Genomic DNA, 50,485 nt, shown 5'->3' with positions numbered 1-50,485 from the left:
TCTTTATACTCATTTGAATGTGTTTTTATTTTTTTCTTTTATACTACCTTTTTCTAGTGCATGAGATTGAGCCATCAACTGTGATAAACTGGATCATGGAATCTCACAGTATCAAGTTTGGATAGAAAGGAGCTTGGCAGTCTTGTGGTCCACACCTCCTCAATTGACCAAGGAAGCTGTGCAAGCACAGGTCTCCAGGTTCATCCCAGAGATCCCACCCTGGGGTTGCCCACAGCAGTCCTGTCCTTAGACCCCCAAAACAGGCTGCTGGGCCCTATGTTTTAGGGACCTCTGCACTGGCCCTCCTTCGCTGGGTGTATTTCTCTGCACAGAGTGAAAAGCTGTGATGCACACAGCCCCTTCTAGTGTGTTCTCTGGGCTCCCAGGAACCCAGGCCTCTTTCTCAAACAGCCAAATGCCCATTACCAGGCCTGCTTGGGCCTCCTTCCAGACGCAGGCCAGTTTGCACAACCCTAGGTCCAAGGGGCAACGGTTTGCAAGGGGTGTGCACTGAGTAGATTGATGTTTGCACTGGTGTTTCCACCCACGTTTAAAGGAGGATGTTCATGCTGGGGCACAGAACCCAGTGGAAAGGGAAGAACAGTGGGTCAGATTTTAATTGGTGTTTCCCACCCAGGAATACATATTTTAGGGGCAGGTCTGTGCATGGCACAGCTGTCTGCTATCTCTGCCTCACTTACTCTGCAGAAGTAAATGAAACCCCTGGGTTGACTGCAGTCTAGACTGTGTCCAACAGCTGTTTTTTGTGAGGTAGCCCTGAGTAGTGTTGCTTGCCTTTTGACCTGGCAGCTCAATTGGCTAATATCGCAGGGTGCAGAGGACCTCCGCTGAGGGTGCTAAGTGGGATGGACCTGTCCTGCACGAGTGGGTGTGCTTGCCCTCTAATGCATTTTTGCTTTTTGTAAGAAAAGAGGACAAATGTCTAATGTGCTTTTCAGTTCTTTTCCAAATTCAGACAATAGAGGAAATTAGAGGAAATTGAATAAACCCAGAAGATTGTTGTGTAGCAAAATGAGCATTTCCAACAAAGAAACTGTGTGTGTTTAAAGAAAGCAACTCTATTTTAAAGCAGTATGATTGAGACCCACAAAACAAAGTGTCGGCTATAAGACAACAATCTTTTGGTAAGGTATTGGGGCTTAGAATATCTGTTTTGTGCTCTCTTCCTTCTGGTTCAGGGTTGATCTGCTATGATAAATATTTTATTTGGGGGATTTTTTGGTATTGGACAATAAACAGGGCCACAGCTGATTGCCACAGACAATTTTCTAATTTAGAGGACAGTGACAGCTGACAGGATGGGTCACTTGGTTTGTGATTGGCAAACTAAGCCCATTTGTTGAGGTTTCTAGGTTGGTGAATGCTCAGAAATGAAGGGTATTCTAGAAAAAACTGCTTTTTATAGGCCCAGCATGCTTCCGCTGCACAACTCTGCTATCAAAAAGACTTTTCTTTTTTTTTTTTTAAGACAGAGTCTTCCTCTGTTGCCCAGACTAGAATACATTAGCAAGATCTCTCCTCACTGCAACCTCCACCTTCCAGGTTCTAAGCGATTCTCCTGCCTCAGCCTCTGGAGTAGCTGGGATTACAGGTGTGTACCACCACGCCTGGCTAATTTTGTATTTTTAGCAGAGATGGTGTTTCACCATGTTGGCTAGGCTGGTCTCAAATTTCTGACCTCAGGTGATCCACTGGCCTCAGCCTCCCAAGTGCTAGGATTTCAGGTGTGAGCCACCATGCTTTTAAAATTACTATTTGAATAATGCTTCTGATGATTTTTTTTTTTTTTTTTCTTGAGAGTGAGTTTTGCTCTTGTTGCCCAGGCTGGAGTGCAATGGCGCAGTCTCGGCTCACTGCAACCTTTGCCTCCCAGGTTCAAATGATTCTTCTGCCTCAGCCTCCCAAGTAGCTGGGATTAGAGGCATGCATCACCACACTTGGCCAGCTTCTTGTGATTTTTATAAACCATTTTTTGTAGTTCATTAAACAGTAGGTTTTTGGCAAATAAACATGGTTATCTGATGCTCTACAATTAAACTGTGTAATAGCAAATGGTATTTTTCACCCAGAAGCCAGAGAGATCTGACACACAAAACATTTTCTCTATTCATAACTTTTTTTTGAGATAGAGTTTCATTCTTGTTGCCCAGGCTTCAGTGTAATGATGTGATCTCAGCTCACTGTAATCTCCACCTCCCAGGTTCAAGTGATTCTCCTGCCTCAGTCTCCTGTGTAGCTGGGATTAAAGGTGCCCACCACCATACCCAGCTAAGTTTTGTATTTTTAGTAGAGACGGGGTTTCACCATGTTGGCAAGGCTGTTCTCAAACTCCTGTCCTCAAGAGATCCACCCGCCTCAGCCTCCCACAGTGCTGGGATTACAGGTGTGAGACACTGTGCCTGGCCTATAACATCTTTAACCTTCAAAAAGATGCACTGTTTCTGCTGGGGGGTTCTTTTACTAATTTGATTAAAGAATTCTTTGTTTCATCCATGATATTTGGAGTTTTTCTCATGGGGGAGAATGCAGGTTTTCTCTTGATGGTAAAGGAAAAGATAGACTGTAGAATTAGAATTCTTCTTCGCTGTCAAAGAGTCTTTATCTTCTGTGAAGAATCTCATGATATGGTACGTGAAACCCAACCAGACAACACATTAGGAAGTTCCAGTGGAAGTTTCTGAAATCAAAGAAGCCATCTGCATCCTTCCTCTCTTGAAAGTATGCCACATTTATGGTATCTTAAAAAGGAACCCTGTGTTTCCTTTGTCTCTTCTCAAGCTTATATCTATAGTAAGTTAAAAACTCAGATTGTATCTGTCCTGATTAATGCCAGTCAAACCCTCAGCTATGGAAAATATGTGATGATGTTTTTCTGTAGGGGACTATGTGTTTTTTCCCCCAGTAACATATCTGTGAGATTTAAGTTTCCCCGTAATGGGTCCCCAAGGCAAATACTTAAAGGTAGAATATGACTAAATTCTTTTTAGCTCACTGCCTCCCCCAAAGTTGCCTACTGATAGAGAGTTGGAGAGATGAGGAAATCTTGATCCAAAATTAGATTAGGAAATGTGTTTATATTTTATGCATGCTTTTCTCAATGCTTTTGACTTTAGTAGTGGTAGAGGGAACGCCATGTTACTTGACCTCTGTACAAAAGTCAGGAGGCTTGGCAGGGTTTACGCCCCAGGCAGTTAACCTTTCGCAAATCCCTTTACCTGCATTAATCTCCCAATCAGCAAAGTCAGAATAATACCACTCACCCTAATTACCTGAGAGGATTCTGGAAAATATATAACAACCTGTGGAAAATCTAAAACAAGCATGCTCTTCTTTTTCCTGGAGTGATGAATTTTTAAACCTTCATGAATAGAAAGATTGCTGTGATTTAAACTCCAAATTCTTTTGGCTACATAGTTTTAACATTTTATAGGTTCTAAATTGGATGTTTCTCAGCAAGGTCCATTGATTACCTGCATTCAAATCATCTGGATTGCTTGTTAAAATGACAATCCCTCCACCTGCAGGCAATCTCTCTCTCTCTCTCTCTCTCTCTCTCTCTCTCTCTCTCTCTCTCTCTCTCTCTCACACACACACACACACACACACACACACACACACACACAGAGTGAATTTGGAACCTCTGGGTGTGGCACACCAGCACCTAAATTGTAATAAATCTTCAGGTCATTCTTTCCTTTAAACTTTGAGAATCACTGCCCCCAAACCCCTAAAGACTCCATTAGAATGTTTTAGCTGTCATCGGGTGTTACAGGAGAAGATGACACACTAAAGATACAGCTGAGAATGTCAGTGGAGGAGAGATTTGAAGTGGGAATCTGCCTAAGGTCAGGAGAGGACTTGTTTTCAGGTTAAGTTCTGTGGTGTGGGGCCATGTTCGCTTGCCTTAGCATCCATTCTTCTTCACCCTTTCCTAATTGTTCCCATATGTGCTGTGACTTTCTCCCTTATTCCTGGGGAAAACTTAATCCCATCCCTTCTGTAGTGATTGGTTCATGAAGCCAAGAGACATGGGGACACATTTGTCAGGGGCTTCTGGGATAGCAGCAAGTGTGCTCCTAAAAGAATCCATCAAAGAGACAGCTTTCTCATCTGAATGCTGTGGTTGCTACTGTGATGCTGGGAATGGTTCAGCCAAAGGAGGAAAACCACCCTCAAAATCCTACTGCTGGCATGAAAGATAGACTAGAAGACAAAAAGGCAAACAAAACCAAAAGTCTTTTTTATTGCTTTATTATTTGACAAGTAAACAAAACCTAAAAGTCTCTGTGTGATTGTTGACACCCTGTATAAAGCCAGCTTCAAAGCCCAACCCAAATGGGGCACTCAGAGAGTGTCTGCTGTGTGTGACTTGGCATTTTGGGCAGCTCTTGCCAAGGAAGTTTCTCTCCACCCAAGTGAGGCTGTCAAGGTGTTTCCTTAGCTTCACAAGCCCATGGTCAGTCAAGGAAGTAAATGCTTTTTAAAAACAAAATCTTTACTATAGCATATTTAACTGTTTTACTACACCTAAAGTTGCAGATTGGTTTACAAACCTTGTAAAGAATTATTTAGTGTTGCGATTATTAGTTTTTTAGGCAGTAACATCCTGGAAAATGTCTAATGGGCATGTCTTAAGCTTATTGGAATTAATCTCAAATACAATATTGAATAGACTCAGTCCAGTTTTCTTCAAGTATCATATTTCAGAAACCCGAGGCCTGTCTGGTGAGGAGCAGTCAGCCCCATCAAGGAGGAAGTCCCATCCGTAGAGGTTTGCCTTTCTGTTTGAAATGACATTGTGGCATATTTTTGTACAGTTTTCTTGAATATTGAAGTTGGCTGAATTATTTGTTGAAGTCTAATTTCCATTCTGACTTTTAAACTTGTATATTTTGTGGAACAGTAAGATTCACTTACAAGAAGTAACATGCTGTGTTTCTGGATGACATTCTTATCTGAATACAAAGCATGATGAGATGAGCAAAGTTAACATGGCAAGATTTCCTGGTTTCTCCCATACCTGTGACTATTGCCACCTGCACCCTGGGGTCCCCCATTCATGTATATTTCTCTTCTTGAAGCCTCCTGACATCAATCCCTGTCTGAGGCAATTTCTAGAACAAAAAAAATGAAAACTATAACAAAAAGCCCTCTTCACTGATAATAAAAAAAGAGTCAAAAACATTGATTTGACCAGTGCTAACGAGGTACGTTCTCATAGCCTATAAATATTTGGGATCTAAAATCAGAAAACTCAGGCGTCCATCAGACAACAATTTTGTCACAGAATTGCTTGTCATTGTTACCTGTAATACCAACTTGTTTTTGGTTTTCTTTTCCTAATTAACAAATGAAAAATAAAGTAGATTTACCAATTTGGAAAAACAAATGTACAGTAATCACATAATGCAACAATTTCACTCCTGGATATAAATCTAAGAGAAATAAAAATATATGTTCACACAAAAACTTGTGCATTAATCTTGATAGCAGCATTATTCGTGATGACCAATAAGTAGAAACAATTCAAATGTATCTGAACTGATGAATGGATAAACATGGACTATTATTCAGCTATAAAAGGAAACACATACTGATACAGGCTGACAAGAAGAAACTTTGAAAATATTGCCCTAGGAGAAAAAAAAAAAGCTAGTCACAAACCATCACATTTTTAAAAGATCCAGATTAGGCAAATCTATAGTGACAGAAAATAAATCAGTGATTGCCTATGAAGACACGGGGACGTGGGGGAAGTAGAAGGTAGTGGCTAAGAGCTGAGGATTTCTCTACGGCGTAAAGAAACGTTCTAAATGTGATTGTAGTGATGGATGCATAGCTCTGTGAGTATTCCAAAAACCACTGGATTTCTCTCTCTCTCTCTTTCTCTCTCTCTCTCTTTCTCTCTCTCTCTTTTGAGACAAGGTCTTCTTCTGTTACCTAGGTTGAAGTGCAGTGGCACCATCTCAGCTCACTGCAATCTATGCATCCTAGGGTCAGGCAATCCTCTGGCTTCAGGCCCCCAAATAGCTGGGACTACAGACATGAGCCCCCATACTTGGCTAATTTTTGTATGTTTCTAAAGATGGGGTTTTGCCATTTTGCCCAGACTGGTCTCCAACTCCTGAGCTCAAGCAATCAGCCTCCCAAAGTGCTAGCATTACAGGCGTTAGCCACTGTGTCCTGCCTGAATTGCCTATTTTGATAGATAAATTGTATGGTATGTGAATTATACTGCAATAAAATTGTTACTAGAAAATGAAAATGGGGACTGGGCACAGATTGCTCATGGTTGCCTATAATCCCAGCACACTGGGAAACTGAGGCAGAAAGATCACTTGAGGCCAGGAGTTTGACACCATCCTGGGAAATATGGCAACATAACATAAACATCTCCACAACAACAACAACAAAAAATAGCTGGGCATGGTGGCAAACGTCTGTGGTCTCAGCTACTTGAGAAGCTTAAGTGGGAGAGTTACTCGAGCCTGGGAGGTCAAGGCTGCAGTGGGTCATAATCGTGCCACGATACTCCAGCCCAAGTGACAGGGTGAGAACCTGTCTCAAAAAACAAAACAAAAACCATGAACAGACAAAAACTGGAGCTAATAAGCTAACATAAGGAAAGTTGCTGAAATGTGACAGATAAATAAAAATAAAGTAATGTGAGGTCTTTTATCTACTAAAAATAAACAAAAAATAGCTGGTTAAATCATAATACCCTGTGTTGGAAAAGGTGCAATGAAATGGGCACTTTATTATACTATTACTGGCATTTGAATTTTTTATAAGCCTTCCGGGGTAAAGCTTGGCAATTTTTTTTTTTTTTTTTTTTTTTTTTTAAATAACAGACAAGTGTCTCACCATATTGCCTTCTCCAACTCTCGGCCTCAAGCAGTCCTCCCATCTTGGCCTCCCAAAGTGCTGGGATTATAACTGTGAGATGCCCAAAAGCTTGGCAATTTACATCAAAGTAGTAAGAATGTCCATGCCCTGCTGACTCACAGTCATCTCATTTCTGGAGATATCTTTGGAGAAAATTCAACCTAAACAAAAGGTCATATGCACAAGCACAGTGAAATCTGGGAGCAATTTAAGATAGAGTGGTTACATGAAATAAGGAAGAGTTATGGGGAACTAAATAATCCTTAGTATTTACAGGCTCCTAGTAAGAAGTAAGCTAATTATTATTTTTTTTTTTTTTGAGACAAGGTCTCACTCTGTTGCCCAGGCTGGAGTGCAGTGGCCTGATTATGAGTCACTGCAGTCTTTGCCTTCCTGGGCTCAGGTGATCCTCTCCCCTCAACCTCCCAAGTAGCTGAAACTACAGGCAGACACAACTACTCCAGGCGAGTTCTTGTTTTTTTGTTTTTTTTGTTTTGTTTTTTTTTTGTAGAGACAGGGTCTCACTGTGTTGCCCAGGCTGCTCTCCAACACTTGTCCTCAAGCAATCCTCCTGCCTTGGCCTCTCAAAGTTCTGGGATTATGTTGTGAGCCACTGCACCCAGCCAGTTGCTACTTTATTATTATTACTGTTATTATAATCATTTCACTCAATTTAAAATTACTTGTCATTAATAATATCAGTCAAGTCTATAGAACAGTACGTGTCCTACCATATAACTATATTAATATAAACATATACGGTTGTCCCTCAGTATACAAAGAAGATTGTTTCCAGCCCCACTCCCTACCATCTCTGTGTATACACAAATCCTCTGGAATCCACATGTAGGAAAGTAAAAAAAAAATTAGTTGGGCATAGTGGCAAGCACCTGTACTTCCAGCTGCTTGGGGGACTGAGGTGAAGGGATTGCTTGAGCCTGGAAGTTCGTGGCTGCAGTGAGCTGTGACAGCACCACTGCACTCCAGCCTGGAAAACACAGTGAGACCTTGTCTCAGAAACAAAAAAGTTTTGGCCGGGCACATTGGCTCATGCCTGTAATCCCCGCACTTTGGGAGGCCAAGGCTGGCGGATAATCTGAGGTCAGGAGTTTGAGACCAGCCGCGCCAATATGGAGAAACCCCTGTCTCTACTAAAAATACAAAATTAGCCAAGCGTGGTGGCACATGCCTATAATCCCAGCTACTCAGGAAGCTGAGGCAGGAGAATCGCTTGAACCTGGGAGGCAGAGGTTGCAGTGAGCCGAGATTGCGCCATTGCACTCCAGCCTGGGCAACAAGAGTGAAACTCTGTCTCAAAAAAAAAAAAAGAAAAAAAAGATTAGAAACTGTAATTGTAATGAGGTGTGTTGGGCAAAATTCCATATAAGCAAAGTACAGATTAATGAAGCAAATGGTGATAAAATAGAACAATTACGTTTCTGCGGTTTATGACAATGATGGCAAAAAAATGCAAGACACAGAGAAAGAGAGTAAAGAAGAAATTAGGGAAGCATTCTACGTGTTTGAAAGGATGACACTGGCCATGTTCATGCAGTTCCTGTACGATATTGTTCAGTTGCCTTTGTTTGTAAGGAATGTATCCACTGAAAGTTCTTCTTGGATAAAAGAATGAGTAGGCATGCATAGTCATACTAGAACTCACTCCTGTTTTTCTACCTTTATCTTCCTGCTATCATCCCACAGTCTTATTTCAGAAAATTGAGCAAGTGTTAGGCATGGTGGTTCATACGTACCTGTAATCCTTGAGTTTTGGGAGGCAGAGGTGGAAGGATCGCTTGAAGTCTGAAGTTTGAGACCAGGCTAGGCACCAAAGTGAGACCTCATTCATGTCTACAAAAAAAAAAAAAAAAAAAAAAAAAAAAAAAGATTAACCAGGCACAGTGGTGTATAGCTGCAGGCCCAGCTACTCAGGAGGCTGATGGGGGAGGATCCTGAGCACAGGAGTTCAAGGCTGCAGTGAGCTGTGATAGCACTACTGCACTCCAGCCTGGGTGACAGAATGAGACCCCATCTCCTGAAACAACAACAACAAAAAAAAAAAGAAAGAAAAAAGAAAATTGAATGAGTAGCAAATTGTAGGTGGTTGACTATGAATATTTCTAAACTACTGGTTCTCAAACTTTTGTGGTGGACCCTCCCCTTTACATTTTTTAACTTTATTGAAGGTCTCTAAGACTTTTTGTTCATATAAAGTATTCTATTAAAATTAGAAATTAAAACAAAAATTTTAAAATACGTATTTTTAACTACATAATTATAATAAAACCATTATATATTGCTATAAATAATACATGTTTTAAATAACTGTATTTTCAAAATTCAAAAAAGTGAGAAAAGTGGACTTGTTTTACGTTGTTGCATTTCTCTTGAATGTCTGGCATAATAAAAAACAAGTGGGTTCTCATATCAGGATTTAATCTGTGGTTTCCACACCTCATGTAGGAAAATTCCACCAAACACTTGTAAAAGAACAAGGGTGAAAGAGGCAGATAATGTCTTAGTATTTTTATCAAAATCATTTTTACCTCGTGGGTCTCCTTTGATCACGTTTTGAAGACCGCTGACCTAAACCCTTAGACACATATGAACTGAGATGGAATTGGTCATGTGAAAGAACTTCTCTAGGTTATGCCTTTTTAAAAATAGTCTTCAGCTGGGTACAGTGGCTGACACCTGTAATCCCAGCACAATTTTTGTAGAGACATGATCCTGCCTAGATCAAGCAAAGAGTGCAAAATCAGACTAGGCAACATGGGAAAATCCCTCCTATACAAATAATTTTAAAAACTAGCCAGGCATTGTGAAGCACCATCTGCAGCCCCAGCTACTTAGGACACTGAAGTGGGAAGATTACTTGAGCCTAAGAGGTTGAGGCTGCAGTGAACTGTGATTGCAGCCACTGCACTCCAGTCTGGGAGACAGAGTAACACCTTGGCCCACTCCAACCCCACCAAAAAATGGTTTTCTTTAAGAACAGTCAGTTTGTTGTTGAACTGTGAAGTTTTAATTCTGCCTGGATTATGAAGAGTCAACAATATATACTTAAAGGTGTGCTACTGCCCAGTAAATGGGCTGATCATCCTGGTACTCACAGTATTCCTTGTGCTACAGGTCCTACCCCCAGGAACTTTGTCTTCTATTATCACTTGCTTTTTGAGCTTTATGTCACTCTTTTAAAAAATCTGCTTATGGCACTATATACCTCAAACAAGTTATATATTTATTTTCCAATTTAAAAATTAGAACTAAGGCCGGGCACCGTGGTCCATGCCTGTAATCTCAGCATTTTGTGAGGCCAAGCAGAAGGATCACTTGAGCCCAGGAGTGGAAGGCCAGCCTAGGCAACATGAGACAATCACACCTCCACAAAATTAAAAACAGTATTAGCCAGGCATGGTGGTGCATGCCTGTAGTCCCAGCTATTTGTGGGACTGAGGTGGGAGAATTTCTTGAGCCTGGGAGGTTGAGACGGCAGTGAGCTATGATCATGAAACTGCACTCCAGCCTGGGCAACAGAGCAAGATCACCCCTAAAAAAAATTGCAACTAGTTTTGTAAGAAAAGTGCCATATCATCTTCCAAAGTGACTCTACCTGTTTGCATTCCTATGAGCAAAGAATGAGAGTTCCTGTGGTTTCACAACATCGCTAGCATTTAGTGCTGTGTTTTGAAGTTGAGTCATTTGAATAGGAAGGTAGTGGTATCTCCCTGTTGTTTTAATTTGCAATTCCCTAGTGACATATGTTGTGGAGTATATTTTCGTATGCTATTCGCCATCTGTGTATCTTCCTTGGTGAGGTGTCTGTTCAGATTTTTTGCCCATTTTAAAATTCGTTTGTTTTCTTTTGCCTTTTTTTGTTTGTTTGTTTTTGTTTTTGCTTTTGTTTTTGTTTTAGACAGGGCTTGGTTCTGTTGCCCAGGGTGGAAAGCAGTGGTACAATCATAGCTCACAGCAGCCTCGAACTTGTGGGTTCAAGTGATCCTCCTCCCTCAGCCTCTGAATTAGCTGGGACTACAGGTGCCACCATACTGGGCTAATTTCGAAATGTTTTGTAGAGATGAAATCTTACTTTGTTGCCCAAGCTAGTAGTGTCAAACTCTTGGCTCAAGCCATCCTCTTGCCTTGGCCTTTCTAAATTCTGGGATTATAGGCACCTTGTCCCATTTTGTTAGTTTCCTCTTTTTTTTTTTTTTTTTTTTTTCTGAGACAGGCTCTCTTTCTGTCACTCAGGCTGAAGTACAGTGGTGCAATATCAGCTCACTGCAACCTCTGCCTCCCAGGCTCAGGTGATCCTCCCACCTCAGTCTCCTGAGTACCTGGAACTATAGGCATGAGTCACAACTCTAGGCTACTTATTATAATTTTTAAAAAATTTTTAGTAGACATGGCCTTATTATATTATCCAGAATGGTCTTGAACTTCTGGTTCAAGTGATCCCCCCACCTCAGCCTCTCTTAGTGCAGGATTTAAAGGTGTGAGCTACCTTGCCTAGCCTAGAAGTTTTAAATTTTAATGAAGTCCCATCTACTAATTTTTCTTTCGTGAGTCATGCTTTTGCTGATGTATGTAAAAAGTCAACACCAAACCCAAGATTCTTCTCCTATGTTATCTTCTAGGAGTTTTCTGGTTTTTCCAGAGGTTCAGGGAGAAGAAGGAAAAGGTGAATAGACAGAGCACAGGGATGTTTTAGGAAAATGAAACTATTCCCTGTGATACAGTAATGATGGACACATGTTATTTTACATTAGTCAAAACACATGGAATATACATCACAAAGAGTGATGCACTGTTAGTAATAATGTATCAATATAGGTTTATCAGCTGTAACAAATGAACCACACCAATACAAGGTATAAACATAGGAGAAACAGTTGGGGGAAGTGGTCTGTGGAAACTCTGTATGTTTTTATTAATATTTCTGTGAACCTGAAACTGCTCTACAAAATAAATCTATTACTTTTTTTAAATATTGAGCTTTATTTTAGATTCAGAGGGCATATATGTGCTTGTTTGTTGCACGGGTAAATTGCATAATGGTGGTGACTAAGCTTCTAGTATACCCATTACCCAAATAGTGAACACTGTAGCCAAGAGGTAGTTTTTCAACCCTTGCTCCTCTCACACCTTCCCCCTGTTGGAGTCCCCAGAATCTCGTTTTGATCTTCTGCAGCCTTTAGGAACTGCAAAAGGAAAGAAAACAGATTATCTCCTAGAGCCTCCAGAAGGAGACTCAGCTTCCAAACACCTTGATTTAAGCCCAGCGAGACCCATGTTGGATTTCTGATCTCCAGCATTATAACATAATAAATTGGGTGTGATCTGATATCCCTAAACTTCATGGTCATTTGTTACAGCCACCATCAAAAATTAAGGCAGTCACATATTCATTCAATAAATACATAATGAGTCCTACTCTGTGTCAGGTACTCTGTAGGCATTGTGGATACAGCAGTGAACAAAACTGGCTCCCATGTTACCAAACATTGTAGAGTTCACTGAACTGATTAAAGGCTGGGTGCAGTGATTCATACCTGTAATTCCAGCACTATAAGACACTGAGGTGGGAGGATCACATAACGTCAGAAGTTTGAGACCAGCCTGGGCAGCACAGCAAGACCCTAACTCTACAAAGAAAAAAAAAAAAAGAACTGAAGAAGAAACCAGGCAGGTTCTACCAGTACAGACAGAATGATCATTCTTGGGTAGAATAGAATAGTACCATCTTCTTTTCTTTTCTTCTCTTATCTTTTCCTTTCATTTCTTTGACCAGCAGCAAAAACTTAACTAGGACACTTCCTGCTCTATAAAATAAAACACAGGAGCACCCACAAAGATTAAATGAAGTAGGAACTGGAGAGTGACTCCTCATTTCCGAGTTGTTTAATTTCAATGACTTTTGTTCAATTTTGACTTAACTATTATCTTAAGTAAAACAAGTCAGCCACAGAAAACAAATACTGCCTGCTCTCATTTATAAGTGAGGCGGGCGGATCACAAGGTCAGGAGATCGAGACCATGGTGAAACCCCGTCTCTACTAAAAAATAGAAAAAAATTAGCCGGGCGCAGTGGCGGGCGCCTGTAGTCCCAGCTACTCGGGAGGCTGAGGTAGGAGAATGGCGTGAACCCGGGAGGCGGAGCTTGCAGTGAGCCGAGATTGCGCCACTGCACTCCAGCCTGGGCGACAGAGCGAGACTCCGTCTCAAAAAAAAAAAAAAATTAAAAAAAAAAAAAAAATAAGTGACTCAGTAGTATTTCATCCTATATATGTGATAAACATATATATGTGTGTGTGTATATATATATGTATGTAATTACAGTTTCTTTACTTGTTGATTGATAGGCATTTGGGCTGGTTCCATGTTTTTGCAATTGAGAATTGTGCTGTTATAAATATACGTGTGCAAGTATCTTTTTTTTTTTTTAATAATAACTTACTTTCCTCTGGGTAGGTACCCAGTAGTGAGACTGCTGGATCAAATGGTAGTTCTACTTTTAGTTCTTTAAGGAATCTCCACACTGTTTTCCATAGTGGTTTTAATAGTTTGCATCCTCACCAGCAGTGTGAAACTGTTCTTCTTTTCATCACATCAATGCCAAATCTTGATTTTTTGATTATGGTCATTCTTGCAGGAGTAGGTGGTATTGCATTGCGGTTTTGATTTTCATTTCCCTTGATCATTAGTGATGTTAAGCATTTTGTTCATATGTTTATTGGCCATTTGTATATCTTCTTTTGAGAATTGTCTATTCATCTCCTTAATCCACTTTTTGATGGAATTGTTTGTTTGTTTTCTTGATGATTTGTTTGACTTCCTCGTAGATTCTGGATATTAGTCCTGTGTCAGATACACAGATTGTGAAGGCTTTCTCCCAGTCTGGGTTGTCTGTTTACTCTGCTGACTGTTTATTTGCTGTGTAGAAGCTTTTTAGTGCAGTTATTTCAATTTTTTGTCTACATTATGATATAATCACGATTATTTTACTTACTCAGTTGGTGATAAATATTTGGGTGGTTTACATTTCTTGGCAATCATAAAGAAAGTTGCTATGAATATTTGGGTGTAAGTCTTTATCAGGACATATGTTTTCTTTTCTTCTGGGTAATACCTCAAATTGGTAGGGCTGGATCCTCTAGTAGTTTTAGGTTTAACTTTTTGAGAAATCAACAAACCAGTTTTCAAAGCAATCCTTCCATGTTACATTACTGCCAGCAGGGAGTGAAAGTTCTAGTTGTTCTACATCTTCATCAACATTTGGTAGAGAGGATGGTCAGTATTTCAGTGTTCTGTAGTTTCTTTCTTTCTCTCTTTCTTTCTTTCTTTCTTTCTTTCTTTCTTTCTTTCTTTCTTTCTTTCTTTCTTTCTTTCTTTCTTCCTTCCTTCCTTCCTTCCTTCCTTCCTTTCCTTCTTTCTTTCTTTCTTTCTCTTTCTTTCTTTCTTTCTTTCTTTCTTTCTTTCTTTCTTTCTTTCTTTCTTTCTTTATTTCTTCTTTCTTTCTTTCTTTTTCTTTCTTCTTTCTTTCTTTTTTTGCAGTTTTAAAATTGGGGTAGAATTCACATAACATAAAATTCGCCATTTTTAAGTGTACAGGTCAATAGTGTTTAGTATATTTGCAAGCTGTGCAACTATCACCACTAATTCCAGAATGTATTTCTCACCACATACCTTGTTTCTGTTAGCAGTCACTCCTTTCAGTTTTTCTAAGCCAGACGAATTATTCGTAACACTCCAGGGTTGGGCACAATGGCTCATGGCTGTAATTCCAGCATTTTGGGAGGACAAAGTGGGAGTCTTCCATGAAGCTAGGAGTTCAAGAGCAGCCTGGGCAACATGGAAAGATCCCATCTCTACAAAAAATAGAAAAGAAATTAGCTGAGTGTGGTGACGTGCACCTGTAGTCCCAGCCAGCTGGGAAGCTGAGGTGGGAGGATAGCTGGATCTTGGGAGAAGTTGAGGCTGCAGTGAGCCATGATCATGTCCCAGCACATTAGTCTTGGCAACAGAGTGAGAGATCCTGTCTCAAAACAAAAATCTATATATATATATAATGTCATGTATACATCAGCAGAGTCTTATCTGTGTATTCTATCTTAACTAGAGAAATGGTATGCTTCTATGTTTCTCTCACTGACAAAAATAAGAACTTTTTCATTAAAGGAAGGAAGGTGCAGGTGGAAGAAAGGATGAAAAGCTGTGAGATTATTATCATTCGTATTTCTCTTCTTTACAGGACAAAACAAAGTACAGTCTTTGATGACTAACACAGTGCTTATTCTCGTATGACTCAGAGCTGCAAAACCTTGTTCAATCCCCAGTTATCCTATATGTAAAGCCTTTGGAAATATTAGTTGTATTTGAAATGTTGAAAAAGTTAAATCTAATCCTTTTTTTGTACATAGGTGGATGCGTAACGGTAACAGATGCTGTCATGTCAATAATATCTTTAGGTGGAAGGTAAAATCTAATTTCGTTACTGCTGTTTAACCATCTTCCTTCAAAATGTTTTGGTTTTTAAAGTATTGAGATTTATGTACCCTAGAACATAAAGTATAATAATAATAAAAAAAAAGGCCTTATATCACATATTTCAAAGTTTAATAGGCAAGAAAATCATTTGGAGTTGTTACGAACATGCCCTCTTTGACTTGGTATTTCTGAATAAGAGTGTTCTTAGGTAAACCCTGGGGGATTGGTGACACTGTGAATTGGAAAGTCTTAGAGCGGGGTTTGTAAGTTAACACACACTTCTAGTATTTTGTTGTACTTTTGTCCACAAAAGATAGATTGGAATTAAAGTACCAAATCCAGCTGACATGTGTTATTCATGTAAGAAATAAACATTTCAGTTTTCAGTTGAGTCAGTTTTTCACTCACCTTGGTCAAGTGAGTGATGTTACACTTTGAGGTCCAGAGTATTCGAATGCTGTGGGAGTGGCTGTCACCAGCTCATGGCTTGATCAAGGTTTACTTTTACTTGTAACTGTGTCCCCAGCAGAGTAAAATCTGAACCCACAAAAGATCCTAGGACGTACTAGTGCTTTTAGAACTGATTGTGAATTTAAGGAAAACTTTTTCTTAGTTTACAGCGTTATATTTTGACTCAATTATTGTTTTAATGAAAAACATGCAGTTGCTATAAATGTATTGCAACTGTGACACTGTTTTCAGAATGTTCTTGGAATCTCTCCTGAAAAATGATTTCTTTGTTTCATACTGAATAGGAGCCGGGAAAGGCAGCTCCAATGAGAGGTTTGGTAATGGATTTTAGCTGGTGAGGAAATGAAATGTTTGGTTTTGGAAAGAGAGAATGAAGTGGGTGCTGTCTATGAGTGCCCACTGTGGGGTAGTGGAATTGACAGAAAGAAAGGGAAGACAGGTAGGATTGTCAAAACAATCTCTTTAGGGAAAGCCTTCTATTTTGGTGGGTGGGGGACGTCACTGGCATAAAGGAGTACGGGAGGAAGGAGATGTAATTGTAACAGTAATGGATGGGGTACCAGAGAATCGGATAGGCTTAGTCAGATATTGGATGAGACAATTTCTTGATTAATTTGAATGTTTTCATAGCCTTGAGAAAGCTGAAGATTGAGGACGTATTAGCAGTGGGGTTTTGAGAGGGCCCTGAGAAAGGTGCTTTAAGAAGGGTTTGTAAAAGAGCAGTTGAGGCAAAGAAAGGCAAGAGTGGCCAAATTGGTTTGAGTAGACTAGGATCCCAAATAGGGAACCTGACAGATTTTGCTTGGTCCTGGAGTAGTTGGTGTCCAGAAGCTATAAGTCTGAGATAAGCTATGATCCTTTGTGGGACAGTATGGCCATATCTAATGGATTGAGGAGGAAAGGATCCTTGGAAGTGGATCTGCAGAGTAGGTAAGGTGTAAATTCATACTGGAACTGGTCCAAGTGATTAGAAGGGTTGGAACAGCAGTGGAACCTTGGGTTTGGGCCAACATATGAATCCAGCAATTGGAGCACAAGGATAATTTTGTTTGCCTTAATAGTTAGTGAGTGACACTGACAAGAAGCACCCACCTATCGGGTTGAAGAGGTTCCTGCAAAAAGAATAAACAAAAGGAGAAGAAAGATTTGGGTTGGGGTGAAATCCTGAAATGTGCCTTGGAGCCCAAGTTCTTGTATTAGGTTGAGAAATAAACTGGGGTATTCATAGGGGCTGGAAGTGGGTACCAGTTGAGGTCCTGGACAAGATGGGAAAGAAAGGATTGGAAGTTAAAAAATGACAATGTCATGTGCAGGCAGTTTTCAGAGGAGATTCTGGGACTGTGGTCAGGCAGAGTGATGTTGTGCCTGTGAGGGATGAAAGATACTTAGGTAGAAATGTGGGGGGTGTGGAGGGATGGGGATGAGATGTCTTTTAAGATTAGGAGTGCCACATCTCATGTGTTAGGCTCTTAACTTTGGCTGCTATGGGTGTGGTTAGTATCATCTGATAAGGCCCCTCCATTTAGGGTAATGGGGTGGAGATTCATCCACTCATACCCAGTCTCTGAGTTGGAGGGTAAGGTTGTGAGCTGGGTGTCAGGGTTTGGTTGGGGGAGAAATGCATCAGCGTATTCTCTGAGGAGAATGCCCCTGAGATGCAGGGTGGGTCAGACTTCATCAGTGAGGGAAGTTGTGGTTTGTGGGAAACTATGTAGGGTGAAAGGCCGCCCATACATGAGTTCGAAGGGGTTTAGGTTTATTGACTGACAGGGAAGGGCTTTCAACCTTATGAGCTCACTGGGTGGGAGCATGGGCCAGGGATCTTAACCTTCAGGGCAAGTTTAGTTAGTTGTTTTAAAAGACCATTGGCCCCCTGTACCTTGTCCAAAGATTGGAAGGAATAAGGGATGTGGAGGATCCATTTGATGTTTAAGGCCTTGGAGACCTGTCGAGTTACATTTGAGATAAAGGCAGGGCCACGATCAGACTGCATGGTTGTGGGCAGTCCAAACCTTGGGATAATTTGTCGTAGGAAGATTGAGGTAACCTCTTTTGCCCTCTTGGTGGTGGTGGAAAAGACCTCGATCTGCCTGTTGAAAGTGATCCACAGGGGTGAGGATATAGTCATGTTTCTTGAGAGGCAGCATATGAATGAAATCAATTTTCCAATTTTGTAGTGGCCTCTGAACACTGGAGGGTGCCCTTTAGCTTGATTTCTGGGCTAAGTGGGTGGTCTGAGTGCTCCCTGGAAAGAAACTTGGTTGCAGATCGTATGGGCCTGAGTGGGTTAAGGGTGGTGGCCATGGCAGGAGACTGCAGGTGAGGTTATAAAAGCTGAAGGAGAGGATGATAGCTGGTGTGAAACAGGCTGTGAATGTGAGTGAGTATGGATTTTTTCTGGGACATGGGCAAGAGAAGCTTATTGTCTGGAAAGAACCAGCCCTCCTTGTTTGTGGTCCCAGCCACAGAAAGATTGAGGCTTTCTTCTTGTGAGTATGAAGGCTGTGGAGCTGGGAAACAGGTAGTAGGGGTTGGGGCTTAAGGGCTGTTGTTTAGCTGCAGAATCAGCTATTGCGTTTCCTTCTGATAATAGGTTTGTCGAGAGCCTGGTAAGAGGTGCAAGATTGACAAAGGGAAGGTCAGGAGTGGAGGTAAGTGAAAGCTCGAATATGGGAAACCTTGGTCCACTTCCCATTGCAGCGGATAAAATTTTCAAGATTTCGTTGAATTTGAAAGTCAAAGATTTCATTTTAAGGCCATTGAGTACCATTGTGCAGTCGCTACTGGGGCCAGGCCATGTTATAAAAGAAAATTTAACGTTTGGGCTTAATGTGAGGGCTGATACCTAGAGTCTGGAAGTTGCAAGGGAGACAACCAAATGATGTGTCATGGGGAACGTTCTTCAGGTGGATTTTGAGGCTTCACTGCAATGCTAGCTTCCTGTTGCTGGTGCAAGAAATTATTATTTATTTATTTTGAGACAGAGTCTTGCTCTGTCACCCAGGCTGGAGTACAATGGTGCGATCTCAGCTCACTGCAAGCTCCGCCTCGTGGGTTCACGCCATTCTCCTGCCTCAGCCTCTCGAGTTCCTGAGTAGCTGGGACTACAGGCACCCGCCACCATGCCCGGCTAATGTTTTGTATTTTTAGTAGATGCGTGGTTTCACCGTGTTAGCCAGGATGGTCTCAATCTCCTGACCTAGTGATCTGCCCGCCTTGGCCTCCCAAAGTGCTGGGATTATAGGCGTGAGCCACACACTTAGTGTCTTTAAACAACATATATGTATTCTCTTATAGTTCTGGAGGCCAGAATTCTAAATTCCCTTCCACTGAGTCAAGGTGGGAGCAGGGCAAGTGGCTTCAGAGACTCTGTGGGAGAATCCATTTCCTGGCTCTAGAGGCAGCCTCCGATCCTCGACTTTTGATGCCCTCCTTGAATGACTCCAATTCTTGCTTCCATCACTACACCTCCCACCACTCTCCCATCACCTGCTCTGCTCTTACAAGGATCCGAGTGAGGACATCAACTTGCCACCTAAACAAGCTGGGATAATCTTTCCTGCCAAACGTCCTTAACTTCCTTACATCTGCAAAGCTTCTTTTACCATATAAGGTAATGTTCACAGGTTCCTGGATCCGAATATGGGCATAGTGGGGGGCCACTTATAAGCCTAGTACCGCTAGGCTGCAAAATACTACAAGTAGACTGCAAAACCATTACACCCTTCTCGCGTTTTAATGATTGGGAGAAAAGCAGTTGGGACTTTTTGCTTTGGGGTCTTTCTTAACTTTGCATTTTTAGGGTCTAGGGTCCCTCTTAAACTTGTATTTTTAAGGTCTAACCCTCATCAATCCTCTCCTCCAACCAGAGACACCCACTGCAGTGTTTCCTTGAAAGTCTGATGACATGTCCATATCTAAGTTCTGATGAGAGGCACAGGGCCAGCCAACAGCCCCCATGGCAGCCCCCTTGGCCAGAGGGTGCCCACCTAGGCCACACCTGGTGACTGAAACAAGCCCATGGCTGGGAAGGAACATACAGAAGGGTCTGGGGCCTGGTGAGGGCACCATGGAGGCCATGGGGTGAGTGAGGTCTGCTAGGACAGTGCAGGTCTGCGGAGCTGAGGTGAGGCTGTAGAGCCTGGCCTAGTGCCACAGGAGCCAGAGGAAGAAGCTGGGGGCTATCGTCCCGGTCCACAGAGATGCCGGAGACTGTGGCACCAGGAGTGGCCCTGAGGCTGTGGAGAGAGCATCTCTACCCCATAGCACCTGGGGATAACGGTGAGGTCCTCACCTGACAAATGCAGCTTCCAAGTCCCAGATATTGGGCTTTTTCTTTGTACTCAGAGACTAGTGGGGGCAGTGACAGGAAGCCAGGGAACATCTCTTGCTACCTCCTCCATGCTCTGTATCCAAAGACTGAGGGAGGTAGAGCTGACTGGGAGGTTGGGCACTTCATCCACCTGCTCTTTGGTACTGGTCATCTAGAGGTGGGTGCAGAGGTGGTCCAACCATTTCCGCTGTTCACGTCACTGTAGGTGCACTGGGTTCTTCCTCAGCATTGGGATGATCTGCTTCACCTCCAGTCGCACAGCCTCCAGGCACTGGGAGTGGTCCTCCTGCAGGATGTTCAGCTTCATCTTGGCCAGGTGTGGAGGCATACGGCCAGCTTGGTCCAGGGCATCCACCGGGTCCCTCATCATAGCAGTAAGGTGATGACAGAGTCGTGGTCGGTGCAGGCCACAATCTGGTCATTACCATTGCAAGAGGCAAAGTGTAGAGCTGTGTGGCCCTTGTCAGTTGCACAGGGATCCGTGCCATTTTCCAGCAGCTGCCATACTTTTTCCTCATCGTTGGCACTGGCAGCATTGGCATTGTCTCCCTCATTCTTTTCAGAGCTGCACCTCTTTGCTCATGGGCCCGAGCCGGCAGTGGGGCCTGGCAGTGAGCCTCAGCCACCAGCGGGGATCTTGCAGCACAGCTCCTGGTGCAGCTCTGCATCCTACTGCCACCAGTCGCGCGGTGGTGCAATGGGCACTGGGCCCCAGGGGCCTCCTGGCCTGGGAGTCCCGTGCAGCTGCCCAGTGCAGACCCGAGGTCAGTAAAGGAGAAGAAGCCCCAGGTGCCCTTCAGCTTTTTTTGTTTGTTTGCTTGTATGTTTTTTGTTTTGAGGCAGGATCTTGCTTTGTCACCCAGGCTGGAGTGCAGTGGCACCATCTAGGCTCACTGTAAGCTCCGCCTTCCGGGTTCACACCATTCTCCTGCCTCAGTCTCCCGAGTAGCTGGGACTACAGGCACCTGCCACCATGCTCAGCTAATACTTTGTATTTTAGTAGAGACAGAGTTTCACCGTGTTAGCCAGGATGGTCTCAATCTCCTGGCCTCTTGATCTGCCCGCCTCGGCCTCCCAGAGTGCTGGGATTACAGGTGTGAGTCACCATGCCTGACCCGGCCTCCTTTTCTTTAAATTTTGGGATAACACAGAACTCAGCAAGACTTTGACAGTATGGATGATTACATCTTATTTACAATATTATTGTTTTCCTCTATCTACTTGTTTATTTACTGAGAAAAAAAAAGTGTCAGCGTAATCGTGGAAGCAACCTAATGAATAAACTACACCTTGATTATAAGAAAGAATGAAAATTGGTTCATCCTTCTTGAATACAGAGTTTTAAAAATTCTTAAGAAAATTATGGCTTATTGAGTACACCGCAATCCTTTTCTGTTACAAAAACAAAGACAAATGGCTGCTTTGGCGTTATTTCCCCCAAATAGCTTCCATGTGTTTTTCCATCTGGTACATTGTAAAACTTCTTTTGACGCCTAAGCCCTCAGGAGAATTTCACAGCCACTTTGTAAATCCTGGAAGTTCAGAAAACTGCCAACACATGCTGACCATGCTAAGTCCCAGTCTCCTTGGAAAGGAGTCTTGATAGTAGTGGACTCTCCCTTGAGGAAGTCTCACATGGCAGAAAACCAAGCGACTGTAACACAGGGTCTAGTTGTGCAGTGATCTGCCTCACTCACTGTTCTTGGGGTTCATTTTCCTCAGCTGAGCACACACAGAATTGTGGCTTTGTTTGAACAGAGTTCTTTTGGATCATATGTACCTATGTTGGAGCCATTTGACTCCCTTCATTGTTGGTGGTCTCCAAGCCTAAGAAGAATATTGTAGGCCAGGCCTGGCGGCTCATTCCTGCAACCCCAGCACTTTGGGAGGCCAAGGAGGAAGGATCACTTGAGACCATGAGTTCGAGGCCAGCCTGGACAACATAGGGAGACCCCATCTCTACAAAAAAAATTAAAAAATTAGCTGTACATGGTGGTGCACGCCTGTAGTCCAAGCTGCTTGGGAGACTGAGGCAGGAGTATCACCTGAGCCTGGGAGGTTGAGGCTGCAGTGAGCCATGATCACACCACTGTATGGTGATCATACCATACAGTGTATGTATGGTGATCACCACTTGCCTCCAGTCTGGGCAAGAGAATGAGCTCCTGTCTCAAAACAACAACAACAACAACAACAACAACAGCCACAACAACAAAAACATAAAAAGAATATTGTAGATAAATGGGAGAATATGTTCTTAGAACTCACCCACTCGAAACTCGAGGACATCAAATTGACAGTCTTGGTGACTTTCTAGGTAAAAATTTTCAAAATGATTATAAATAGATGAATTTTCCTGATTTGGATTGCTGAGAGTCCATTCACAGTTTAGATTTGTCGAGTAATTCCTGATTCCATCATAGCCAGGAGAAGTAAAGCTTCCTTCAGGAGTGTTTGGAAGAGACCTACCACACACTAAGAAAACAGAAGGCAACAGAGAAAGTAGTAGTAAGATTCAGGCCACAACAGAAGAGAAAAACAGCACAGGAACAGTAACTAAAACATCAACATTACTGCTTTGATTTGTTTTTCTAGATGCAGTCAGGATTATGGGTAAAAGGCATGCAAATTATGGAAGTTTCTGCAAGTTTATAAAGGAAAAAATGTGCAAAAATCAACACAACTTCTCTATCTTCCTGTTGGCTTAGATTAGGTGGCTGGGATTTGGCTCAGTATCAATATGTCCAAATATTGAGGCCTACTGTTCATTAATATTTAATTTAGAGGAATACCCAAATATAATGGTGGCAGGTCCTAATGGCTTGATTAGCAATTCTCTGCTTGATCTAATAATTTAATTTAAATCAAGCAGATAATAGGACATTGACCTACCAATGAATTTGCCCCCTTTTAATAAAGGGGCAGATGCTTCTTGTACCAATGAAATAACATAGTGGGTTTTTTTTAAATATTCACTCCCACTTCTAAATTTTAAAACCCTTAGATAATAGCACCAATCCAGGAAATAGGAGGATATTTATAATTAGAGGCCATATCTTGCTTAATTTTGAAATATTCTGTATCAAATCAAACCTCCCATTTATTTTCACTGGAAATACGTGTGTGAATAGATGACCAGAAACAATAAAGCCTGTTCTGTCCCCAGCAAAATTAATTACTCTCCGAGACTAAGCTACCTTCTAGGAGGTAGATGCTCTCTTTCCGCACCAAATAATTGACCAAGGAATACGAAACAGGTCACCAATCCTTGTGGTAACATGACTGAAACTGTGCTAGAAGCTCATCTAATGGCATTAAAAGTTTTAAATTCACCATAGCAGTTTCTTCCTGAAAGCAGAAAGCTTTTTTCTGTCTGCAGTAAGTTTTCGATCTGCTTATATGTGTTTGTCTTACATCAAAGATTCCAAGTGAACTTTGATCGCTAAAGGGAAAATGGATGGCTCTGCTTCCATTGGCAGTAGCTGGGGCGCATCTGCAATGCACGTGATCAAAATGAGGTACGTTTACAACATCCCACATTATCTGCATCTTCACTGGAGGTATGAGAAGCAGTGAAACCTCCATATGGCCTGGATCCATCCATGTGAAAAAAATGACTTTCATTGTGTTTCCTGAAGATTTAATCTCACTGCTTACATTACACAGTTTCTCTAGCTGGGGTGAGTTAATTCTAATGCCATTAAATACCTGTTGGAAAGAGTTTAACTTTTAGACGCACAATCCATCTTACTGCATATTTCCTAGGAGGTGATATTCCCAGCCCAGACCCACTTCCTTCTATGGGAACCCTGCCCTAAAATGAATGATCTAACAATGCAGGTTTCTATCCCAGTGCCACAAGCCAGATGTTACCCTGAACACATTTTGTGACCTCAGGATAAATTCACTAGAATGAAAGTATTGCAGTAATGCCTTCCTGCCGTGGGGTGATAGATTAAAAGCTGCTGTACACTTTGGAACTGGAAGCCGAGCTCCCAATGTAAAGGAGATAAGCCATCATGCTTACAATGTGGTGTGCAGAGCTCATTGATGGGCAGTTTTTCTTAACAATGCATCAGGGCTTTTGTTATTTGGAAAGGAAGCTTAAATGTTAAGTTTCTGATGATTTGATGTATATAATAAAGCAGATATTTTTGTTTATCTTAATTTTTATTTATTTATTTATTTTTTGAGATGCGGTTTTGCTCTTGTTGCCCAGGCTGGAGTGCAATGGCATGATCTCGGCTCACTGCAACCTCTGCCTCCCAGGTTCAAGCGATTCTCCTGCCTCACCCTCCCAAGTAGCTGGGATTACAGGCATGCACCACTGTGCCCAGCTAATTTTGTATTTTTAGTAGAGACGGGGTTTCACCATGTTAGTCAGGCTGGTCTCGAACTCCTGACCTCAGGTGATCCACCTGTCTCGGCCTCCCAAAGTGCTGGAAATAGAGGTGTGAGCCACCATGCCCGGCAAGCAGATATTTTTAAATACCTTGAAAAGTAATTTGAAAAATCAATTTCCATATGCAATTAAACATAATAGTTCTTTCCTCATTAGTTATGGATTCGAAGCTTTAATTCCTTTACTTATTTGAATTTTTAAGAATGGATTTTTATTGACTCTAAAATATTAAATAATAACTGTAGTCATTCACATTGTTACAATAATTGGCAAACTATTTTTCCAATGCTGTACAAAATCAAAAAAACAATTTAGATGAAGTAACTAAACAATAATTCATTGATTGAGTGATTGATATTCCAGTGTTTTAAAGGATTTGAATGACTCAAGATTAGAAATAATGACTCAGACTATGGCACTAAAAGTTATGCAGTAGGAGAATGCATTCCACAACCAAAGATGTCAGCTTTTAAAATTTACTATAATTAATTAAATTTAGCTCTCTGGGGGCTTCTGGTCTAAAGTGTCTTCCAGCTCACTGGACCAGAAGAAGAGTTTGCTATCATTTACTGAGCAGACAAAAATGCCAGTCTTTGCTCATCATCTACTCAGCCTGTCTTGTCCAATCAGCACGACACCCTCCCGGGCAGATAATAGTATCCCTTTAATTCGATTAAGGTACCAGAATTCAGAAAGATGATGTAATTTGCTGAAGTTCAAATAGCTAGTAATAATAGAACTGGGATTCGAACCATCCCTCTGATTCCAAACCATGAAGTAGTGTAAAAAGAAACAGATGAGGTCAAATATTTCTATAATGCTGAATACAGGAATGGGCATCACATTGCCAAAATCAAAAGGGATTAGAACCAACTATAAGGTTAATGGGACATGTTGGAAACCATGATCAATGGCTGTTATCCTGCCTCTGAGTCTGCCTTTGGCATAGAATCACAATAACTGAACATGTTATCATCATCCATTTATCACATAGAGTTCTGCTATTAGAAGCAACCAGAATGTAATTCCCATCATTGTCCTCTCATCCTTTTTGTACTCAGAAACTACAACTCTCAGAATACAAATGGATAGGAAGTAGGCATGTGAGATTTAGGACAGGCTATAAAATTTGCTATCAGCAGGGACAAAATCAGATACAGGTCGTATTGTAGGACACACCGGATGGCATAGCTTTTCATTTTCTCTGTCTGTAAGAGTCAGATAGGCAGGTGGGTTTGGAGAAATTTTAGGTTCAGACCAGCTGGATAAGGCATTAGCCAGGGAGCAGTGCAATGAAAGTTAAAACTGCCTCCTCTGCACTGGCAGATCTTCTTTCTTCTTTGCTCTTTTCTTTTTTTCTTTCTTCTCCTTGTTCTTTTCTCTTTCTCCATCTCCTCAGTCTCCTCCTCTTCTCTTTATCCTTCTTCTTCTTCTTCTCCTCCTTTCCTTCTTTTCTCCTTCTCCTTCTTTTTTTCTCCTTCCCCTTCTCCCTCTGTCTCCTTCTCCCTCATCTTCTGCTCCTTCTCATCCTCCTTCCCCTTCTTCGCCCCCTTTCATCATTCTTCTTCCTCTTTTTGGCAAGTTCTCAATCAAATAGAGTGGGGGCAAAGGCCAACCCACATGGCCTTGTTTGGAGCAGAGTAAAGAGGAACCAAAATAAACATTGAACATATAAAATATATTTCAGAAAAAGGAATGTGGATATTATACTAAAGATTCAGAAAAAAATTAATTCTGAAAGTGATTCCTTGCTGCAGTTTTAACCTCCCCAAGAGAAAAGACCTGTGGATATGACATTTGTAGGTTTGTAGTTTTCCCTATTTAAAGAGTCAGGGCACCCTCATGCCTACAGAGATGCCAGTCATCCTTTTGCTAATTCATTCTTAAATATGAATGAACAGCCAAGGATCAACAGATATTTAGGGAAGTGACTAATGTAAAAGGCAGAGACCAATATGAGTAAACAGGAGATAAGAACATGAAGAAAACTGACCCCACATAAGCAACACAAAACTTCAAAATTATTAGTATATTCATATATATACTAATATAGTGAACATATAAAATATTTAAACATGTATTTTTCAAAGAATGATGGTAAAATAAAGATAATTTCAGGTATATCATTTCTTTAAAAATGTATTGCCCTTGCCCATTTCCTTGGGGAGCTACAAGAGGGTATGCCTCACAAAAGAGGAAATTAACCAAGAAAGGGACATACATAGCATCACAAAGCCAGCTTTCTAGCCCAGGAGCAGAATGAAGGAACTTGCAAATCCGATGGCAAAGGGAAATTCTGAAATGACAGCTAGCATCAGGCTTGCAGCTGATGGACAAAGGCTAAAGAAAAGATTTTACTGAGGAAAAGAAATGGAACTGATATGTTTTACTACAGAAGGTGAAGATGCACACCCAGGGTGGAAAGGATGTGGAAGAATTAGTGATCAATGCATAAAACCCAAGAAAATGTAAAGAGGACACAATTATTATTATCCCTTGGGAAAACAAAAGCAAATGTTGCCATAGTACACTACTTGGCTCAGTTGTGAATGGTATTTACATAATAATGGTAATGTCAACTGAATGACAATTTAAGCAAAAGCTGTGATATATGTATTTTGGGAGACATTTGGGAAAGTATATAAACTGTGCATACCCCACGTGCACTTGTGGTGACAGAGGGCTAATGCTCATCTTCCAGAGTAGGATGTGGATAGATAATGTCCAAAAAAGGCAAGGAGTAGTAGAATAGGAATATTATTTAGAAATAATGACATAAAACCCACCAGCAGTAGCTGCAAGAGTTGTAAGTTGATAATTAAGGGATAGCAAGATGACAAGTAAGATCTGCTTTGGAATTTGTGGTTGTGGCTATAACTTGTATCTTTATTTGAGTTCTAAAACTATGCCTGTTCATATTCTCTTTTCTAAAGGACATGTGAATACTCTGCTTGTAAAATTCCTAAAAATCATTATATTCAGTATGATTTAAACTATGAAAATAATTCCAAAGGTAAACAAACAACTATTAGCATACATATGAAAATTTTAGTAATTGATTAGTAGAATTAAAAATATCTTTATATTTTTTATTTTCTGAACTCTCCAAATATTGCTCAATAAGCATCCATGATATTTATAACCAGAAAAATAGACTAAAATCAGAATTCAAGTGAATTTTTATCACATGATTACAAGTACATAAAATATGCTTTGCCAAGAAGAGATGAGAAAATGCATCAAAATATAGTATAGTGGGAGTGGTTAGTATTTTTTCTACTTCATTTTTGTTTACATATATTCAATCAATAATGGGAAACAAAGTTTCTTTATAATAAACAACCTTTGTCCAAAATTTCCTGGCTCTCAAATAAAAGCAGACACACTTGATTTCTTATTTTCAAGATCTGAAAGACAACAGTTTAGTCCTTCATATATTAGAACTTGGAAATAAAATCTGAAGGTTGAATGAGATCATTTTAGGGTGATACAAAGTGGTCATAAGATACAAATATATTTCATATTTTTGAGATTCACTACCCAACAGGTGACAATTAAACTGAAAACAAAAGTGGCTTCTTATTAAAGGGATAATTATAGTACCTCTACTATCCATTCATTCAACAATTATTTATCTCTATTATGTACAGGCATTGGGGACTCAGTGAATCCCCAGCAGTGAATGAAAGTATGGCTTGACCTCAAGGAGCTTACATTCTATTGGGGGAAGCAGACAATAAACTGATGAACAAATCAAAATGATGTATGGCAGCAGGTGTGAAGTGCTATAAAACAATATGACAGAGAGGGGTCAGGCCAGGGTGGGGTCTGTAATATAAGGTACTTACACCATATGGATTAAAAGGCATTCAAGCAGAGAACTGAATGAAGTAAGGGTGTGGAGCAGGCCACCATCTGAGCAGGGGCATTCCAGATGAAGGCAACAGCTGGACAGGGAGAATCTCAGCACATTCAAGGAACAGAATGGAGGTCAGGTAGCTGGATCCCAGCGAGCAGAAAAGAGGGGAGTTTGAGATAAGGCAGACAGGTAGAAGAGGGAGGGGCAGCAGATAATGTCAGCCAGGTGGACCACAGGTGCAATTTGGGATTTTCCTCTGAGTGAGATGAGAAGCCATTAGAGGATTTTCAAAGGGAGCAACATGATCTGATTGAGGTTTAAAACCATCACAAGCTGCTGTGTTGAGAATGTAGGGAGATGAGAATGGAGGCAGGCGCACCAGGTGGAACTTACTAAAATAATCCAAGTGAACGGTGGGGGTGGTAGTAGTAGATATAATAAGTAGTTTGTGGATATTTTTAAAGATACACCCAATGGGACTTGTTTATAGGGTATGAGAGGAAGTATTCCAAAATAGACATCAAGACTTTTGACCTTAGCAACCAGAAGTTTGGAATTATTTACTGAGATAGCAAATACTGCAGAAGGGGCAAGTTGGGTGGAGAAATGTACTAATATTAATCCGGACTACCTAGCTACACACACATAAGTATGTATAGCACTTCACAGTTAACAATCTATTTGTTATTCACACTCAGGGATCTCATTTGCTTTCTTTCACTGCAGAAAGCTGAGAGTGCTGAGGGCACATCTGAAACCACTGGAGATTGGCGACATGGAGGTCAGGTAGCAGTGCTCTCCCACCAGGAGTCCCTCTGCACCCCTGGAGAGAGCAGTCATTATGCAGGATGACCCATCTGCTCAGAACTTTCAGTGGTGGCTTGTGCTGTGACTCTGGTCCCATTCATCTATGTGCTGCTGTAGGCTTAGCTTTCCACAGCCTCCCCAGTTTTGCCATTTGTCATTATTGTTCACTCTTAAAATTTATTCTGACCCCGATGCATGGAGTGATAGCTGTTAGCCTCTTAAAACAACTTTTACAATTAGTTTGACAGTTTACCGTGTTTTGGTCTCCCAACAATACTTAGAATTTGTCTGAGTTATAGTTGCATAGACGGCAATTTTCCTGACCTAGTTTTCTGACTATGATTTGTGGGTCAGTAAACTCCTTAAATGATGGAATATAACATCTCAGGCCGCAGGGAACACTTACTATCACATGCTCGTTGTTGCAGGATGGATGCGTGGCCAGCCTCAGGTTGTTAAACGTTAGGGTGATCCACCTTCCCTCTGGGGTGGTGATTATCCACTCGTAGATCCGGCCATGAGGATTTGGGTTCTGTTAGTTGGGAGAAGTAGATGTTCCAGCAGAGCCCTGAAGACCCCCACCACACTCTGATGTGGGGGAAAAAAGCTAAGAAAACTTCCAATCAAATCGAAGTGTCTCTTTCCATCAGGGAAGCTCTCAAAATTCAGGTATTTAAAAATTATCCTTCTAGACAAAATTATTCTCTGTATTTATGTGGGTGAGGATTTTAGTGAATATATACATGCATTTCCTATCTCTATTAATATTTAACCCTGGCTTCCATGGATGGTAGTCCACAGACAGCAATTTAATTATCATCATGGCCCAAGAAATATGAGAGACCAATGAATATAATGAAGAATCAGGAAAATCAGGTTGGGTACGGCAGCTCACGCCTGTAATCCCAGCACTTTGAGAGCCCAAGGCAGGCAGATTACGAGGTCAGGAGTTTGAGACCAGCCTGACCAACATGGTAAAACCCCGGCTCTACTAAAAATACAAAAATTAGCTGGTGTGGTGGCAGGCACCTGTAATCCCAGCTACTCAGGAGGCTGAGGCAGGAAAATCGCTTGAACCCGGGACGGGGAGGTTTCAGTGAGCCAACATCGCACCATTGCACTTCAGCCTGGGTGACAGAACGAGACTCCATCTCAAAAAAAAAAAAAAAAAAAAAGACAGAATCAGGAAAACCAACCAGGAGTAGTGGTTCATGCCTGTAACCCCAACACTTTGGGAGACCAAGGCAAGACCCCATCTTTACAAAAAAAAAAATCAGGAAAATCAGAAGGTTAATGTAAGTATCCAGTTTTTCCAAACAGATCTTTATTTCATCTGAGTTTGTTGGATTTGCAGTAAGGCAAACTACAGGACTTTCTTAAGGCAGGCACTGCAGTGTAACTCTCATCCTCTTATATCTCTCGTGAAACCAGTTATTTTCCCTTATAGCATTGATCACAGCTGTAATTTTTCGTTTATCACTGTGACTTTTTGATTAAGGTCCAAGAAGACAGGGGTCATGTTTTTTTTTTGTTTTCAAACTGTTGTAACACCAGTGCCTAGTACAGTGTCTGTCCAATGCAGGTGCTCAATGTTGTTTTGAATGAATCAAAGACATCACCTTCCATGCTGGATTCAAATCACAGTCTGAATCCTGAGGCAGTCAGAGAGCCGTTTGTGAAAAACCTGACCATGGCAGTATTGCTGGAAGTGTCTATGCTGTCAGGAATGGTGTTTGCATAGTGTCTGCCCAAGATGTTTCCTGTGAGAGACAAATAATTGAATATATATGTCCAGGTGATTGATTTCTTTTAACTTCTATTTGAGGTGTCCTGCGCGTACAAAGAAAATAATAAAGAACAAGACCTTGCCCATGAAGAAACATTAATCTCTGTCAAGAAAACAGGAAAACATGAATGAAAATTAACATATTCAAATATATGAAGAAGTGAAAAAAATGCAACCAGTTAGGGGAAGGATATCTCGGGACAATGAGGAAGGCTTGCTCAATTGGTTGAAAAAGTGCTCTGAGACAACAGAGTGACAAATATCGGCCTTATGCTGCTGCCAGGAGACATGCATGACCTTCTCTCTGCCTCAAACTATAGAACACCCCTCAAATAATAGCATGTGGCAATGGGATGTCTCAGCAGCAACAGGTTGCCTGTTGCTCTCCCCAAGTGGCCTCCAGGGTAGGCTCTATGACACCTGGGCTCTGGGCATCCATTGTTAATGGTAGAATTGAGGGAGAGAATCTCTGGTACTGCCCAAAGCTTATTAATCTGCACTTCTTTGCAGAGTATAGACATGCTTGTGCCTTTCTTGGAATGAAGAAACTTCAGAGGCTGAATAAGTAAATGCAAAAATAAATACCCCAAAGAGAGCAGATACATTTCACTAACCAGAGGTATGATAATCCCAGATCTCCACAAAGTCTTTTTCACAGCCAAAGGAATTCTGAAGGTTAAAATCTTCAAAAGAGATGGTGAGATAGTGTCTGGAGAGCCCCTGGAGATGCCACTCACAGAATAAGTTGTCTCTATATGGAAGCGTTAGATGGCCAATGCTTTCAACAATACTACTTTGCCCTGCTACTCTTCCCCCACATTAAGCTGAAGAGAGAAAGAAAGAAAGAAAGAAAGAAAGAAAGAAAGAAAGAAAGAAAGAAAGAAAGAAAGAAAGAAAGAAAGAAAGAAAGAAAGAGAAAGATTGATTGTATTACAAAAATTTTTTTTTTCCTCATTTCGCCAGCACATGTGAAAACTTTTAGGTGCCAAGTGACTATGAATTGAAGTTTTTAAAATTCTGAAAATGGTTAGTGCTTTCCTCATTATTTGAATTATAGGGTTGATTATAGGGTTGATTACAGAAATGATACCACGAGTCCAATCCAATAATGGGAAACAAGAAGATGACTAAATGGCATATTCTGTAATGTCACATTAATTCTTTTGGTACACTATGTAAGAGCTATTAGTCGCAAGCAAGTTTTATCTCAAGAACAAACTAGTAGACTCATCTGACCTGCCTAGAACCCTGTGTTGATTCTAAAGACTGAACCCAAGCTCAGCTGGAAGGGGTACTGTGGGGACGCCTGCCATTTCTAGTTTTACTATCAACTAAACTGTTCACTACAGTAACTGATATCTCAGGGCCTTGAAAATTACTATTCAATTATATCTTATTAGCTGGATTTGAAAGCTAATTGAATTATATGCAGCTTGACCTGGGATATAACATGATCTATGGTATAGTTAAATATTGTTACAATTAGGCTTTCTGAACTTTTGCTATATTAAATATTTGTTTGGTTTGTGTCTAGACCTATTAGATACTAAACTATGTGCTATTGTGGACATAGTATAGTGAATCTTCAACAAGAAAAATTACTGCTCAATTTTTAAATAAGGAAATCAAAATCCTGAAGAGACATATTTGCTTTTTATCCAGTGACTGATTTGGCACTAGAGACTCAGAGAAAATAAAAGCTTAATTATTTTGTATATGATGAGGAATTTCAAAGATGTTGTTGTAAATATAGTTATCTGATTCTCAAATAATTTCATTACTTAAAGTAATAAACATACTGTAGCTCTTCCTTTTCCTTGGGGAATACATTCCAAGTACCACCAGTGAGTGCCTAAAACCTTGGATAGTACCGAACCCTATATAGACATATAGACAATTTTTTTCTCTATATATGTACCTATGATAAAGTTTACTTTATAAATTAAACATAGTAAGAGATTAATAATAATAACTAATAATAAAATAGAATAATCATAACAGTATACTGTAAGAAAAGAAAATGTGGTCTCAAAATATCTTGGTGTACTGTACTCACCTATTTTTTGGGTCTCTGTTTACCAAGGGCGTTGAAATCATGAAACATGAAACCATGGATGAGAGAGAAATACTGAATTTCATAGTAAGCAGAAGAAACAGGAGTTTGAATTAACTACACATATTTCTTCACAAGTTAGAAAAAATACAAAATATTCAAGTTTACTAAGATTATGTTTTAAAATAAAAATTAAAAGAGAAATTAAAGTTGATAACTGTGGTTTTAAACATTTACAATCCTTACTTATTTCTAGCATTAAAATATTTTTTAAAATAGGCAGATAGAATGACTTCTTTTTAAAAAGTCATGGTTTTAAAAAAAATTTAACAAATTCATTCTATAACAACTCTTTTATTTAATATAAAAATGTTTTCCAGGGTTTTTATAGTTTTGTGTTTTACAGTTAAGTCTTTAATCCATCTTGAATTGATTTTTGTATATGGTATAAGGAAGGGGTCCAGTTTCAATCTTCTGCATATTGCTAGCCAGTTCTCCCGGCATCATGTATTGCATAGGGAGTCCTTTCCCCATTGCTTGTTTTTGTCAGTTTCGTTGAAGATCAGATGCCTGTAGGTGTGAGGCCCTATTTCTGAGCTCTCGATTCCATTTTATTGGTCTATGTGTCTATTTTTGTACCAATACCATGCTGTTTTGATTACTGTACCCCTATAATATAGTTTCAAGTCAGGTATTGTGATGCCTCCAGCTTTGTTCTTTCAGCTTAGGATTGCCTTAGTTATTTGGGTTCTTTCTGGGTCCATATGAGTTTTAAAATAGTTTTTTCTGGTTCTGTGAAGAATGTCATGATAGTTTGATAGGAATAGCATTGAATCTGTAAATCTGGGGGAGCAGTATGGTCATTTTAATAATATTGATTCTTCATTTTTCCTATCTATGAGCATGGAATGCTTTTTTCATTTGATAGGGTGGAGGGTGGGAGAAGGGAAAGGAGCAGAAAAAATAACTATTAGGTACTAGACTTAGTTCCTGGGTGATGAAATAACCTCTACAATGACTTCCATGGCACGAGTTTACCTATATAACAAACCTGCACCTGAACCTAAAATAAAAGTTAAAAAAATATATATTACCTATAGAATACTTGGCCTTGAATCCCACATGAGTGGGGCTGTTGCCAGATCGAAATCTCAAATACATAACCTCTTCTAAGGACCACTGACTGCTGGGCAAATATGTCTCACAAAATTTGGAAAGTATTGGTGCATCTGAATCCACTCCATCCCACAACTCAAGGTAGTTGGAAGTACAGCTAAAGTGGAAACAAAATTCTGTTAAATTTAAATGGTCAATTGCCTTGACTTATTTTGATAATGACAACTTCACTTACTTTCTTTGAAGATATTATTATATCATCATTTCTTAGCATAAAAGACTATGATAGAATCAGCGTAAGCCACGTGTCACATTAAAATGCTGTAGGATATTTTTCCTAATAGTACATTCTTTCATTAGCAGCTCAAAAATACAGGTTTTACATGTTCTACATTGAAGAATATTTACTTCCCTTCTATATTCTGTATTAGTTTTACAAATGTAAATCTTGTTTTCAAATTAATCCCTATGAATTTTTAAAAAACAACAAGTATTTTGTTCCACACAATGATTTGATACATTTCACATGACAAAGATAAATTCTCTAACAGCTCTGTAATTGGGACTAACGGAGAGTCCCAACTGGAATTGTCTGTGTCCATGAAAGTAGACAAGCATGTATCTAGTGTTTCTTGAGGAAGTTACATCAGCTAATTAATGCTCTATGAGTGGAAGAGTAGTATTCAATCCAGTGCCAGAAATAGCAACAAAAGCTCTTATATCTAAGTTTTGCACCACAGCCGCATTCATGCAAACATATACACACTTTTGTTAAAGGAAAAAGAAAAATGGTTTTTTACAATCTATATACTTTTCTTTTCTCTTCAACATAGTAAGACTTACTCTCTGTTTTGTAACACTTTCAGAACTCTTACTAAATAAAGACTGAGAAATTATACTGTACGTGCTTTAGTACTGTTCTGACTCTAGCGACCCCTGGTGACATATCACACAAATTCCCATTTGTTAAACAGACATTTTATATTTGTGACACTGAACATGAGGCTGGGCAAATAAATATTCATTTCTCAGAAACACAATATACTTCCTGTGGGAGGAAGAATGCATAAACATCAATCTCAAGTAGCCACCCTCAGCGTCCCTTGCAGGAAGCGTCTAGGGTCACAAGGGACAGTATCCATGTACATAAAACTGCTCAGCTGATGGGAGAGTGGCTGGTAGACTGTGTTTTCAGGCCTGAGTTATTAAGCATTTCCCTTTTCCCCTAGATTTCCTTGCAGTATGTGCTACTGAAAGAAATGAATTGTTCTGAGACATGACAGGTAAAAAATACTAACTTTGGGTAGGAAAAAAATGAAAATGGAAGTGACATACTTGGGTGTTACTTCAATATCGAATTGATCTTCAAATTGCAGCCGTACGTGTATTTCCGATGGAGCCGCTAAGATCCAAATGCAATCAGCGTGCGGGGGGTAATTATCAGAGCGGTGGGGGAGGTCACATACCCAGCAGAATCAGCTTCATGGATGTAGACGTTGCCCCCACAGGCTGTCAGCAAACACAGTTAAAATCAATCTATGCTCTGGTGAAGCGGGTGCACTCAAAGGACACAAATCATCTTTTAAAGTCGACTTCTCTGTAATTTGTCTCAATTTCCTTTCATTTATTATGATCCTCATTTTCTTTTCCAGCAAATGAATTCTCAATTTGCTATCAAAGGAGCTACCAGGTGTGGCACTTTTTAATTTGCCAGACCATCTAACTATTCTCTTTGGAAATTTCATTCTTTCTTAAAGTCAACCAAATGATTATGGCGCATGGTGCATGGGGCAGAACATCACAGAAGCGTGAATAAATATCCACCACTTCAATAAGCATGTAAGTATGCTAGCAGTTACAGCTTCCCACTGAGCGGTCAGTGCAGCAGAATGATGCAGAGCTATGATCGTGGTGTATTCAAAAGACTAAGCAGATGTATCTTTGCACAACTCTGGGGGCGTTCATTCATTACATCTCTTCAGAATTTAGATGCATTTGAGAAACAAGATCAGTGGCATGAGACAATTTATTAGTCATGTTTTGCCAGAAGATAAAGAAGCTTTTAAATACTTCTTTTCTAAAAAAACAAAGTATTATCAAAAAATACTTTTCTATTATCAATAAATATTCTTTGGCATTTTCAACAAACAAACCAGACAGGAGTAAATGTACTTACAATGCCAATGAAATTAACCTGTCCAATCACTTAGCCACAGATACTTGATCTGCTCAACTCTAGCAACATTTATGTCCACTGTGACTCATCCACTTATAGTCACATCCTGAATTCTATCAATACCTCCAACTCCCCCATCTCTGAAACTCTAAATTGCAAATCCCTTTGATGACCTTCAACTCCCTTGCTTCATGTCTTTCCTTCAGACTTACATTCTGGTTGTGTTCAATTCAAGCCATTCATTCATGGAAATTGATGCCCCTGCAAATGTATGTTCTCCCATCTCAACACCGCCAAGCAATTTGCCCATTTCTTTTCATATAAACTACAACAGCCGTTTGGAACTTTAATCCCTAATCCCTTGACTTTCCCCATTTCCTCTTGGTTCTCAGCACACTACATTAGGCTCCACTTTACAAAAACGGTAGAAGAAATTACATGATAATCCCTTCCGTTTATTACCCTTCATTTGTTACTATCCTTAAAATTCATCCACATCTCTACACTCTATTTTCCCCTCTGTATATTTTCTTCCTGTGTCTCTGGATCAAGTTCCCATCCTATTGTCTCCTCTGGGATCTTGCCCTATCTAATCTCTCTCTGTCTGTCTGTCTCTCTCTTTCTCTCTTTTCGCCCTTCTTTCTTCAATCCTATGAAAGCACTCATGTTCTCCCAAGTCACCTCACAGTTTTATGCCCCAAAAAGTTTTTAAATTCTTATTTTATATCCACAGCGTTCAACATGGTCAATCACATTGTCCTTCTTTACATTTTGTCCCTTGGCTTCTGTGACACCAAGCTCTTCTCCTCCTTTTACTCCTCGCATCATTCTTCCTCTGATTCTTGGGCACTTCTCTCCAGGGCTTCCCTGACATTGCTGAAGGCCCTTAGGAATCCTCCTGTAGGCCTTTCATCTCACTCTAAATAATTCCCCAATTGCTGTTATGCATCCTAACGACTTAAACTATAAGCAGTCTCTTGACAATTCCCATATTTACAGATTTCAGTCTAGACCTCTGTTCTGCCCTACAGACTCCTGTTCCGACCACTTAGTGGGCATCTCCAGTGGAGGTAATTCAGAGGTTTCAAACTGAACATGTCTCAAATGAGGACTCTCATTTGCTCATCATCCAGAGTTCCATACCTGAGTCTGCTGACCACAGCGTCAGCCCCTCTTCCTACGGACACTCCATATCCACTTTACTGCCTTATTTTTCTCCTTGATACCTTTCACCATATGGCATATTACATATTTTACTTATTTATTGTCTGAGTCTTAACACTAGAATTAGGCTCCATGAAGACATGGATTTTGTTTGTTTACTGCTATATCCCTGGAACCTAATACAGTATCTGTCCCATGGAAAGTTCTTAATAAATGTCTGTGGGATGAAAGGATCCACTCAGCCGAAAGCCCAATAACTGCTTCTAAGGCTTCTCCCATCCCTTCCCTCCTGCCTCACATTCAGCTGACCTCCAAATTCACTCCATCCCATACTGATAATATCTTTGATATGCCCTCTCTCCTACTTTCTTACTGGCATTGCCTTAGTGCAGGGAGTAATTTTCTTCCTAAATTACTCTTTCATCTGGTCTCTCTCTCTTTAGTCTTCCCTGCCTCCAACGTTTTCAGTGTTGTAGCCACATTAGTGTTTTTAATCTGATCACACCGTTCAGGCTTTGGAATAAAATCTTCCAGTGCCTCCCATTACCTTTCGATGAACACGTAACTAACTTATGGTGGCATCCATGGCCCTGAGCACAGTGATTCCTGCCTGCTTCATCACTATTATGTTTACCTCTTTTTGACTCTGTTCTAAAGCGGTGGTGAATTCTTTCAAATTATTGAATATGACTTGTAACATTGAGACTTTCTATGCACTCACATCTTTTTATCACTGATTGGCAAATCTCTTCATCTGCTTCCTCTGGAGCCCCCTCTGATGTCCTGGGCTGAGGTAGGTGTTCCTGTTCTGTACATTCCTCTTTCTAGCACTTATTATACCATATACATGTGGTTTTGTGTGTGTGTGTGTGTTTTGTTTTTGTTTTTGTTTTTTGGTTTTTTGGTTTTTTTTTTTTTTTTTTTTTTTTTTGACAAGGTCTTGCTCTGTCACCCAGACTGGAGTGTAGTGATATGATCATGGCTCACTGCAGCCTCAATTGCCTGGGCTCAAGTGATCCTCCCAACTTAGCAGAGAAGTGCACCCATGCCCAGCTACTTTACAATTTTTTTTGGTAGAGATGAGGTCTTTCTGTGTTGCCCAGGTTGGTCTCAAATGCCTAAGCTTAGGTGATCTTCCTGCCTTGGCTTCCCAAAGTGCTGAGATTACAGGCATGAACCACTGTGCCCAGCCCTACATCATGTTCTAATTGTGCCTTTGCTTGTCTGTCTCCTCTACTAAGCTGTGAACTCCTTGCCAGAAGTTAGTAGTTTTCATGATGTGAAACACTTTGTAAATGTTTGATTAATTAATTAATAGGTCTGTTAATCAGGTGAGAATAAAAGGCATCTACCACAGGATCCTAGAACTCTCAATCAACCACAGCGAAGGAGTGTCTCTGGAGAAAAGTGGTATAAAACTAAGTGATTCAATATCGAAAGATGTTCACAAAAGGACTTATGTTAAAGGCTGAGAAATAGGAGTGGCATGGGAGTAGATATGGTGGGAAGATAGCCAGACAGATGTGGGAAGTAGAAGGCTGGCTATAGTTATGGAACATGGTTGAGTTGGTAAGTAGAGAGAAATAAGAGTGATGCTATTGCTTCAGGTTGCCAACGATAGGTTGTGAAATCAAAAGACTTTTCTTTAAGTCTGATGTTAATAGCAGTCATAACAAGCTTCAAGAAAGACAGGGAGAAAGCAATGGCCATAACCATACTTGCATGAGTAGTGAGTCCAGAAAGAAACAGAAGAGGTGCAATGTCAAATATACCCTTAGTGTATCTCTTAGTTATCTGAATTACCATTAAATGTTGACTTTAAAAAATTTAAATCAAGACTGCGTCTATTGGGGGGCACAGTGGCTTACTCCAGTAATCCCAGCACTTTGGGAGGCAGAGGTAAGTGGCTCACCTGAGCTCAGGAGTTCAAGACTAGCCTGGGCAACATGGTGAAACCCCATCTCTACCAAAAATACAAGAATTAGCTGGACACGATGATACATACCTGTAATCCCAGCTTCTAGGAAGGTTGAGTAAGGAGAATCACTTGAGCCTGGGAGGCGGAGGTTGCAGTGAGCTGAGATTGCACCACTGCACTCCAGCCTGGGCGACAGAGCAAGACCCTGTCTCAAGAAATGAAAAAAGACTGAGTCTATCCTAAATGAAAATAGAAAAGTAGAGTTCTGTAGTATGAGCTGATATCTACTCACTAGACTCAAAGACACTGCTACTCTCCAAATGCTTTGGTACCAGGTGAAAACCTGCCCATTCATGACTCAGCTGCAGAGCTCAGCATGGAGAGAGGGAGGGATGAGAAGGTCCCAGCCTAGAAAGCCATAGTGCAGGTGCCCACAGAGCTGCATTAAATCTCCCTCCTTGTGCCAGAGCTCTGTGCACTGGGAAGTGACCAAAGCCCCTTCCCTGGTGTTTTGGACCTTACTCCAGCTTTTCAATTAGTTTTGTGTGTCAGTTCATAAACACTTACTAATTTATTTTACCAAAATGAAGAAATGATGTTGACTTTAAATCTCATACAATGTGCAATAAAACATATGATTTCATTGATGTGTGTATGTGTGTGTGTGTATATATATAGAGAGAGAGAGTAATCTGGGATGCAAGTCGTAGGATCATTTTGAAACCTATATCATCTAACTTCTGGTGGGACAAAGCAAAAATGTATTATTATATTACTTTCTACTGATGTTACTATGTTTTTTGGAAGTGATGCCTATTTATTTATTTATTCGATTAAACTTTACTAAAAAGTAAATGTCACCAAAATCAAATCATTACAGTAGAATTAAATGCAATTATAATCAAGTGTAATTAAGTACAAGCAATTAAGGAAAGATCTTAGGTAATATATAATTAAATTGGTAATAACAGAATCAAAAGATTATGTGTTCTTTTAAAAACAGCATATACATTATTACAAAATAAGGCAAATGTAATTCTTATAATGTTTCTATAACTAGATTAAACTTACAATTAGACATCTTATAATGGAAAGGTCTAAGGAATTTCAGGGATCAAGAAGAATAGTTAATCTTATACTCATGGAAAATTTCACTTTGATCACTAATTAGATATGTGGCCTTGAAAAAGTCCAAGCCTCATTTTACTTATCTTTAAAATAGAAATAATGATACTTTACTTGAAAAGTAGTCACAATGAGATATTGAATGTATCAAACATAATAAGTACTCGAGAGTAGGCATTCTTATTAATTCTATTACTGTTAACTCAGAAAAGAAAACTTTATATGTTTTTTCTCAAAGCTAAGCAAAGAAGACGAAGCAATTGCAGGAAAAGTAGGTATAATTCTCAGTGAAAATACTTACCTAAACTCTTTGCCTCATATTTGATCTTAAATCCTTGCCCTTCATTACTATATTCAGAAATAAACTGAACAAACATTTGATTATCCGAGGTGAACAGAGTCGACGAAGCATGACTGCTACAAAAATGACCATTCCCTCCACAGGGCCCAAAGAGTGGAGAATAGATATCAAGACCATTTCTTAGCTGGAAAGACAAATTAAAATTGCATTAACCCCTTTACATTGCAAAAGAAGGAGTACGTAATTCTTATCCATTTATGTCCCAGGAGAGAAAAATTATTATTTTGTTTTCTGAATGAAGTCTATGGAAAACGTAGTTAGAAAGGGTAGCAAGCAAGACCTACCACGAAGTAATCACCCTGGTGGCCAGAAGAATCTCCATTTGGAATCTGGAAAGGCTGTTCAAAATGAACAGCAATGGTCAGGTCACTTTGGACCAGGACGTGCCAAGAACAGTTGAGGTTGGACGGATAGGTCTCTGGATACTTGAGGGACGTGATGATCCCTTGTCTGCATGCAAATATCCACCGCAGCCTTCCCACAAAGAAACAAAGGTAGGTTACTTAAATAGGATTGGCAACTGGATTTTTATGCTTTCTTAGTTTTCTTGGGGGGTTTTCAAAGTGTGGGCAATAAAAATGCTTGAAAATAAAGCCAGAGCGTAGGAAATGATCAGTATAACAAGTATGTATTGAGCACGTGCTGTTGGCTACTCAGTTTGTGGTGGTTGTAGAGATATGGGATATACAGGTAAGTAATGAAGACAAATTACTTGTTTCATAAAGATTTCTTTATAGATGGGGAAGACATACAATAAACAAATACATAATATGTGAGATGGTGATAAATTCTATAAAGAAAAATGGATGGGAGGAGAGAGAAGGGTACTTTATTGTGAGAGTTAAGTTAGAAAAGTCACATCATTGGAGTAACATCTTAGCAGAGACATTAATGAAATAAAGAATCAAGCCAGATGGTTATGTGGGAGAAAACACTCCAGTTCAGAAAACAGTTAGTGTAAACGTTTGATGTGGTAGACGTACATCATGGAAGTCAGAATGGATGAGGCAGAATGAGAGATTCCAAAGGTAGCATGTCCAGGTCATGCAGGAAACTGAAAAGACTTATTCTGAGTAAGAAGAGGAAGACAAAGGGTTTTGGGCATCAGAATGGCATGATCACTTATGTTTGAAAATATCACTCTATGTGTAGTCCTTAGACTGTAAGGAGTAGAGAGCAGGGAAGGGCAGGAGCAGAGTGTCCAGTAAAAAGTGGACTGCCTAAGGCCAAGGAGAGATGATAGGCACAAGGGCTAGGCTGGTAGCAACAGAAATGGAGAGGCGTGGGTGCAATCTAGATACATTGTGAGGGTACAGCCAGAGTGATTTGTTGATGGTTAAGTGTGAGACAAACAGAAAAGTCAAAAATAACTTCAAGATTTTTGACTTAAATAATGAGAAAAATGTGCTTTCCATTTGCTAACATTGTGAGGAGTATAGAATCGGGGGCTGCGGTGGCATAGAAAAGAGTGAGAATAAAGTGTTTGGTTTTCAAAGGTTAAATTTTTTGTTATTGATTATCTATCTATCTATCTAATTGGGGTACAAGTGGTTTTGGGTTGCATGGTTTTTGGATGCAGAATTGCATACTGATGAAGTCTGAGATTTTAGTGCACTAGTTACCTGACTAGTATACATTACACCCAATATGTAGTTTTTTATCCCTCATACCCCACCCATCCTCCCTGCTTATGAGTCTCCAAAGTCCATTATATCACAGGTTAAATTTGAAATACATTCTAGACCAGGAACTGCCAAGTATTTGTACATACACACACATATATATATGTACACACACACTCATAGATATACACCCAAATTTTTATATATTATATATGTATACACACACACATTATATACACACACATATAAATCAATTACAATGGTTCTACCCTCACTACATACACATGTATACACATATGTATGTATAATGAACTGCCATACATATTAGTATATACATGAGAGTGAGAGGGCAGGAGATGAAGGAAGAGGATGAAAGGAGCAGGCATTAATTCTCCAGTTGTCAGGGACTAGAAGCTCATCAGCAAGGAAGGGTAGACAGCTCACACAAGTTAAATTGCAGAGGTGAAAATTTATCTTAGGTCTAATTGCAAAGCCCATGCTCTTAAGCCACTATGCAGCCTGCCTCTCTTGAGTGTGAGGACCACAATTTATTGTCAGTTGCTCCCTACTTTATAAAAGGTATATAAAAGCATACAGGAAATATTAGATTAATTTTTAATGTTAGATTGAGAATCTATTTAAAATTATGTTTTTCAGTTAAAAACATGGGAGTCTTTCACTCCTCCATGGACTACTTTATTACCTTTCATTTAGTTTGGATTTAAGACTATTATTGGACTTCACATGTCAAGTTTGAAAAGTTTCAATCATACTGCTCAAGATGGCATCCCATATATGGTACCTGTTTTTCACTCATCAAGTTCATATTTCAAGAGCAACAAACTCTTCCTGCCAACCCTCAAATGAATGACTTTAACCAAGTGATTTATAAGGAGCAATGATGATGTTTTGCTCCTTTAATGAATTGTGGATATGAGTGGTGCTCTAGCTCCAGCCCTCAGCTAGGCTGAAAAAATGCTTTAAAGCTCTGTCTCATGCATTCCATGGACATACCTCCTCTGGAGTGACGATGCCCCACCCAGAGACCTGAAGCAGGACACTTTTGTATGACTTGGCCACAGTGCTTTGGATCAGGACTCAGTATTGACATAAGGGGAGCCAGCCATCCAGAGCCTGGGCAGAGACCCATGTCCTCTGACTTGCCTTGTGTCCTGGTGCCCAAAAAACTTGTATTAGGAAGAGAGAAAGAGAGAGGAAAGGAGATGAGATGGGATAACATGGGATTAAAAAAATATTTAAACTCATTACTCTTGTGAAAGGATGCACTGAAGCCTGCCCTGGTTACACTGGAGTCTGAGGTGAAGCGGATGTACATGTACTCTCCCGTAGACTGGATGGGCCCAGGGATTTCTCTGCCAGAGAACTGCTAGCTGCTGGGCCAAGTCATTGTCTTTTACATGGAAAGAAAGGAAACAGCGTGAAATTATAGTCTTGAGAATCTACTCTACCATCATTTGCAACTTAGCCAAAGCAGCTCACACATTTTTTTCAGAACATCAGGATTCATAGGAGATAATGGGATTCTCAAAAAGAAGGACCCTTCAGGGATGATATCATTCTGGCTCCAGTTTGCAGTGGTGCTGCCTGCCCTTTTCTTTACAACTCCACATTTTCTTTCTTTCTTTTTTTTTTTTTTTTTTTTTTTTTTTTTGAGATGGAGTCTCCTTCTGCTGCCCAGCTTGCCCAGGCTGGTCTTGAACTCCGGAGCACACGGTTAGAATCTGGGTTTTAACATTCAATGCATTGAATAGCATTGAATCTGTAAATTTTGGGGAGAAGTGTGGCCATTTTAATAATACTGATTCTTCCTATCTATGAACATGGAATGTTCTTTTCATTTGATAGGGTGGAGGGTGGCAGAAGGGAGAGGAGCAGAAATCTCTAGCAATTGGGCGTATGTTGCTATTTTTGGCTTTAGTGAGTGAGCTCCTGAGATCCTCCCATGGGAGGATCTGTTGACCCAGGGACCCAGAACCAGTGCAACCCAAGGCCAGCAGGTGAAGTCGAAGAAGTGTCCACCTGATGGCATCTTATCTATCCTCAGCTTGTAGACTGTGGCCACCTCCTTGCCCCTGTTCTCTTTGTTGTTGGCCCTGCCAACCAAAATGTACCCGTTCCAGAATCCTTTTTCTTGAGGTCCAGTTCTGTGCTAAATGGAAGCTAGCTAACATGCTAATTCCTCTACAGTATATTTTTAAATGGAACCACCCCAATTGTGAGAACTTCAGAACGGTGGCAGGCTGTGGAGAAAATAAGACGAGGGGGTGTAAGTCTGTCACTTTCCAACTCATAATTAGCCCATGTTCGTGGCTGATCCTAAAAAAGGTTTCTTTTGCTACTGATGATAGAATGTCTATCAAACAGAATTGATGTAAAAGGAAAATATTATACATAGGTTTTCAGTTGATGCACTCTCTCCTGACTTGGTGTGTGTGTACATGTGAGTATGTGTGCAGGATGTTAGAGAAGATACACTAAGAAATGTATCTACTTAGGTACATACATTCTTCTAGAACATCTCTTCTGTTTTTTTTATGTTTTTATTTTTTAGAGGTAGTGTCTTTATCACCCAGGCTGGAGTACAATAGCATGATCCTAGCTCACTGTAACCTGAAACTCCGGGGCTCAAGCAAGCCTCCCAGATGGATGTGCACCACCATGCCTGGCTAATTTCCCCAGGCTGGACTCGATCTCCTGGGCTCAAGTGATCCTCGTTCGTTGGCCTCCCAAAGTACAGGAGTTAGAGGCCACTGTGAGCCACTGTACTTGGCCTCCTTAACTTTTCTTAAGTCACTGACTTTTTAAAATAATAGAGTGAAAACTACAACCCTGATCCATAGAGAAGTGCACGTGATGGTTCTAATTTCAGCGGGCTTATGGATCCCATTGTGTTCATCCATGAATTCTTTAGAGGTCCATATAGTTCAGATTTAGAAACTCCAGAGTTGGGTGAAGAAATCACTAGTATGTTTGCATGCAGTGTGGACATAGTGATGCTATTTTTTTTTTTTTTTTTTTTTTTTTTTTTTTGAGACAGGATCTCACTCTGTCACTCAGGTTGGAATGTAGTGGTACGATTTCAGCTCACTGCAATCTCCGTCTCCCAGGTTCAAGCGATTCTTCTGCCTCAGCCTCCCTAGTAGCTGGGACTACAGGCATGCATCACCATTCCCAGCTAGTTTTTGTTTTTAGTAGAGATGGCTTTCACCATGTTGGCCAGGCTGGTCTTGAACTCCTGGACTTATGCAATCTGTCTGCCTTGGCCTAGTGATGCTATTTCTTAAAGGAGATGCTTCTTGGAAATCTGTATAAAACTTTAGACGACTTTTAATGTATCATAGAACTCATTCTTGATGACTTCTTTAAAAATGTTGATAAGTCCCACTTTATTTATCTGCTTAAATTTACATTTGGTTAAATAAGAACTTGTAATCCTGTAGCTCCCTGGCTTGAATGGAACATGAGTGTGGGCACATGCAGATTTTTTAAAATGGAACACCTTTCCCATTTTCATTTTTCATTTTCTTCGTCAGTGAGACTCGTAGGTCAAAACCACTAGAATACAATTGATACCCAGTTAACAAACTCATTGACCTTGCTTTTTGCTGTTTTCAGTCTGAACTTTCTTTTCTCTAATTTTTTGCTATTTCTTTAGCTTTTTATTCTTTGTTCTAGTCACCTGATTTTTTTCTAAAATCTGAAGTTCCTACCCCTCTCTCTGAATTTTGCTCATCCTTCAGAAAGTTGAGATGAATGCTCATCTTTCTCTGTGAAGCCCTCCTTTTCATCCAACTGAACCAGCCCTGTGTGGAAAGAAACACAAGGCACCCCACAGCCTGTGGGGCCATCAAGAACAACACCTATGTAATAACTTCAGCAGGAGATGAAAGGGAAAGAGCAAATTTGTTGAACCCTCACTCTGTATCACGTGGAGGAAACAGGTGTAAAGTGGTTAAATGACCAGAAGGAGGGAAAGACAGAGCTTTCTGCACGGCCTCCAAATGGCTGCTCCACCATGTCCCCTGCTGTCTCTGCAAGTGATGTGTGTGTGCACTTGAGATGTCCCATCAGGTCAATCTAGGAGCACCATGGACGAAGTGTTCCTATGGCTCTAGATCCTTACTCGTTCCAAAAGAAGAACAGGGACAGTTCCTAAGGTTAAAAGCCATATTTGTGTTAGTTCAAAGGGAAAGTCAAAGCTCCTATGTGGATTTGGTGGATTTTCCTAGCCCTGGGTCTCTTCCTTTCCCTCCCCTTCCTATCCTACCCTCCTCACGCAGTGACCCTAAATATAAGGTCCAGTAGGAAGAGAAGCAATCCAGTTTTGGCCTCTTGCTGGATTGATTCCTTTTTTTTTTTTTTTTTTTTTTTTTTGAGACAGGCTCTTACTTTGTTGCCCAAGCTGGTGTGCAGTGATGCAATCTCGGCTCACTGCAGCCATAACCTCCAGGTTCAAGTGATCTTTCCACCTTAGACTCCTGAGTAGCTGGGACTACAGGCATGCACCACCATGCCAAGCTAATTTTTTGTAGAGGTGGTATTTTGCCCCGTTGGCCAGGCTGTTCTGAAACTTCTGGGCTCAAGCAACCCACCCACCTCAGCTTCTTCCCAAAGTGCTGAGATTACAAGTGTGAGCCACTGCACCCGGCCTAGATTCATGCTTAATTGTAAAAGAAGACAGAAACTAATGGCAAAACATGTTTTTTATGTGTGTGTGTAAGAGTGCAAAATAGAATGTGACTTGTTTACTGTCTACCTCATAATGTTAATAATCGTGGCTTACACGTAGATATACATTCATATATATTATACATAATAAAGACATGTACTCACATAAAAGAGCCTAGATCACTCCTTTTATAACACTGAGCTTATTTTTCTCCATTGATGGGTTAAAGTTTTTTTTCATAATTCTCTCTCTTCCCAGTGTTTTGGAATTTCCTGGGCATTTTTCCTACCCTTCCTTTTCTTGCCCTTCGCTGGGTGTCACTTCCTCCCCAGGCCACTGAATGCCATTGAATGCCATTTCCTTTCCTCTCAGTGCTGCTTCTCCCTCCCAGCTCCCCAATTAAAACTCTTTATTCATGTATGACTTTGCTGGAGGGGTAGCGCATCAGAACTGGAGTCAATTTAGTAGCGGTGTTCCTGCAAGAATTCAGAGTTCATATGTCCTCCTGAAGGTGCTTTGGAAGTTAACACAAGATTCAGAAATTAATTTTTATATCCTCAGAGGAGAAGAAATCTATGCTTGTCAGTTTTTTAGGAGATTTGTTTGGTTATGCATACACACCTTTTATAGCTCAGGAACATATATTTTTGCGTGTTTGACTTTATACTCTAAAATCTACCTTATTACTTGCTTATACTTTTTTTTCTCTAATTTTCATGTAATTGATTTTTCACATTGCTGCTGAAAGAGTAAGACCATTGTGTTGCAGTGAGTTAAGCCAGGGATATTTTTGTTTATTAAAATGACATAGGCTATAGAATGTACCATGACCTTTGTTATTTATAAAGCTAATAATATTAGGAGAACTTTGTTATTTATAAAGCTAATAATATTTGTTGGCCTTTCTTGGGGTAGATGCTTAGATATTTTGCTATTTTAAGTTTACCTTGAGGAATATGTAGAACCTTTTAAATGAGAATTTGTTTCACTGTTTCATAAACTTTATGTTTTTAAATAACCTAGAACTACTGTAATTCACTCCTTTAATAGCTACTTTGGGTGAAATCCCATAAAATCTGTGAAGCCAATGATCATTAGTATACTTTTGAAATTCAAACTCTTATGGTAATATGTAATAAGTTCATTGTCCACCTTGTGTTTTTGGCCAGAAAACAAAGGTAATTAATCACTATAACTACAAAAGACCTTTTTTTTTTTTGCATATAAAGTGCTAAGGAGGACTTGAAGGTAATTAATCACTATAACTACAAATGACATTTTTTGCATATAAAGTGCTGAATAGTTTAATTATTCCTACGCAAGAGTGAGAAGATTCTTTATGTATAATCATTAAAATGTCATTGAGAACTATGATTTGCTGAAAGAACCGGCATGTATATAATTGGTCTAGACACCACCTTTGTGCTGTGAGTGGACTAATGTTCTCCAGTTATTACAGCTAGAGATTAAAAAGGCTGTGCTTTCACTTTGACCACGGATGCCTCAAGTCATATTTCATCTAGTTTCTGCTAATTTGTTTTTTTTCTCACTTGCTTCATTCAGGCCAAAGAGGAGCACTTGTTTTTCAGTATCATATTCATTAAATGCTAGAGCAAGGAAATGTTTACTTTCACCATTTTTTCATAAATGGTCCTTCCCTCTCCCATATATATAATGAATATATCACTCATTTTCATCTATTCTCAGGTTTTTAGTAATTTTTCTAGTAACTTAGTTGTAGTAATGTAACATACTAAGTTAGCTAAGTAACAGCTAATTTTAATATCCTCTACCATCCTCTATCCTTCTATGCTTTATTTTAAAAAGCTGTAGAAATATACGACATTGTGAACATCTGACCAGGCATTTTTATTTGTTATGGCAACAGACAAAAACCTCCTTTTTCAAAAATAGCAGTATGTCAGGTTTTTAGAAGCAATGCTACTTGGCTTCATTTTGCTGTGACTCATTCCATGTGGTTTCTCTGGGAACTCTCTGGCCTGGGGGTTGGTGGCATTTTTGCATCCTGGAAATGGGCACGATACAGTAGTATTGCCTCCATTGCAGCACAAGGGTGGGCATGCCCTTGTGCCACCTGCTGTCCTAGCCTTGGCTGTGAGCAGTTGCCTGCCCTAAGTCCTCCTCTTTATTCCCTTGCTGTAATTCACCATCCGTCACTGGAAGCAGAGATTCAGCCATCAGTTCACTTTCATCAAAGAGGCTAGGTCCCCTGGCTTTCATGCTCTGGGCCAGCCCTAGCTCAGGAATCACTAGCTCTAAAAACATCCTTTGGTGCTTCTGCAAAAATAGGTGGGTGTAGTGCAGCTCCCAACTCCCCAGAAGTTTGGTGGAGATGGTGGGTGGAGGTCACCTCCAGATTTCAGGAGTGTGCTGTGGATGGAAAGCACTATGTGTTCAGAGCAGCTTCTGGCTTCCTGGCAGCCATGGGTGTGCATTAGCATGGTGCAGGGTCTAGTGCTGCCCTTCTGAAGCTGAAGAGAACCTGGTTGTTGCTGGTAACCGTATGACTCTAAAGACCAAAGTGTGACCCCCTGACCCTCCCATGGGCTGCACCCAAGCAGAGCTCCCATCCTTATGTTTTTGTGTGGTGCCTGCTGCTCCCAGAGTCTGTCACTCCTTACAGCTTCGTTTCTTTGCTTCAAGGGCCACGAGATGCTTTTGCTCAAAAAGCCCCCAAATCAGCTGCACCCAAGCTGGTCTGTCTGTGCCATCACTACCACCCAGCATCCTGCCATTAGGGCTCAGTGTTTTGAAGCCAAGCAGTATAGCAGGTGACATTTCTTTGTATGATCACCCTTGGTCATGATGAATTTGCCACTGAGTGACTTAATTCAGTGAGGTAGGGAATACAAGCCTTTTCTCCTCTGGAAAGTTGTCCATCTTAAGCAATACTGATCTCACCATAAAATCCTATGTGGGGAAGCAGAAGTTGACTAGAAAGGGTTTGATTGTGGCACCCACGTTGAAAGTGTTAGCTATTTAGAGTATCATTTGTTTCACTTCTCATCAACCCCAGGCTCAATAGGCGTCTTCATTTGGATAAGATTGATTATTATACTCATCATATTATTGCACAGAGTAAGGGACATATGTGTTGGATTGATAATCGTGATGCTGCCAATGAATTAAAAGTTTTCTGAGCCAAAATATGGTTCCCAGAACAGCAACATCAGCAACCCCTGAGAAGT

The 50,485-nt window shown here is 40.3% G+C and overlaps 1 long non-coding RNA gene and 1 pseudogene across 1 annotated transcript; one reads left to right on the top strand and one right to left on the bottom strand.

Moving 5' to 3' along the window:
- Positions 1–19,932: 19,932 nt before the first annotated feature.
- On the bottom strand, positions 19,933–23,782 carry LOC140712461 (ankyrin repeat domain-containing protein 54-like; annotated as a pseudogene).
- Positions 23,783–24,130: 348 nt separating this feature from the next.
- On the top strand, positions 24,131–34,187 carry LOC140712499 (uncharacterized). The gene is made up of 4 exons (XR_012094102.1): positions 24,131–24,307; positions 29,185–29,244; positions 29,694–29,934; positions 32,121–34,187. It is a non-coding gene; the product is annotated as an uncharacterized lncRNA (long non-coding RNA).
- The last annotated feature ends 16,298 nt before the right edge of the window (positions 34,188–50,485 follow it).

Source organism: Chlorocebus sabaeus, chromosome 9 (genome assembly GCF_047675955.1).
Source record: "Chlorocebus sabaeus isolate Y175 chromosome 9, mChlSab1.0.hap1, whole genome shotgun sequence".
Taxonomy (NCBI): Eukaryota; Metazoa; Chordata; class Mammalia; order Primates; family Cercopithecidae; genus Chlorocebus; species Chlorocebus sabaeus.
The sequence above is the reverse complement of the archived record's forward strand: the minus strand, read 5'-3'. Positions and strand labels throughout refer to the sequence as shown.